The 71474-nt window shown below is 46.6% G+C and overlaps 2 long non-coding RNA genes across 10 annotated transcripts; both read left to right on the top strand.

The window, feature by feature from the left end:
* Positions 1 to 15392: 15392 nt before the first annotated feature.
* On the top strand, positions 15393 to 29613 carry LOC308060075. 9 transcript variants are annotated; one of them, XR_013926585.1, is made up of 3 exons: positions 15393 to 18274; positions 20370 to 27638; positions 28650 to 29613. It is a non-coding gene; the product is annotated as an uncharacterized lncRNA (long non-coding RNA). The 9 variants fall into 9 exon arrangements; XR_013926586.1 differs by having other exon boundaries at positions 15393 to 20103; XR_013926587.1 differs by having other exon boundaries at positions 15393 to 20501; positions 22260 to 27638.
* Positions 29614 to 60259: 30646 nt separating this feature from the next.
* LOC308060478 lies at positions 60260 to 62421 on the top strand. Its single transcript, XR_013926753.1, has 2 exons — positions 60260 to 60663; positions 62068 to 62421. It is a non-coding gene; the product is annotated as an uncharacterized lncRNA (long non-coding RNA).
* Positions 62422 to 71474: the final 9053 nt, after the last annotated feature.

Below are 71474 nucleotides of genomic sequence, written 5' to 3'. Positions count from 1 at the left end.
CTCATTCCTGGAGTTCTTCCAGGACCCCCACGCTGTTCCCCAGGATGGACCCTGCTGGCTGAGCAGTGTAGGCAGAGGGGCAGCAGAAGACACAGCTAGAGACCTGCAGAGCATGTCCCCTGTCCCAGAGGAACCCATGGATGCTGAGCCAGCAGCTGTTTCCCTGGCAACCGCTCCTGAGGAAGAGGGGCACTGTGCACCTCTAACTCTCATAGGAAAAGAGGTGGCAAAGGCACAGGAATCTCCTGTGATTCCTGTGAGCAGCCCACAGCAGCCCAGGCAGAGAGCCAGGCGGCTGCTCCACACAGCCCCGCAGCCTGCGCCGCACCTCTGCAGGACACAGACCAGTGGGACGTGAGTGAGATCCTGCACAAGGCTGTGACTGCGACTCAGGGACCCAACAGGCAGCTGGTAGAACAGCGGGACCCAGCACAAACCATGCATGTGGTGACTGCAGCAACAACACCTGCAGCATCTCAGGACAGTGAGTCTTCCTTGCCTGGAGAGCATCAGAGAGAGCCCAACTCAGCCACTCTAGTGCCAGAAGAATGTGAGGATGGGGAACACACGGCTTCTGCCATGTCTGGAGACCATCAAGGAGAGCCCAGCACAGCCATTTTCTCCCCAGCAGCGCACGAGGAAGATCTGGCTTCATTGCTTCCTCAGATCTCTCTGGCTGATGCTGCCGCACCCCATCTTGACCGAGCAGGGGAAGATGAAACAGATTCCACGTGGTCTCCCTTGTCCTGGGACTCTTGGCACCAGGTGAGCCAGGGTCGCGTGACCAGCACTGAGCACCACGAGCTACTGCAGGCAGGTGCAGTGTCCAGGCCATGTGCAGCAGGGAGATGGCTGGTGCTGTCCGTGTCAGCCCGCTGACATCCCCTCCATCCCCTGCCTGTGCTCTTGCTCTCCACGTGCAAGTGGCCTCCCAGCACAGAGGTGATACACAGCCCTCCTCTGGCTGCAGGGACCATAAACCTAACCAACCTGACACACGGCACTGCGTAGTCTACCACTAAAGCATGTCCCTAAGCGCCTGTCTTTCCCCGGTAGCCAATAACGGATGCTTACATCTCCTTTGGCTGTTAATGTTTTTATAGGATGCGCCAGGGTTCATGTCTGAGGAGGACAATTGGGAAGATGACGATGATAAAGAGCTGTCCCAAGATAAGAACATCACCATTCACAGCATCTGGGTCAACCCCTCATTCCTGGAGCTCTTCCAGGACCCCCACGCTGTTCCCCAGGATGGACCCTGCTGGCTGAGCAGTGTAGGCAGAGGGGCAGCAGAAGACACAGCTAGAGACCTGCAGAGCATGTCCCCTGTCCCAGAGGAACCCATGGATGCTGAGCCAGCAGCTGTTTCCCTGGCAACCGCTCCTGAGGAAGAGGGGCACTGTGCACCTCTAACTCTCATAGGAAAAGAGGTGGCAAAGGCACAGGAATCTCCTCTCCTCAGTGAGCAGCCCACAGCAGCCCAGGCAGAGAGCCAGGCGGCTGCTCCACACAGCCCCGCAGCCTGCGCCGCACCTCTGCAGGACACAGACCAGTGGGACGTGAGTGAGATCCTGCACAAGGCTGTGACTGCGACTCAGGGACCCAACAGGCAGCTGGTAGAACAGCGGGACCCAGCACAAACCATGCATGTGGTGACTGCAGCAACAACACCTGCAGCATCTCAGGACAGTGAGTCTTCCTTGCCTGGAGAGCATCAGAGAGAGCCCAACTCAGCCACTCTAGTGCCAGAAGAATGTGAGGATGGGGAACACACGGCTTCTGCCATGTCTGGAGACCATCAAGGAGAGCCCAGCACAGCCATTTTCTCCCCAGCAGCGCACGAGAAAGATCTGGCTTCGTTGCTGCCTCAGATCTCTCTGGATGATGCTGCCGCACCCCACCTTGACCGAGCAGGGGAAGATGAAACAGATTCCACGTGGTCTCCCTTGTCCTGGGACTCTTGGCACCAGGTGAGCCAGGGTCGCGTGACCAGCACTGAGCACCACGAGCTACTGCAGGCAGGTGCAGTGTCCAGGCCATGTGCAGCAGGGAGATGGCTGGTGCTGTCCGTGTCAGCCCGCTGACATCCCCTCCATCCCCTGCCTGTGCTCTTGCTCTCCACGTGCAAGTGGCCTCCCAGCACAGAGGTGATACACAGCCCTCCTCTGGCTGCAGGGACCATAAACCTAACCAACCCGACACACGGCACTGCGTAGTCTACCACTAAAGCATGTCCCTAAGCGCCTGTCTTTCCCCGGTAGCCAATAACGGATGCTTACATCTCCTTTGGCTGTTCATGTTTTTATAGGATGCGCCAGGGTTCATGTCTGAGGAGGACAATTGGGAAGATGACGATGATAAAGAGCTGTCCCAAGATAAGAACATCACCATTCACAGCATCTGGGTCAACCCCTCATTCCTGGAGTTCTTCCAGGACCCCCACGCTGTTCCCCAGGATGGACCCTGCTGGCTGAGCAGTGTAGGCAGAGGGGCAGCAGAAGACACAGCTAGAGACCTGCAGAGCATGTCCCCTGTCCCAGAGGAACCCATGGATGCTGAGCCAGCAGCTGTTTCCCTGGCAACCGCTCCTGAGGAAGAGGGGCACTGTGCACCTCTAACTCTCATAGGAAAAGAGGTGGCAAAGGCACAGGAATCTCCTGTGATTCCTGTGAGCAGCCCACAGCAGCCCAGGCAGAGAGCCAGGCGGCTGCTCCACACAGCCCCGCAGCCTGCGCCGCACCTCTGCAGGACACAGACCAGTGGGACGTGAGTGAGATCCTGCACAAGGCTGTGACTGCGACTCAGGGACCCAACAGGCAGCTGGTAGAACAGCGGGACCCAGCACAAACCATGCATGTGGTGACTGCAGCAACAACACCTGCAGCATCTCAGGACAGTGAGTCTTCCTTGCCTGGAGAGCATCAGAGAGAGCCCAACTCAGCCACTCTAGTGCCAGAAGAATGTGAGGATGGGGAACACACGGCTTCTGCCATGTCTGGAGACCATCAAGGAGAGCCCAGCACAGCCATTTTCTCCCCAGCAGCGCACGAGGAAGATCTGGCTTCATTGCTTCCTCAGATCTCTCTGGCTGATGCTGCCGCACCCCATCTTGACCGAGCAGGGGAAGATGAAACAGATTCCACGTGGTCTCCCTTGTCCTGGGACTCTTGGCACCAGGTGAGCCAGGGGCGCGTGACCAGCACTGAGCACCACGAGCTACTGCAGGCAGGTGCAGTGTCCAGGCCATGTGCAGCAGGGAGATGGCTGGTGCTGTCCGTGTCAGCCCGCTGACATCCCCTCCATCCCCTGCCTGTGCTCTTGCTCTCCACGTGCAAGTGGCCTCCCAGCACAGAGGTGATACACAGCCCTCCTCTGGCTGCAGGGACCATAAACCTAACCAACCTGACACACGGCACTGCGTAGTCTACCACTAAAGCATGTCCCTAAGCGCCTGTCTTTCCCCGGTAGCCAATAACGGATGCTTACATCTCCTTTGGCTGTTCATGTTTTTATAGGATGCGCCAGGGCACTCAGCCCTAGAGGAGGACAAGCGGGAAGACGACAGTGGCAAAGAGCTGTGCCAAGGGGAAGACATCGCCACCCACAGCATTATGGCCAGCCCCTCATTCCTGGAGCTGTTCCAGGACCCCCGTGGTGGTTTCCAGGAGGGGCAGCCAGCCCCTGAGCAGAGCGATAACACGTGGCCCTGCTCCAAGGCCAGGGATGAGCCCGAGGATGAGCCAGGTACATCCCCGAGTGTAGCACTGGCCCGGCAAGGGAAGGCTTAGCCCAGCCGTCCCGGCAATGTGCACCCAGGCCAAAGCAGAAGGACTGCGTGCATGGGGGCTGGCCGTTCCCTGGCCACCACTCCTTGGGGAAAGCTCTCGGTGGCGGGGAGCAGGCAGGATCTTGCCCGGTACCTGCCCAGCCCCCTGCCTACACTTCTCTTCCTTCCACAGGCATGGCTGCCCTCCCGCATGCCCCAGCTCGACGGCAACGGCCCTCCCTCTTTCGCAGGGCACTCAGGGCTCTGCGCAAGGCGTTCTGCCCTTCTTGCATCAGGCCACAGCAAGAGCAGCAGCGCCGTGCTGGCAAAAGGGTCCCCAGAGATGGCAGCTGGCCCTGATCCTGTGCGGTACCCAGAGGCTGTGGCACAGGGAGGCACGCGAGGCATGGGTGCATGGACGGCGCCCAACACGTTCAGCTGCCATGAGGACATTGTGGGGCCAGACTCTGCTCCACCCTGGACACGTTCTGAGAGCAATAAAAGCTGAGCACGTTCCCCCAGTGGCTGTCTGTGCCTGGTCCATCCTGGGAGAAAGACGTGTGCAGGCAAGGCCCATGCCGGCAGGCAGAGCTGGAGAGCCCCTGTGCTCCTTCTTCTCCATGCCAAGCAGAGCCCACGCCTTGGGCCTCTGCCCGTGCCTCTGGCGCTCCAGCTGCTGACCAGCTGGGGCCTCTGCTGCCCTTGCTCCCAGGGCCTGTTATTGGAGTCAACCTCTGTCCTCAGGGTGTCCTGGCACTTGCTCGAGAGAGCCCTGGGCTGGTGCTGGCAGCAAGCCGGCACTCTGGCCTGAACTTGCCTCTAGCTGACTTCCAGGTGCCTCTCTGCCATTCAGACCGAGGACTTTGACCATTTCCTTTGCATCGTAAACTTGGTCTGGTTTAACTAATGCTTGCGCTGCACCACCCCGCAGCACCTTGGTCTCACGAGGAACCTGCCCATGGCAGGGGGGCGTAGGAGCACCTACATGAGCCACTTGTTTTTAAAGCCCTCCGTTTTTAAGACCTGGTCCTGAGAGTAGCTGTTTTGGTGAGAAAAGCCAGACCTTAGGTGGTTTAGCTGTTGGCCAGACGTCTGGGGGCTCCGTCTGAGTTGGTTCTTGACATTTTGACATATTAGCAGGGCAGCAGGACCATGCTACGAACGAAATGAGGTGCACAACAAACCTCTCAGAATAAACGGAAATAGGTTTCTACAGACGTTTGAAACAGAAATAGGGAAGATTGGATAAAGATGGGGAGGAAGACTGATGAGGATACTTGAACATTGCTTCCTGAGGAAGCAAAGCTCATAGTAAACTGTTACGTGTATGTGCATTTATGTCTTTGTCTCAGGCGTCTTTCCACTTGTGCATTTCCCTGACCTTTGGTTGTTCTTAGAAGAGAATCAGTTCTGGAGGAGAGTGCTTCAAACTTCTTTCTGTAACACTGGGACCCAGGAAGTGCCTCGGTGGCACCCCTAGCTGTGACGAGAAAAGGATTTTCCTTCCGTGGAGCCTTTCCTTCACTGTGGCTGTTTAGAACATGAGGAGGCATGGGAGACCTTCCAGGGTGCCTGCTAGCTGAAATGATTCTAGCGTTCTGTGGGCGATGTAGCCACACCTTTCTCTGTCCTCCTTTATGGAGAACATCTGGCGTGAACCTTGGGTGGTAATGGGTGTCATTTTGATTCTCTTTTGAAATGTAATTTTTCACAGTTGAAACTCCAAAACGCTCTAGTGATTACACGCATGCATGCAGTTGGGCATCCTTTTCCTTCCCTGAGAGAAGCCTAGAAAAACCTCAAGCGTGTGGTGTAGCTGAGAGTTGCAACGTGTAAGAAACCAGGCAAGGAAGCTCTTTCTGACATCAAGGACCAAGCGGGTTGACAGTTTCCCCCCTTCTCGCTTGGCCCTGGAGTTTCCAACCGTGGCACCGCATGCCTTGCGGCACCATTTTCTGTGTTGGCTGCCTGAGGCAATGGAACAGCTGAATTCAGAGGGATCCTGTGCCCAGGGCTATGAGGCCTCCTGCCGGGCCTCGCCCCCCCCTCACAGTGCAGCCAGGAGCTGCTCTCAGGTGAGCGTCCCCTGTGCCTGACGGTAGGCATGAGGAACAGAGTTGGCTGCTTTGGGAAGAGCCCTGTCAGAGGGGCCATGGCCCAGAGGAGGTGACTTTTCGACGGAGGGGAGCTGCAGGCTGTGCTGGGCCGTGGCGGGAGGCCCACCCGATGCCACACAAGCTGGGGCTCCCAGCAGCTGAGCCCTGGTGGCACTGGCTGTCCTGTCCTCCGCTCCCTCTGAGGGTGACCTCAAACAGCAGCAGCTGCAGAGATGCTTGGCAGAACCTGAGCGCCTTTCCCACCGCGGTGGTAAAGAGCCAGCCCTGCTGGGGCCGGGGGGGCTGTTGGGGACAGACCGTGGGGCCGGGGGAGAGATTTCAGGGACGGACCGGGGGGTGGGGGGAAGGAGTCTCTAGCAGGCCTGGGGGGGCGGGGGGGGGGGGATGGATTTAGTGACGGACCGAGGGGGTCGGGGGAGGCCTGTAGGTAGTGAGAGGGGGGTTCCAGGGAGGGTTTTAGGGGCTGACGGGGGGCAGGGGAACGATTTTAGGGACAGAGTGGAGGGGGGGGCTGTGGGAAGGAGTGTAGGGCATGACCGGCAGGGGCTGGGGAGAAATAGTGACGGGAGAAAGTGTGGGGTCGGGGGAAAGGAGTCTAGGAATGGCCATGAGGGTCTGGGGGGAAGGGCTTTAGGGACAGGACGGGAGTGAGGGGAAGGATGTTAGGGCCAGACTGGGGGCAAGTGGAATCACTGCAGGGCCCGACGGAGGGGGGTGGTTGGGGTGTTGAGGAAGGTTCTCAGGGTGGGATGGGGGTACAGGGGGAAGGTTGTGGGGGCAAAGGAGGGGGGTGGGGGAAGGATTGTATAGATGGACTGCTGGGGTTGGGGGCACAGGGGAAATAGTTTGGGGACAGTCCGAGAGGCACGGGGGAGGATTTTAGAAATGAGCTGGGGTGCGGGGTGGGGGGTGGCTTGAGGGAAGAAATTGGGAATGGGATGGGGGCAATGGGGAGGCTTTTAGGCCTGACTGGGGTGCTGGATGGAAGGGTTTGAGGGACAGCCATGGTATGTAGGGGAAGGTTTTGATGGCACTGTATAGATAGCACTGTATATACCTTTCTGTCCAAGGAATCTGTTCAGGGAAGGTTGCTGGCTCAGCAACGGGACCAGATGTCTAAACTCCCCAGTTTCCAAGCTCTAATACCGTGTTTGGCTCTATGTGAAAGAAATCTAGGCACAAAGTTTAGCTAAGCTACCTCTCTAAAGTTGTTGGAAGTGATGAACAAAGGGATGACTGATCTGGGGAGTCAGCCTTGGGAAGGGCACGGAACAAAGAGCGGATGGGGAAAAGAACTTCATTCTCTTGAGAGATGCACAAAAAAGCCTCTGAGCGGGGAAGTTCTGGCCACAAGAGGAGACAAGTCGGTAGAGTGTGCGTGTGTGATGCACTATGAGCGTGCAAGTACTCTGCTGTATGTAATGCGGACCCTCGAGTAACTTGGTGAGCGTGCTCAGAGGTGACACTCCCCCGTGCTCCCAGCGCTGCCATAAAGAATGCCTGCCTTCTGAAACTTCACATCAGGTCTGAGAGGGTTTTTCACCGTGACCGCCTTTACGGTATCATTTTCTGGTGACCCAGGTGAGACTCTGCTATTGAGCGTCGGTGGAGCTGTGAATCGCAGCAATTCCAGCTTCGTGGTCAACCAGGAGCGAAAGCATGCCCAGATCTAGTCTGAGAAAGCATTTGGCACGTGATAGAGTTTCGCTCTTCCCTGTGGTCAGCCTTTGTGCCGTTTTCCTGGGCAGGGGGTCCTGGTCACAGGACTCGGGACCTTTGCTACGGTCCAAGAGCGATTCCAAGGTGAGGAAGAGGTGTACGCGGTTTGAAGACCTGTCTCCCAGCTGGACATTGGTGAGTTATCTCTGCGGGAGCTCGCGTTCCTCACAGAGGTTATTCCTGGTGAGAAGGCAACTTCAGATGGCTACCAGGGCAAAGCGAGAACCACAAACAGAAATCCTTCCTGGCACCTTCTCTGGTGGAGCTGTGCATGGGTGGTGCCGTGGAGCATTTTGGCTGCGGCCGAGTGCAAATGTCAGCTTTTCCCCATTTGACCCCAGAAAGTAGGTAGCACAACTGTTGTGGTGTGCTTCACATGGCTACCAGGGCAAAGTGAGAACCACAAACAGAAGTGTCCTGGGGCCTGGTTGTGGGCCACAAGTTCCTCTGGGGGGGCCCGTGGTGCTTGTTGGTGCCGGAGGGGGGGGCATAGGGGCCTCTGGGGAGGCTTGGAGGGGCCATAGAGTCTTCCCTGCCCCTAGGAAGGCATAGGGGCCTCGGGGCGTGGCACAGGTGCCTCTGGGGGGGCTTGGAAGGGATAGGGGGCTCGGGGGGGGGGGCACAGGAGCCTCTGGGGGTTTTGGGGAGCCCATGGGGGTCTGGGGAGGCATAGGGGCCTTAGTGAGGGGACCTGGGGGCTTCTGGGGGGGGCATAAGGCTATTTGAGGGCCTGGGGGGGGCATAAGGGCCTCTGGAGGGACTTGGTGGGCAGGTGGGGGGGTACAGGGGCCTCTGGGGGGGCAGTAGTGTTGCTGGGAAGGGACTTAGGTCCTTTAGGTGAGCTGGGGGGTGCAGTGACTATGCAGGGGCCTTGGCAGCGGCTGGGGGGCTGGTTGGAGGGCACAAGGTCCTCTGGGGGGGCTTGGGGGGCATCTGGCGTGGATGGGAGGCACAGGGGCCTCGTGGGGGAGCCCGTGGGGGGGCCATGGGGCTGGGGGGGCCATAGGGCAGCTGTGCCCCCAGCCCATTCCTCTATACTCCCAGTTCCTGCTGGTGAGTCCATAGAGGGCCCAGGTCGAGCCCCCTCCCCAGGTAAGGGGGGGCCCAGGACGCCGGACACGGTAAGGGGGCCGGGGGCGGCACTGACACACACCCCCCAAGCCCCCCCGGCACCGCTGTCCCGGGCGGGGGGGGGGGGGGGCGGGGCGAGTGAGCGATCCCCCCCGGTGCCTCCCCAGCAGCAAACAGCCCAGGGGGGGCTGCCCCACCCCTCTGGAGCAGGCAGGTGGTGAGGGGGCGGGGGGGACAGGATGGGGGCTATAGGGGTTAGGAGGGGCTATAGGCGCTATGAGGGAGCAAACCGGGGCTGTAAAGGCTGAGGGGGCAGGTGGGCGGGGGTGCACGGGGGCGCGGGGGGGGCAGGTGGTCGGAGGAGGCAGGGGGGCGGGGGACACGGGGGGGGCAGGGGGGCGGTGCGTGGGGGGCGCACGGAGTGAGCGGGGGGGGGGGGGCTCTCAGGGCAGGCACAGTTTTGGGGAGGGATGGGGGTGGGGGTGTGGGCAGAGGGGGGCCGGGAGGGGAAGGGGGCTGGAGGCGCAAGACAGGGGCTATAGCGGGGGGGGGAGGGCGGCAGGGGGCCGCAGGGGCAACACCCCACGGGGCCGTGGGCACGCCCGTGGCCGGCGGCGGGCCCGGCCCGGCCCCGGAAGGCGGGTTCATTTCCGGCCACGCGGCGCCCCGGAGCGGCTGAGGCGGAGCGGGGCTTCCCCGGGAGCCTGGAAGGCTTTCGGGCCGGGCCGTGCGGCGGCGCGCTGGGCGAGCGGGCGGGCCCGGGCCTCCCCGTCGGGCAGCGGCCGGCCGGGGGGGACGTGGCGGGCCGGCGCTCGGCCGCGGCAGGGAGCGCCTGGTGCCGGCGGCGGGCGGGCTGAGGCGGGAGGACGGCCCGGGCGCGGCGGGGCTGCCGGCGGTTCTCGTCTCCCCGGCAGTGGCGGTGGTCAGCGGGCTGCTCGCGGCGCTGCCTTTTTTTTACTCGGAGCTGCGCCGCTACCTCAGCGAGGAGGCGAGGAGCGGCGGCGGGGCCCGGGAGGGGGGTCGGCCCGCGGCGCCCTGCCGCCCCCCGCCGCGTCCGGGTGCCCGGGCAGCCGCTGCAGCCGCCGCAGCTCTGCGCGGGGCTTTGTCTTTCCCCCAGCCGCCGGCCGGGGCCGTGGCAGCGGGCTGGGGCCGCAGGGGCTGCCTTGGGGCCTGCGGTAACGCTGTCGCAGGGGGGCGGCTCAGGAGCCTCTTGAGCCCCTGCGAGCGGGCATGACAAAAAAGAAAGCCGGCGGCGGAAATTCCCCCCCACCCCCGCGGCTGCTGTCTTTCTGTAAAAAGTATTCCAAAGGGCAAGCGCGAGGAATTGCTGGTGCCTCGTGGTTACGCAGCCAGGCCTGCTGGGCGCTTGAACCAGCGTGTCCAGTCAGGTAGCATTATTTTTCTAGTTTGTAAATGGGCCTGAGGTTTAAACCCCCTTACCTTTCTGTACGGCAGTGTGCTTGGTCAGAGAGCTCAGTCGCACTGACAGAGCTGGCACAGAGTTCCCTTGGGACTCCAGACTTGACTGTCTTGTTGAAAGGCTCGAGAGCCTGCTTTGGAAGTCACTTGGCAAGGCACAGCTTTGCCATGGTTTTGGTACTTGAATTCTGACTGTAATGCCACTGCCATGTGTGGCCACTATGAGGTTCATGGTGTTACCGAAATCTCGGAGTGAAGAACTTATCGACACCAATGTGATGTAGATAAGCAGACATGTCTTTATTGACGGCCGGGTGCGCGAGTGAGTCCTCTCACAGTCAACACGCACCAAGTTTCAAAATCAGACACCATATATAGAACTTATTCATACATATTCATTAAGTATTCATGCAGAAACATAATATTTCCGGAAAGTCATTAACATATTCTCCTCCCATATTCGATTCTGCGCAGTAAAGTTCAGAAAGGTCCAGAAATGGGTCTGGGGTACCATTTGGGTAGGTGGTATATGAGTCGGTGGTCGCGATCTCCCCCTGCCGGAATTACCTTTTACTAAAGTTCACGGTTTCTTGGCAGGTAACTACAAGCTGTTCCGGTTGACTCTCCCCAGTTCCCATTAATCTCATATTCTGACATTTCAATACACTTTCTACATACAGAAGACTAGTCAAATACAAAGAAACCTTTCAAACCCTAAATTTGTTACCTAAGTTTTAAACAATGATTCTAGCCCATTCTTCTGGCCTTGGTACGGGACTGTACAAAGGATTTCATAACAGCTTTTACTGTGCAAGTATAAGTTTCATTAAAATATATTTCTTATCCCTCTATATTTCTATTAAAATTATAAAATCAAATAAAGTCAATCAATCTTAACTTATTAGCAAATTTGTAACAATGGGAACAAGGGATGGCTGATTTCAGAGCGTTTTAAACACCACAAACTCTTGAAGAGCTTAAAGGATGCCAACCTATTACGGATAGCTGGCAGATGAGGCAAGCTCCTGTTTGTTGTAGTCGGTACTTTTGCAAGGCAAGTCTTTGCCTAGTCCAGGGGTCCTCAAACTACGGCCTGTGGCCGGATACGGCCCCCCAGGGTCCTCAGTCCGGGCCCCGGTATTTACAGGCCCCCCGTCGGGGGCTGGGGGGGGGAAACCAGGCAGCCGCAGATGACTGCCTGCCACTTCACGCGCGTGCCGGCCCTCTGGTTAAAACGTGTGAGGACCCCTGGCCTAGTCCCTCTGAAACTGCGACAAGGACTCGTGGCTGCATTTCAGGAGCAAAGCTGCCGACTGAACGGGCTTTTCCTACTAGAAATCAAGCAGCTGTTCTGGCAAAACTTGACTGGTTGCATCTTTAAACCCTAGGAGGCCGACTGTCCTGGTTTCAGCTGGGATGGAGTTAATTTTCTTCTTGGTGGGTAGTCAAGTGCTGTGTTTTGGCTGTGATGTGAGAACAATGCTGCTAACCACACTGATTGTTTTTAGTTATTATTGCTGGGTGATGTTTATACTAAGTCAAGGACTTGTGGGTTCCTTGGGCCCTGCCAACCAGAGGGCTGGGGGGGGCACAGGACACTGGGAGGGGACACAGCCAGGACAGCTGCCCTGAAGCAGCCAAAGAGGTATTCCATGCCATGGGACGTCATGCTCGGTATAGAAACTTGGAGGGTTAGCTGGGGGGATATCGTTGGTCGGGGACTGGCTGGGCATCGGTCAGCAGGTGGTGAGCAGTTGTACTGTGCGTGGCTTGGTCTTGGTGGTTTGTTTTTTTCCTTTTCCCTTCCTTTGGATTTTACCCGTTTCTGCCCACCTCTCCGTCCTAATTGTTCTTACTGTTACCACTGTTGTCCTTATCTCTTTATTCTGTTTAAATTATTAAATTGTTCTTACCTCAACCCTCGAGGTTTGCATGCCTTTCTGATTCTCCTCCCCACCTCTCCGGGTGGTGGGTGGGTGGGGGTGAGCGAGCGGCTGGGTGGTGTTTGGTTGCCAGCCGTGGTTAAACCACGACAGTCTATTTTTTGGAGCCCAACGTGGGGCATCGAAGGGTTGAGATAACGACAGGTCTAATCGGACTGTGTTAGATTAAATTGTTTGCAGTATGCATTGTATTAAATTAATAGTAATTGGCTACAATGCTGGCTTATCTGTTTTTGAGTTTGCTGCCCAATCGCTGAATCCTGGTAGGCTGACAGATGGGACAAGCTGCTTAGAGGAATGAGCCTCTCTCCAGGGAAGGCTCCATGACAGTATTTCCCTTGTTTGCTTATAGGACAGTTGCATGGAATAGGGTTTTAGGCTTTAAAAAGGTTAGGATACAGCCCATCCCCTACTTCCCTCTACTTCCCTGATCCAGTTATCCTCTTAAAGGAATTGGAATGGTGTGCCACTGCTGGCTCTTGGGGGAAAAAAAAATAATTTGTGACTGTTTTCTAGTGCTGCATTACTTTTTAGGTGCTTGTACATTTGTTTTGGTGTCCCATTCCCCTACCCTGTGGTTCATCCTAGTATCTTCTCATATTGAGTTGAGGCCGACCAAGGTGTCCCTCACCGCTGCTCCTTTCACTATAGGAGCAGGCAGATAGGGCAAGTAAGAAGCAGCGGTAAAAGTGCCGAGCAGAGGATTTGGTTCTCCCTTTCCCAGCCATCCCTTTGATTTGCTTTGTGACTTATTCCATGGTCCTTTATTACCTCTTCTTTAAGAAAAGATAGGTATTAACCACACTGCCGTAACGTGAGTTTTAATTAACCCACAGCTGAACAAAGCAGACCAGACCCCGCACAGATAGTTCTGTCATTCATTGGCATGCTTCACTGGCATGCTTTAGGCGGGTAAAATAGGAGATTTACCCAGAGACCTTCCTTCCCTAGTTGTTCAGCCTCTGGCACCACCACCTATCCATCGCCCGCCTCAGTCCTACCTTTCTTTTCAGGGTTGTGCAGATTATCAAGGCATATAGGTTGTGTGAGGTCTTGATTTTCGAGCCTTGCTTCTTTGGAGGAGATGCCCTTGTCTGCACAAGGGGTGAGGCATGTGTCACTGTAGATGTCCACCAAGAGCTGGACACCTGGCCATCCTGACATGAGGTGTCTTGAAATAGATCTGTATCAGTCATGCCAGTCTATACATGTGCAAGGTATTAGGAAGAGCTATAAGAAAGCAAATGCAGCGTAGTCGTGTATTCTGCACATACACACCACACACCGTGGTGTTCTAAAGCAGCCTTCTGCTTTCAGCCTCCCAGGCAACGTTACTTTACAGGACTGTGCCTTTTTGTGATGGTTCCCAGGCTCCTTCAGTCTCTTACTGAGCCCTTCTTTTATGGATGGATGTTTTTTCTATCGTAGGTGATGATCAGGGCTTGTATGTAAATCTGGAGTTTGACAGGTAATCTCAGTGGAGCAACAGTAGTGGGTAACAGGTAAACTGAAGCCAGGAAAAGGCAAGAGCACGCCGGCAGTTTCAGGCAGTGAGGCTGTAAAGAGGCTGTGTAAGGACACTGGTGGTGACTAATATGTTGTCCTCTTGTGGGGTTTGCAGCAAAACAAAATAGCACGTCAGCACAGGATACAGATGCATTTCCACAAGTCATGACGAAATGAGCTGGTTTACCTTTACAATTCATTTATCAAATCACTTCCTGTTCCCATTTTGAGGCTAGAGGCTAATGATTGATAAGTATCACTTCAGGAACACTACATGGTGCTCAGCTCAAATGATGTTCAGTTAAAAAGCAAAACAAACAAACAAACCCCACCCCCACAAAACCTGAAGAGGTGTGTGTTTTGGCTTGAAGAGTATTAAGCAACCTGGGAGGGCAGCTGAAAACACTTTGCGTATGCCAAAGCAAACCAGAATTTTTGTTGCCAGTTTGGATTTGGGGAGTATACAGAGATGTTCATACAACGAATCAGTCCTCAGTTCAGAACTTAGATGCTCATTTGCCTGGGGGGGTGACCCTCCTATACTTTTTTTTATTTAATCAGTGAAAACTGCTAGCTGGGAATTGATTTGGGGGTCGGATCCAGAAACACCTTTCTCTGAAAGGCAGCAGTAACAGCAGTTCAGTAGAAAGGATAAACAGCTTACAGGTGTCTCCTGACACTGAGTATTGGTCTAGGGCCCAGATTACTAGAAATGCTGTCCTTCCAGGCTTTAGTAATAATCTAAACGTTTCTATAGGTATTCTATTAATTAGGATACGAGGGGTGTTTATTGACCATTGAGAAATAATTCCAATGTTTGTCAGTCTTGCTGTGTTGTTGGCCGCTTCAGCTTGCTGGAATTTGCCACTTTTAGTTTGAGGGCAGAACTCTGTGGTTCTTGTGCCTATTCCAAGAATTCACGAGGGAGAATAAAAGGCTGTGTGTTGTTCTGGGGTGGTTTTTTTTTTTTTGTTTGGTTTGGTGGGCTTTTTTGGTTGTGATTTTTTGTTTTGTTTTTTAAAACAACAACCGCCTCAGACACACTGTCATGTCTTAGTCACCTCCTCGTTTGCTAGTTCTGTGCAAACGTGCTGCATTAAAATGACAGTCTCTCTCGGTCTGCCCTTACGGAGCCAAGGCAGTTACGGCTGTGATTCCAAAGAGAGGCTATGTCCTTTATTTCATTTGTTTCCTATTAGCTGTAACAGAGTCACTGGACAGCACTGAAGGATGCTTTACTCAATGTTCTGTCCTGTTTTTATTTACCCGATTGCCTTAACGGCACAGAAACCATTAGGAACAGCCTTCAGCAATAAGTATTTAGACCCTGTTCAGAGCTTTGAGCACAGCCATGTGAGTTATCTGCTCTGTTTCTCTGTGCTGCTTCAGATTTAAGTTTTTAGAGTAAATGTGGAGTGTGATCAAGTACATTTCGGAGCAATTTGCAGGCACTGCTTTTGGAGCCCGTGACAAACTGCCAATGTGAAATAACGCCTCCTGCGCCGCTCATCTGCACGGGAAGCTGTGGGAGCAGCACTAAGCGAGGGCTTGAGGCTTCTACTTCTCGCCTACAGGTAACAAGCCTGGCCCCGACCAGGGACTGGGGCTCAGTGGAGGAGTTTTCCCTGCCTGCCGCGTCCAGTTCCCTCCCGTAGCCTCTGGGGAGGGACGGTTTCTGCAGCTCCCTCTGTGCTGATGCTGCAGGCAGCAGCTGAACCAGCCGCGGGCTGGAGCCTATGAAGAGGGTCGGAGAAGCGTACCAAGTTTTCCGATGTCCCATCCTAAGCTAGGTGCTCCCTTGTTTTCAGACCAAGGGCTCTGGGGATCTGTGCTGAACTCTTTCCAGTTTATTGAGCCTCCTGTGACCAGATGTGGTGATGACCCCGCTTTATTGAGAGGAAGGATGTCTGATGTTAACTCCTCATGTCCAGTGGAAGCCTGTGGGAGTTAACATGGGCATAGAGAGTTCTTTAATCCAGTGCTTGGTGGCACCAACTGCTTTAATTTTGACTTCAATGAGACAGGCACTTGGAATGCAAACTGCAGAGATGTTCCACTTACAAGCAAAGCATTTGGCGTTTTCACTTTTTAAAAAAACTGAACAGGCAGTATAAATAAAGGAAGCAAGCTGAACTGTAAAAAAAAGAAAATAAAATAAAAATCAGTGAAGCTATCAAGGAACTGTGTGTACCCTCTAGAACAGGGGTCCTGAAACTTTTTTAAACAGGGGGCTGGCGTGCAGATGAAGTGGCAGGCAGATTCTGCGGCTGCTTGGTTCCCCCCCCAACCCCTGGCGGGGCGGGGGGGTGTGTGTCTGTAAATACCGGGGGCCGGACTGAGGACCCTGGGGGGCTGTATCTGGCCTGCGGGCCGTAGTTTGAGGACTCCTGCTGTAGAAATTCCGTTAGCTAACATACCAATGGGTGAGATTTGTGCATTTTTCTTGGTGGAAAAATATTTCTGCCCTGTGAGCCTTGAGGATGGCTCTGATAGCAGGGAGAGGCAGTTTCTATCACTGTGCAGAAGGGTGAAGCTTCTGCTTTCCTGGCTGGGTTTGGTGGTGCTGTCAATGGTGATTGTGTGGCTCTACCAAGATCAGTCATTTGAAATGTTGCCACTTGTTATGTATAATTGGTGGCTCTGGTCTGGTGGGAAGCTAGATCTGCCCTTCATGCTGTGTGACAGGCCATCAAGACCATGTGTCAGGCTGGTTATGCCTTTACTGGTGGCTATAGACAAATAGAAGATCAGAGGGCAAGTGCTGCTCCTCACATTCACTCTTTCCACCTTTTTGCAGGCTCCATGAGAGAGCACCTAGATGTGTTTGAAGCGTCTGGGAATGAAGCAGACATGGCTTTGCCACCTCCATCAGGATCTCGGAAAGGGGAAAATAGCAAGAGAAGCTACCAAAGCCCCAGCAGAATTGGGACAGGGGAGATGGGAGCCCTCAGTAGGGTTGGACATTTGGGAATTGTGTGCCAGACAAGTACAGAATAAATGCTACATGTGAAGCAAAGACGCCGTAAGGTGAGGAGTGTGTGAAGGGCGTGTTTGTATGAGAAAGAGCAGTCTGAAGGCACAAAAGGAAAATTGGTTGAACACAGGGATAAAATAAATGAAAACATAAAGCAAAAGCAAGAAAACAAAAGTAGTAGGTAATGTTTATTTGGAGGGGAGTGTGTGTGTGTGTGTAAATCCCAAGCCTTAGGAATAGCCTGACATTTCTAAAAAAAACACCCCCAAAAAGGGCAGGCCGGGGGGAGAAAAAAAAGAGACTGGTCTAGGAGAAACATGTAAGAACAGGGAAAGAACCTGGAAAGGACATGAGGTTTAACGAAACTTTGAGTTGCCACTAGCAGCAGGGATGTCCACTGTTAGCCTGTATAAATGTGTGATCTAGTAGTGACACGGCCGCTCCTCTTTCTCCTCTCGGTCCCTGTGCTCCCCTAATACATCTGCCTAGTCTGGGCTCTGGTCCTACCCCATTGCCAGGGTGTTTGCGCTGTGGCCAGGCTGAAGGGTCCTTGGTTTCTATTGTGCTTGTGGCGGTTCGCTGCAGTACAAATAATGGATATAAGCTAATTATTAATGTAAGCTATGTTGTTGTAGGGAGGCTGAGTGGAAGAGGAAATTCACTTATAAAGGTTTTCAAAGGAAGGATTTACCAAAGAGCTTTCTCTGTTGATGTGTTCTGTACCTTGGAAATGGAGACTGACTGTTAAAGAAAACCTCGAGTAAAACAAGAATAAAAGAAAAACAACTAAGAGGTTACTGTGCCATGTGCACACTACTGCCAAACAAAGAACTTCAGACTTGATGACAGAGCTGTATATAAGCTTGCATGATGAAATCTGAAGCTGGATAAACACAGCTTGGTTTTCATTTATAGTTTAGGGCCCGTAATCTGTCCAGCATCATAAAGATCTTAAAGCTGAGCCAAGTTTTACGAGACCTTGGGTGAGTTATAGTTTCTGATGGAAACCATGCAAAAAAAGATGGGCTTTCATGCCAAAGCAGACAAAAGTTAGGGTTCTGACTGTGTTATGCTTCAAGTTTCAGAATTAAAGTCTAAGCTCAAAGTAAAATAAAACTGGGGCACTTCTGGCCAACAGACGAAAAAGTTAACTGTAGCTGCTGCCTGCTTGCTGCTTTGTTTTGTTTTTTTTTTTTCTTTTTTTGTTTTTGTTGTTGTTGTTGTTGTGACAATCTGTAGTCTGCCTTTGTGGGGTTTTTTTTGTACTTCCCACGTTGTCAGAAATGAAAATGGAATACAGATTCGGTTCTGCCTTTTATTTTCTTGTTGACAAACATCTGGAGACTCAGCTTCTATAATAACGAAGCCTTAGCAAGTAGGTCTTGCTCCACAGTGTCTCTTGGGAGTGGTTATGTTACTACTGGCTCTGCTCTAGAGGAGGAAGACAGCTCAACTTGTGTTTTCCCGTTGCAGATGTTGTCCTGGAGAAGGCCATGCATAAGTGCATTCTGAAGCCGTTGAGGAGCCATATTGAAGCGATGTTGAAAGAGTTCCAGATGGTTCTTGGAAACAACCGAAGGAAAACCTTCAGGTGGTGCAGCAGAGGAATCCTCAGGAACTGGGCGTGTTTGTTCCAACACCATATTACGTGGATGTTGAAAGTTTGTGACCCCGCAGAAAATTTATTCGCCTGAAAAGAAAGCCATACTGCTGCTGAGAGTTTGCAAATTGATTTATACTGTTATGGAGAATAACTCGGGTATGGTGCTTCTTGTGGTTCAAGGTCATTGTTTTTCTAAACCTGGGGTTGTGTTTTGGTGGAGGAAATGAGACCACCTGATTCTGCAGCTTTGTCTCGTTCTCCTGGAGCTCTTGTAGCATCTCCTTGCCCTTTTGAGAGGGATTCTTCCTCTCTGCTTCCTTCCTGATCTCTCTGCATCTGGCAGCACATCTTACACATTCAGTGTGAAGCAGAGTTGTGAAGCAGCTTAAGCCCCCCCCCCCAACCACCAGCTTTGCTTGAGTGTAGGCATTTGAATTTGGCTGTCAGAAAGGCTGTCCTGTACGCCTAGAATTTGACACTGGTTCTAAATTAGTATTTTGCTGGAAATCGTAATAAAGGATACACCCAGTATCTAGCTGTAGTAATTCAGCAGTGTGTATGCAATATGACAATTACAAGGGCTCTGTGTCAATGGCTGGGGGAAAGCAGCCCCTGATCCAGTGTTTTGGGTTTGCTGTGCCTCTGAATGTTCTCGTTGGACAATTTCTTTGTGTTTTCGCAAGAGAAATAACATCTCTTTCTACACTGTAGCAGGAGTCCCAAAGTGACCTTGAAACCTAGATGGTGAAATGGAACCACAGACCAGTTAAGACCCGCTTGATTAGTCAGTGGCACAGTTAAAACGCTGTGCTGGACAGCATGAATTCATAGGTGCAGCTCTGTTGCCTGATGTCTTATCATACACTGCTGTGGTAGGTCACGAGCTAAGGTGAAGGAATGCTGGTGGTAGCGGAAGATTTTTTTTCTCTAAGAAAGTATAAGCTGCTGCAGGCGGTTGGCAGTTTTCTTTCGAGCGCTGAATCTGCAGCTGGGCTCTGTGCCAATCAGGATGCTTGCTTTCTTTTGAGATTTGAGGTGAATGGTGAAAGTTTGAGGCTGTAAAAGACCCCCAAGCACTTTGGCAAGATTTGGGCAGGAGCTTAGACCTGGTTTATTTCTGTGCAAAATCCTGCATTTTAAAATGGATATAGGAATCTTTGCCCAAAGTGATGTAAACTTTGGTTTTTTCTCCATACTGTATTATCACATTGAGTAAGGTATTCCCAACATGCAAAAGAAAAGTACTGAGAGGCTTCTGGTGAACCATTGTACTGAGGGGCTTGGGCTAAGATGCAGCAAATTGGGTTGTCTTGCTTTGTCGTGTAAAGTTTTAAAACGTGGCCTCAGGCCAGCACCTGTTTCCAGTACCTGCTTTGTCCTGTAATCTCAGCCAGATAACAGTGTAATACCTGGAGGTATGTCTTAGCTGGTCTGACTTTCAGTATCAGCCCTTCAGTCCTCTGGAGTTTCGCCACAGTTTAAATTGGCTCCCGATCTTGATGTTTCAAGTGACCATCACACCGCTTCTGCAATGAGGACAGTTTGGCCAGCCCCAGAGATCTAGCCACATAGCGTTTTCTAAAGAGAAAGTTTAAATGCGATAAAAGTAAGAGGAACACATACAGACGTAGGTACAGCAGAGCCTCTGTGTGTTGCGTGCTGTCGTTACCGATGATGCTTCACCAGCTAGTTGGGAGTTACGTGAGGCTTTGCTCACTGGTGTTTTTAACCATGCTCCGTGAAGGAAATGTGCAGAGTTTTCATGTAAAATCTAATAGGCTTTTATATGCAGGCTTCTCTGCTGGGTTTCGGACTCAGGAACTGGTACTTGTGGCTAGATCCTTCCAGAAAGGGGACGTCATCCGTGCATGTATAAAGAAAATGCCCATTGATTTTCTCTTAGCCACTGACAGAAGTGCAGGTGGAGGTCAGGCCAGACTGGCATGGCTACCTCTTGTGAGTTCACCAGTTGAGCTGACGCCAAGGTGAGCCCAGTCTTTAAATTCCCTTGCGTGCTTCAAGGTCTGCGTCATCCAATTTGTGCTCGTTAGAAGTACAGGATGAAGCTGGACGCTGCCCACCAAGTGTCAGATGCTGTTCTCTTTGCTGCACATCTGTAACGAGAGGCTCTTAAGTAATACAAACGTACTGGTCAGTAAAGGCAGCAAAATAACGCTTTTCTTTCAAACACCGAAACTGGTTAAAGGGTGTGATTTGTCTATCACACTTGCCTGTGTTCTCTTTGACCCAGGGAGGCTGTATGGAGCTGATGACTTCTTGCCTGTGTTGACATATGTGCTGGCCCAGGGTGATACGCTGGAGCTGGATACTGAAACTGAATACATGGTGGAATTGCTGGATCCATCTTTGCTGCATGGAGAAGGTAATCAACTTATTTCTATTAGAACTGTGTGAAGGGATGGGGAAGGGGGATTCTTCCTCACCTCGTTTGAGTAGAAACCCTTTTGACGGAGTTATGTAGTCGGTGATGTCGGTAGTGTAACAAGAGAACCCCTTAATTATTTCCACCTTAGAATAAGAGAAGGCTGGTTAGCTTGCAGAGTCACAGCCCCAAGTGACCTGGGAATCTACCGACGTATATACTGCCGTAGGAGGGAGTATGTTGTTTTCCGCCAAGAAGGAGGAGGCGTCCTGACTTAGCAAGCAAACATAGGCTGTGCAGGTGCCAGCTGTGGTTATCCTTCTGTGCCTGAAAATGTCCCGAGAGTATGTATGGGTCTGCAGCGTTCAATTGAGTTGTGAGACCTGGAGTGGGACCCGGGTTAGGTGCTTTGTAAAAACTTCTGGGGGAATTCTCTGCCCCTCTGGGGAAAGTGCTTTTGAGAATGTTGCCCCCCTTAATGATCCTGGTTTATGCCCGATACTTGCTTCTCACAGAGTATTTTTATGAGGCCTAGGAATATGTTTCTTAAGGCACTCTTGAACAATGGCTGAAGTCCGCTCGAGGCAAGGAAATCTCCCTCCTTTGTTTTCACGGTGGTGGTTTTAACAAAGAGGTATTCTGCCAGCCCTTGGTAGGCCCCAGAATCTATCAGTTTATGAGGAAGTTTCAAAGGTTCTTGTGACCAAGCTCAGCTGTGAGTTTTAAGTATAGGTGTATATGTCCCATTTCTGCCATCTCTTGGATTGCTGAAATTGCTGTATCCTTTTACATGCCGATACGCATGACAGAATTGTGTCAGGTTTCCTCCGGTTCAGTACTAGTCTGTTCCCTGCTTTGTGTGCAGAGTGCATCGTTCGGGAATCCTAGGACAGAAAATACTTGAGATGTGAAGCTGGAGATCATTAACACGCTTGAAAGGCAGAAATATTTACTGGGCTGTTAAGTCATGTCGTTTTTAATGTAGCAAAAGTCATTCATCTATTGGCTGGCCCTGTCTGTGGCACTAGTTAAACTGTACGGTGCAGGAAAAATTGTTTAGTGCTTTGGGGTTGTGCGGTTCAAATGTAAATGTATTGTCCAGTTTGTCTGGTGGGTCTTGCGTGTCTTCCACGTATTGAACTCGTCACAGAGCTGAAAGCGAGAGGATGCTGTCGGTAATACAGAAAGCACTACTGTGAGCATAGACTGCATCTCTGAATGACTCCACAAATAGACCGTGCTGCCTCTTAATTGAACATTCCCACTCAAATAGTTTACTTAAAGAGCAAGAGAAATAAACGATAGCCTGTCTTTTGTTTCTCCTGGTTGCTGAGGACTGTTGCCCCCTGTTGAGAGTCCTTTTCCTTTGTGACCTGCAGCTCCTTTTGTACATTGGCAACTCTGTTGTGGCTGTACTTTGTTCTCCACTCATGTAATAAAGGTGAAGTCTGGAGAGCTGTACACGCTGCCTCCCAAACTAGTTGGACGTAGTGTTGGACATAGGTGAACAAACACAGCCTGCCTTTTAAAAACAAAAGCAAAACCTTTGGGATGCTTCCAGGTACAAATCACACGCTGGGTCATTGCTTTGTTGCCGCTAAGGGAGTCACTTTTAAGTTCCTGAACAGTGGTAGATGGTCTTTTATGTCGTTTAAACAGCTGTGTTTGATACCCGCTTGAAGCTCAGGAAGAAAACAAATCGCTGCTTGGAAACTGTTTAGAAGAAAACTCATGTTCCACCTTTGTAAAAACACTCAGGAGTAAAGGAGTGACACTGGTCATTTAAATAACCGGCCACCCCCAGCGCTAGCGGACCCAGAGGTAGATACTATTGCACCCCTTGGTAATATGGAGCCCAGGCAACCACTGCATGGCTCTTAGCAGCTGAGAACACACTGTCCAGTATTTTGCAGGCCAGTAAGCTGTTTTTCTTTACGTATAAATATTTTGGCCATAGAATGCAGTGACTTTCCTGTATGTGTGCGTCTATTTATTAAAAAAAACTCAGAAACCATTTGTACTTTTGACTGTGACCAGTTGGAACTGGCGTGGTGTTTGTGACCACTCTGAATTGTTCTTCCCCTGCTGTCCTTCACAGGAGGCTGTAGGTGCTTATGGAGCACTTTTGCTGATCAAGAACTTCCAGGAAGACCAGGCTGCCCAGCTGCTGAGTTCAGAAGCTAGAGATACTCTCCGGCAATGGCACAAGAGGAGGACAACTAACAGAACAATGCCTTCAGTTGATGATTTTCAGGTAGAGCTTCAGGCTGAAGAGAAACCCCCCCCAGGGGATGGTTGTTTTGTTGGAAATCTCCATTTGAGAAGTATGATTCATAATGATTTCCTTGGGGCCACGAGTGGTGTGAAGCAGTGCTGAGAAGATGGCTGGTAAATTTGCCTCTGTTTCAAAGTCTTTCCACTTCATAACAGAGTGTGGTTATGATGGTATAAAGGAAACACTAAATAATGGAGCTTTCCCACTGTCCTTTGTATTTAAGTCGTGCGGAGCGAGGACAGACCAAATTGTATTTTAGATTCAGCTGCTTTGTACGCTTTGCTGTTAAAAAGAACAAACCCAGATTTCCAGTGGTATAAATCAGCACAACTCCCCAGTAGCGATTGGTGGCTTACCGTGGGTAATAGAGAGGAGACTTGGCAGAAAAGCTTGTCTACAATTCGAAAGTTTAAGCAAGGAGTAGAGTTCTATACTGTGGATGTCTTCATGTTTGTGGTTTGTTTTGTGGGTTTTTTTCTCCCCCCTCCCATTTCTTACTGCTCTTTCAGAGTAGGGCAGTAACTCCAACTGAAGAATAACAAAACAGTTGGGATTACTTTATCTTTTAAAACCAAGTCTGCATGCCTTTCATATAGGAAAAGATTGTTACATAGACAGGCCTGTTGTTGTCTGTCCAGATGCATCAGTTTGCGAACTGAAGCAAGGAGGATGTTGGAATCGAGAAGAAAGGATTTACTCCTTTGTGTCCTGTTGTTTACAGTTCATACCACAGTGCAAAGTTGCTCGAGAGGCTAACGACAACCGTCAATAAGTTATGATGTAGCTAAGAGCTTGATAAATGAAGGTACGGGGTCATCAGGAGGTAATTAAACCTTTCAGTTGCGGCTCCTTCTGCTTTATCAGTGTCCATGCAAACAACCACGGCACATCACTGAACAGGAAGGAGCTGGGAAAAGCAGCAGTCTCCCACAATTTGCCTCTCTTAGGAAGAGGAGAGCTGACGAACAGAAATTCGAAACTGTGGCCAGTGCACAAAGCTAGTCCATCTTACTGGGATCCATTTTGTATTCTGCTTACCTGTAGTTAGGTGTCACATTCAAGTAGCTTGAGTCTTTGTTCTTTCTAGCAAAATATTACACTTAATAGGAAAATTAATCACCTTTGTATTTCTGCTGGATGACTAGATGACAGAAGATTTTTTCAGCAGGATCTTGTATTCAGTTTCACCTTCTCTTCCTCAGCAACTGAACTTCAGCCAAGCTACCTGTACAGCTGGACGCTGTGCTGGATGCTGGAAGATGCAGGGGAGCACGGGAAGAGCTGGCACCAGGTGTGTCCAGGGCTGCTCCTTTGTTGACTCTTTGAAAGAGAGCCTCAAATCAGTAAGGTCGCTCCGCTTCCAGGCTATGCTTGGCACAAATTCAAGCACTTTGCTGCCTGCCCAGAATGCCAGTTTTCCATCTCCTTTCTCCACATCTGCAGTCCTGAAACGAAGCACCTTCCCTACAAGGAATGTGCAACACAGCTTCAGCTCAACTCATCTTTCCCACATTGAACCAGGATGTGGTTGCTACATGTCTGTGGTGCTGTCTCACAGCTTTACCACCAGCTTTTGGGTCCTGGAAAGGCCTTCATCCTCCCTCCCTCCGAAGGATGGAAAAGCAAAAAATCCGGTATTTTGATGGTGATGAAATACAACTTGCTGATACTGCATAAAGAATTTTGATACTTACTATATGAGTTACAGGCATTTGCACAAACTTCAGCCTCTCCTTGAAGCAATCCTGTCCATCTAGAAGCATTGAAAAACAGGTCTTCTGTGCGTTAACTATGTTAGAAATTGAAACTGTAGTGTGCTTTGCCTTATTTAGAGCTGATTTGATTTTATGTATTTATTTTATTTATCTTCACACCGGCTAACAAAAATGGATTAGTTCTGCTCAGTCCTAATGGTTTAAAGGCTGTTGCAAAGTTCCAGTGTTTCAGTCTGCAAGCTATCAAAAGTTTATTAAAAACCCAGAGTGCTCTTTGGAACTGAAGTCATATGAGCATTCTTCTCAGTCTTAGCTTTTAACAGCTTGTTCTTAGGAAATGTACATTTTTGCCATTGTGATTTAGCATGCTTAATTTATTCAGTGTACAAACATAAGTACCAGCTCAGTAAATAAACAGGTCTTTCTTACTGTCATTTTTTCCATCTCCTTTCATTTTACTGCTTTTAGTTTCTAATTGCAGTTAGTTTCTTTGCAAAAAAGCACGTGATGGCAGGCTGCTTTGCTCATGTGTCCAAAAGTGTTTTGTGGTTGGGTGTTTTTTTTTCCAGTTGCTTGTTATTTTACTTTTTAAATACTTTTTGAAAGGTAGAACTGCGTTTCCTTGTAGGGCTTGTTTAGAATTCATCTATGTTATCAGTTGTGCACATGTGTGAATTTCAGCAGAGAAAAAAGATCCAGCTTTTGCCTCATGATCATACGGATTTACTTTAATGTTGCAGAGTAAATTTTCTTTCTGCCTCCCTGTGAGATGAAATTTGGTTACATCAGGCTCAGACACCAAGTTGCCATCGGTTAACGTGATGAAAATGTCCTGCATGAAAATGGATTGCCTTTTGCATGCTGCAGCATAAAGAGTGTGAATGGTTTATCGTGCAGCAACCTGTGGATCAACACCCTTGTGTGTTGCTGGCAGAGGGTTGGGTTTTTTCTTTTTCCTTCTGATGAACATATTGTCTGAAGCTTCTCTTCAATAGTATTGACCCAGCAGTTGCAGCATCTTCTCTTGGGTGTGCTGCCTCTGACGTTTATTTTGCTTCACAGCATTTCGTTTCCTAGTAAGGCCAAACACCACGTCCCGTTAAAACCACTGACGTTTTCAATGGGGCTTTAAGACTGCTATCTGTTTGTTCGTAATTGCAGGGTTAGAATGTGAGCCAAGGAAAGGAGGATGTCAGCTTAGGAATTTCTGTTATGCCTGCCACAGTCTTACCACCAACATCAATTCACAAGGTGGCTGTAATGTACAGTAATCACTGGTGCGTGTTTCACAACTAGAACATAGAGAGGCTTGCTGTTTGTTGCTGAGCTTCCTGTTTTCAGAGGATGAGGTTTGGAGGTTTTGTTTCTGATGTCTGTTTTCTCATTCTACAGAACTACCTTTGTGTTGCATTCCAGGAAGTTAACGGTGCATGTACAGGGAAGACCTTACTAGTAAGACCCTATATCACTACCGCAGATGTATGTCAGCTTTGTGCTGAAAAGTTTATGGAGTGGACAATCCAGAAGAATACAGCCTGTTTCTTTTGGTTGATGACACCCGGCAGCAACTGACAGAAGGTACCTACCCTCAGAAGATTAAGACAGTTGCACAGCCGCCCGCAACCCAAGGTCTTTCGCTTTGTCTACAAGCGCATTAACAGTGATCCGTATGGTGCCATTTTTCAAAACAATGATGAGTCAGCTTCTGAAAACCAGCAACTCCTTTAATTTCTGTTCCTTGTTAACTCTTGAAAACATCTTTGCTGGCTGCCTGCCTTAGGAGCTAAAACAAGTCTTAAACCATAAATACCTAGTTAAACATGCGCATTGCGTACAAAACCCCGTGTAAACCGTGCGTATGGCCAGTTATACAGAGCGTTCCACCAGCGTGTTTGAGCCAACAGCCCATGGGGCTGAATTTCTTGTACCACAGACTCTTTTGAAGCGTATTATACCGTGGCCCTTTGCAGGTCTCTTGCTGTAGCATGCAAAAGTGTATTTTCTTGCACTCACCCTATAGCCGAATGTCATTTTGATTCAAGTATATGTATGCTAAGACAAGTGTTTCAGTAAACCGGCTGGTATGAGCTCGGTTTCACCAGCATGAGTTTGACAAGACTGTCCGATGCAGCGGATCAGTTAACTCCGCATTACTTGGATGATTGCATCCTTTCCTAATTTTTTTAATTACAGAGATTCGCCATGTTTTTACGTGTGTGTGTGTGTGTGTGTATGTATTTGTTCCTTCCAGTTCTTTTTATTCCCCTTCTTTTGGGGGGTTTGGGAAGGTGGGCACAGAATGGAAGTCTTTGTGGGGACCCAGGAAATGAAGTGTTTAACGGTAAAGCTTAAAGCATTTGCTGTACGGAAGGTTTCTCTGTACCCACCGCATCAGCTGCTTATTTAGCAGTGCCTGATGTTTATAAGAGTGCCCTGTGGAAGTCTGCATATTCATTAATGAGCTAGCAGTAGCTTGGCTCTGTGTAGAAAGGAGAGGAACTATGAAGAACATATACCCATCCCTGCTTTTATTTTTTATTTTTCCTTAAACGTCCAGTGTTTCCAGGGCCTTTGCTTTCTCTTGCCACATTGGCAAAGCTTCCCAAGCTTTATTGCCCCATAGTCACGAAAGGTCTTCAGTAATTGCTGGGATGGTGAGTGAGTTTTGGGCTTCTAGCCCTCCATTCCTTCGGTCGTGAATTCCACTCAGTTAAAGACTCAAGAGAATTGCTTAAAACTTGCATTTGGCAGTCACGCCTCAAACAATGAATTTGTGGAGATCCATTTATTTATTTAGACTAACAAAGAAAAAACTGTAATACTGCATCAAAATGAAACTTAGTGGCTGCTGAATCACTGAGTAATAGCGTAGAATGGCTGCTTAAGCCTTTACCACAATCATTGCAATGTTTGTTTGTAGACTGCTTGGTTTTTTGTAAAGTCGTGTGGCTGCGTGTGGTGCATTATTCCCAAGGTGCTCCTTACTGCTCTGATGCTCTGTACGTTCGCAGTACCGGGTAAGGCGGAAGGCTCTGTGGCTGGGGAAGAGTGGCTTGGACGTGTTACTACGCTCTCTGTTGCACCAGAATTTCAACGGCTGGGTTTGGCTGCTAAATTGATGGAACTACTGGGAGAAATTTCAGAAAAGTGAGTACCATGCTTATCTTTAATCTTCTAAAAGTAACCTCTCAACTGACATGGCTTAGGTATTTGACTTGCATGGAAGAGACCCAGAATCGTGCTTTAAGTAGCGTTCTGATTCGCTGAGGATTCCCTGTAATTAGAGAACAAGACTAAAAATACCATGTGGCGGTGTAAGATCTCAGGGTTTCTATGAAAGCTAACTTTCCAGAATGAGTAGGGTGTAGCCTGAATTCCAATAGAGATACTGTATCAAAAAAGGTCCTTGTCTTGACAGCGAGAGAGTTTCATGGAGGGTCAACACTTTCCCGTAGGGTCTCCAGCGTGCTTGTTCAGTGATCGTGAGCTTTTTGCAGTTCCTGCAGGCAGCCTTGGAACCAATTCTGTATGGCAGACAGTACCTTAGCTTGCTTTTTGTCATGCTTGGCTGCTTGTACTTGCTGAAAATTTAATTGAGCATCAAATGAACCCACAGGGAAATGTCCTGAACTCATGGTGGTAGGGCAACCCCATTGTAACCGGTAAAATGGGAAAATTGCACATGTTGAGGAATCTGCCTTGTGAGGAGAAGGGCTGCCTTGTGTTAGGTGACTGAACTTTGTGAGCTGTTCTGCCACTGCCCCCTGCCACACACATTGAAGGAGGCAGTCCCTAAGCCAATGCAATTGAAAATGTGGATTTTCAGTGGTTTGTTTTTTTTTTTTATGAAAGATTTCTTACGTGTATATGAGACCTGTGTGAGTGCTTAGCTTGCCCTGTTCTTTCTGTTCATAATTTTGAACCCACGGGCTGGTATAAAAGAATGCTTATGTGACAAAAATAGAATAAAATCTGAATTTATACCGGATTTGTCCCTTGGGAAAGGAGTGCACCTGTTACTGCCGTGTGAAAGGTGTTTGATTAGCATATGACATCGTCAGACCTGCTCTTGGTCGGATTACAAGTTATGGGTTATTTAGCAATACATTCACCTGCTATTCCTTACTGTGGTTTTTCTTTGGTTTTATGTTTCCAAAGAAAGGGTGGATTTTTCGTCGATCTCTTTGTGAGAGTATCAAATCGGGTTGCAGTAAATATGTATAAGCAGCTCGGCTACCGTGTGTACCGGACAGTATCGGAGCGCTACTCTGCTAGCAGTGGAGAGCCAGATGAAGATGCTTACGGTAAGTGGTTGTTGTGCCTTAAGTTGAATGGAAAGGTTCTTGTGTTGAGGGTTCCTGGGCCTGTACAAGTTCAGATAGTCGTTGATGAATGGGATTCTGTATACTGCTTTAGATAGCTTTTCCTACTGAAGAGTACATCAGTTATGAGACTTGATTGCAGGAAGTGGAATGAAGCTGCGTCAGGGGAAGTTCAGGTTGGACGTTAGGAAAATCTTATCCACTGAAAGGGCATTCAGTCAGGGCACTAAACCTGTCAAGAGCTTAGGGAGCATCTGGATGGTGCTTTCAGTCATATGGTTTAGTTTCAGGTAGTCCCGCAAGGAGCATGGAGTTGGACTTGATGATCCTTATGGGTCACTTGCAACTCAAGATATTCTAGGATTCTAGTAAATCTTCTTGAAAAATGATCTTAATGTAATAGAGAAGTCACTTAATGTGGCTTTGTGCAATGACTGTCTTTTATAATAGCATTGTTTTCTTTTGCCATAGGTACGAGGAAAGCTCTTTGCAGAGATACAGAGAAGAAATCAATTATACCTCTGCCTCATCCTGTGAGACCAGAAGACAATGAGTAACTGTAAACTGTGATTCTCAGACAACCTAGTGTCAGTTTCCTTCTCCCCAAAGCCCCCAAGAACTCTACAGATGAGAAATATTAGGCTCAATGTTTTTCCCCGTGAAATATCAAAAAGCAATATTGAGAAGCTTACCAAGGCTGCTTCTGTCGGTATTGGCTGCATATTCGTGCTCTTACCCTATTGTTCTTCCTTTCGAACCGTGACACTCTGGAGACTATTAAAATGGAATTGCTTCCTGTATGGTGGTGTCATGGTTTTCCTTCTCGGCCACAAAACAGTCCCCTCACTTTGTCACTCTCACGGAGCCCTGCTCCGAAACTGAAAACGTCTGGCCGCTGCTCCCACACAGAAGGTGCCAGGAAGGAGTTCTGTTGCTGGCTCTCGCCTTCCCTTTGCAGCCATATAACTGCTGCGACAAAACCTGGGCTCCGTTCTTTCTGAGCCACAAAACCAGAAATTGGGTACATCAAAATACACTCTCCAGAACTCAGAGGTCTCTGTTTCTCTGTGCCTTTTACTTACCTCATTCCCTAATTTAATTCTTGGATCCATCTGTCCCTTCACAGTCTGTCTGGATGTCACGGATGCTGTTACTTGGAGGCATTGACCAGGCACTTAGTTCCAACACAGGTTTCTGTCACTGTCTTCCCTGGAATTTCTTGGAGAAGAGTGCAGAGGAGTGAAGGCAGAAGGTTGATGAGCATTGATAACATGCAGCTGTGACCTTGCCTCCAAGGCAGTGGGTTGAGGGACATGGATGATGAGCAGCTGTAGCTCGTTCCCGTGAAGTAGTTATATAGCCCTGAGGAGTGTGGGAGAGAGGGTTGGATGGAGGGGGGGTGGTGGTGGTGGGTGCCCTGCCCTGCCCTGCCCTGCCCTGCCCTGCCCTGCCCTGCCCTGCCCTGCCCTGCCCTGCCCTGCCCTGCCCTGCCCTGCCCTGCCCTGCCCTGCCCTGCCCTGCCCTGCCCTGCCCTCTGGAGTAAGGAGAAACAGCACAGACAGCAGAATCTGACTGACGGTAAAAGCCTTGTTGCAGCCTGATAGCTTGCTTGTGCTGCAGCAGCGGGTGCCCCGTGTGAGGCTGCCTGAGTTGGGCTCCAGCTACCGCAACTGGCGCCCAACGTAGCTGAGACAAGCGGGAGAACCTGCAACCCTTAACAGGCATGGTGAGAGGTGAGCTGTTGCAGCTAATCGATACGGGTGTATTGCGATATTTGTTGTCTGTCTTAACTCAGATCACAACTGAAGAGGACGTGTATTACTTGTGCTCGTAACAATCTCCAGGCAGGGTGTCTTCTTTTATTACAGTCCCAGGCATGCAGGCTTTTGCTACTATTCTGGTTCTGCTGTTCTCCTTAAGTGCCCAGTGAGGTTTGCTCTAGTATCAGTCATGGCAGTTAATGTTCTCTCGTTCACCTGTTGTGTTTTTAGCACCAGGTTCTGTAGGTGCAAGGGGTGCATTTTAGATCTTTGAGTCACTGTGTCGTGCCGTTGTGGTTTTTCCATTGGCGAACTGCTGCTGTAATTCCCTAAGGGGCTTCCTAGGTCAGGAGGTAGCGGATGGGAGCAGGTTGCCACCCTGGGTCAGTGGTGAGTGCTGGCATGTGTCATCTGACCTAGAGCTGATGTCTGTCACCGCTTTAGCTCTGGAATGACTCTGAGACCCAGGGAACTCTGGTTCCCTTAAGCTGCAACCTTGGAGCTTTTCCAAGCAGTGGATGAAATTCCTGTCACAAGCTCTAAGGCACCTTAAGGAGAAGGGGGCACAGTCTGAGTTTTCCCCCGTGTAGGCGCCAGGGAGGTACAGTTCTGAGCTTAGTACTGGCCGCTACTGGGAGACGCTTTCAAGTGATCCGAGTGCAGCTCTGGCGACCCAAAGCTGGACAGGGTTGGCAAATGCTGATGTAGAGTTTTGGTGGTAAACTTGACCAGCCTGTCTTAACAGGCAGGCATGTTCTGTGTTCGCAAGCACCGTTTAGTCCCGCCTAGGCATCCCGAAAGTTTGAAGGGCCGCGGTCACATCTTCCCTTGGTCACACACAATGAACGGTTGCCTGTGCAGAGTTGCTTTTTAAGGAGCAGGCTGTGGTTCTATTTTCTCTGTTTGGCTTTGCATTTGGGAAGTAATGTAACAGCTACAGCTCAACTGAAGGAGCACGATACCTGGCGTGGCAGAGAAGGAGGTGCATTTTACTAATTTTTTGGTGTGCACCAGTTTGACCCCAAAATGACATTGTGTCAAAGCTTGTGGCCAGGTTCCGCTGTAGATGTTGACTTGGGGTATGAATGGCTCCAGGTGTGCTTTAGGAGAGCTCTGTTGGTGTAGATGTGCTGAGCAATTGCTCTGCTGTGTGTGCAGCTGTTCTGGTTTGGCTTCCTGGTGTGAGCATGCAAAAGAAAACTTGCAAGTGTGGTCAGCCTTGCCGTAAAATCAGAACTCTTTCTGCTGCTGCCTGGATATCCGAGAGCCTCCTGAACGTTTCAGGCAGGCAAGAGATGTGCTCCAGTACGTCTGAGAGTCCACAGCTCTGCAGTTCCCTAGAGGGGCACTCACTACAGGTAAGGCTGTAAGATCGCAGAGCTCTCTGCAAGTTACACTGACGGAGTTCCTTTGGATATATATTTGGATACATGTGCCAGCTGAAAAGGTATTGTTTGCTTTCCTGCTCAGTAAGCACAGAACACTCGGGTGGTCATGGACACTTGTCATTTACTGAGGAAGTTTCCACCCGTTGCATGGAAAGGGAAACGGTTCAGAGGCACTGTTTAAGGTTTGGGGTTTTTTTGTTTGTGGTAAAACCTGGAGTTTTAGCATTTTGTTCTGTGTTGTCGGTTAAAGAAAAAGTATTTTGAATTCAGAAATGTAAAGTGCTGAAGCAGCTAAGTGGCAGAACCAGGCCTCGTTCCTAGTGTAGCCATAATCCAAGGCTGGTTTAAAGCCCAGCCCAGTTACGTCAGTGGGAGAGCAGAGAAACAACAGATGATTGAGTTGTGTACACAGGTGCTCTCAAACTCAGGTACCTGTTTTTGGAAAAATGTGTCTACGAGAATAGTAATTGCTTGTTCAAAGACTAAGCGTGCTTGAAGGAGTGTGTGAGTTAAAGCAGGCAGAAAGAAGATCAAGATCTGAGGAGCAGCCTGGAACTGAGGAGATGAATCACCTGGGACAGTCAGGTGATGGATTTGCAGAACTGACAGGACCAAAGGAAACTCCTAAAAACTTCAGACGCTGACTAACGGTTTGAGAAGCATATCTAAGCCGTGCTGTATCCCTTTGCTCTCTGCCACTTGCTGGGGTGGCAGCCCGGCTCTGAGTTGTGACTAAAGCAAACCCAGTGGTACCCGCATCTATTTAAATTGCTCCTGGAACAACAGCAAGCGCTGGGGCTTATCCGTAGGACCTCACCGCCCACTGCCCCCCCCCCCCCCCCCCCCCCCCCCGCACCTTGTGCCGTGGGCTCCCCATGCTGCTGCTGCTCCCTCCTGGTGGGCCGGGGGCACGGGCAGAAAGAGCCACCCAACTGTAAAGCTGTCAGATGCAAAGGATGTAGCCGCTCGAGCCACGCGGGTGCTTTTTAGTACGGAGGCAACGGGTAATAGTGGCTGGGCTGCGAGTGGGCGAAGGGCACCCCGCAGCCGCAGCGAGCACTCCCGGCGTCCGGTGACGTAAACTGGGCCGAGATCCCGCCCAGTGCTCGCCCGGCCAGTGCTCAGCACGGGGCTGGTGGGGACCTGCTGCCACCTGGCGACCAAGAGGGGGGTACTGCAGCCAAGCTATCTAACATGGGCTGCAAAGTTTATTACGGGAATGGAATCAATAATAACAAATGCTGGGAAAGAAAAACAGCTGAGCAGGTTCTTCTGAATTATGGTGACTGAATTGGATGAAAGGAGGAAGCAAAAAAGCCATTTAGCAGGCCCTTGGTATCACCAAATACTCTTACAGAATGTGGCGTTCCCACTTGGCTAGCACTAGCTAGGATAAATACTGGTAGCGATTGTTGGCTGTTTCTGTCGCCTAAAGTCTGCTCTGAGGACTAAGTGAGACATTCCTCCTCTGTGAATATCATTAACGGTATCTGGCTTTGCTTTGGTGGTTTCCGTGTTTTTTAAAAACTGTACTTGTGTATGTGAAAAGGGAAAGACATGATGCTTACTTTTTCGATTAATTGCCATGGCTGAAGTTGAAGAGTCCAGAAAAATGTAAGCTGGCTGAGGAAATGGGTCGACCTCAAAGCTGTGTCTATCTCCAAACAAGAGAAATCCTGTTTCTCCTGATGAGGAAGGATCATTGTTAAATAGCTATCACATTACCACATCACCAACATATAATGCCTAATGTTATGTGTTTGTATACGTAACAAAATCATACGTGCATTTATTTCTCGTTTGAGAATGCGGTCTGTGGAGGGTTTCTCTGCGCTGTAGTTCAGAGACCTGTAACTTAGGCTTAATTTAGACCTGAATACACCACCTAGAAATGAATCCAGTTTCGATGCGAAAGCAAAGGGGACAGATGTTCTACTTCTTTTAGAAGTTGTTTCAGTGGCTAACTGTCACGACGGAGGGAAGAGACAGTCACTCAATATGAGTGATCAGCAGACTTCATTTATTGTCCCTTACAGTCACCTTTTATGCCTTTTTATAATTAGCTCATACATATTACAAAAGTTAAGCTCATTATTGGTTAGTTGCCTAAATACCAAGCCTGACCCTAGTTTCTCTTCTGTAGTTACCTGTTCCCACCTGCAACATTCTTTTTCCACCAAAATCTTCCTGTTATTGTGTAACAAGAACAGCCAAAGGCTGTATTTTTGCTTTACTTCAGATAAGCTGAGAGCGATGTGCATTTTTGTCCAGCCAGCTGGACTATGTCTATGAGACCTTTTTCAGCTAGCCAGTTATCCACAATTCCCCCGTTTTTATTTTGGGCGACATAGGCCTGGTTGACCATTTTCAATAACAGCGTTTTAACACAGGAAAATACACAGCCAACTTATAAAATCTCAGTTCAGAAGGATAATTCCAGAAATACTTGAAAAATAAAGTTAGCTTGAAGCTTTAATTTAGATGCTCTTTCTGTTCCAGTGATATAAAAAGTTTAAAAAAATCAAAGGTAATTTTAAAGTTCTGAACCTGGACTAATGCAAGCTCAAAACCCAAAAAGAAGCCAAACTGATGTTTGACTAGGACGATTTGCAAATATTTTAGTGGAAAATCCCTGACCATTAACAATTTTCTGTCCAAATAACAACTGCCCTTATGCAACCAACCAGTCCATACATTTTCTGAAGAATACCTCATTGATATCAAAGAATTAACAAAGGGAAAAAATTAGTTCTAAGCTATATACATTCATAAGTGGATTTTTCAATAGTTACATACAGATTTACACACTAAGCCATAATGGCTTGTAGGTGATACACACAAGAAGAGTACGTTGCTTATCTGTCTGAATGTCTATGCTAAATTTGACAACTATGCCACAAGCCAAGCCTACATGGGTGCTGTATGTTATGCACGTTCCTTAACAAACAGAAGTGTAATAGACAAATTCCCAAGATGTAATCCCCAACCTAATTATATTATTTTGTAGCCAGTTAAGGAAAATAACACAAATGTGCATATCTACATGTGCACACCTTTTAGTTCAGAACCAATTTGTGATAAAAGGCCTTAGCCTTATGGCATCATCGAATCTTAACGAGTACAGTAATTAAAAATGCACTTTTACTGTAAGTGCGATTTATGCTGACATTCCCTCAAATGGTACACATGAGTACTTCTCACTCAACTGCCTCAAGTTAAAATAGTAGTATTTGTTAATATGTATTAAAAAATCATTAATTCTCTACAATAGCAGTTGACTTCCATAACACTATGTAAGCAAAAGAGGCTTAAGATGGGTTTTCTGAATACTAACAATTTATTATAGACTGTCTAAACTCAGGTCTTGAAAGATTTCACTCTGCCAGACATAGAAACACTGTTGCACTCCAGTTGTGATCTCCATTTTCCCAAGTTGTCACATGCACATCTCGCTCAAGCAACATTATTGTTAAAGTTTCTCTCTGCTACATAAAAGCATATTGCACTTGTAGATATAAAAGACAGCACCCTTACTTAGATTATTATCTTATTACCTCATAACTCTTAGTATACCTTGTATCTCTGATTTCATCACTTCAAAAATTCACCAGAAGCAGACAAAACCACAGCATCAGACTAAACTACACCTTAACTGCTGATTCAAATAAAGGCATTGTCTTCAGATATGCCTAATGCTTACAAATAATTTTGGCTGGTTTTGATCAAAAAGCTATTATTACAATAATGATCAAAAATAATAATCCCGTTTGCAAAATGCCTTTAAGCCAGCCTCCTAGTCCCAACCAATTTCCACATTCAGAATACAGCATAAATACAGAATACAGAATAAATTATCTCCATCAAGGCAAAAAGGCTTCTTTTTAAACACAGAGATGTTTGCTAGTTCAAGGCAGAAACCCATTTCTTGTAGGTGACATCTGAAGCACTTTTTTTTTTTTTTTTTTTTTTTTTTTTTGGTGGGCTTGTAATCAAGTCTGTATTTTTCCTTGAGAAGCTTAAGCTGTTCCGCTTGTTTCAGGAGTGTTTCCAACTCTGATTTGTCGAATAGGTCCGTATTTCCCAAACATATCATACATTTCCTCCGCTGTGATTTTATATGGTTATACGGCAGGTTCCGAATATAGAGGATCCGATTGACCTCTGGGGGCAGCCAGATGTTAGCTCGCTTGGCCGCTTGCATCGCCATGGCGCCGATCGGAGGGGGGGGTGGTGGTAGGGGGGTGCCGCCTTGGAGAGAAACCGTGGCCGGGAAGGGGCCTGCCGGGCCGCGCCGCCGCTCGCCGCTGCCGCGGGGTCCCGGCTGCTATCCCATACGCTAATAACCCGGGTAATGCCTTGTTACAATCTATGTCCCGAACGCTCCGCTTTTCTAAAAAGCAAATGAGCGAATCGTACGTCGCTTGTCTCTCCATACCTTCGTCAGCGCTGTTGCAGCCTTTGCGAGACTTCGGCGACGCGTGGCCGGCGGGACCCTCTGTAGGTGCTCCCGGGCGCGGGGACTGTGCCCTGCCGCCTCCTGCGCTGCTTTCAGGACCGGTACCCGAATCTCCGTCGTCCGTCGAACCGTGGCTCGCAGGTTCAGCCCTCTCTAGGGTCCCTGTTCGGGCGCCATTTGTCGCGACGGAGGGAAGACACAGTCACTCAATAAGAGTGATCAGCAGACTTCGTTTATTGTCCCTTACAGTCACCTTTTATGCCTTGTTATAATTAGCTCATACATATTACAAAAGTTAAGCTCATTATTGGTTAGTTGCCTAAATACCAAGCCCGACCCTGGTTTCTCTTCTGTAGTTACCTGTTCCCACCTGCAACATTCTTTTCCCACCGCGATCTTCCTGTTACTGTGTAACAAGAACAGCCAAAGGCTGTGTATTTTGCTTTACTTCAGATAAGCTGAGAGCGATGTGCATTTTTGTCCAGCCAGCTGGACTATGTCTGTGACCCTTTTCAGCTAGCCAGTTATCCACACATAGGTTAACTGTTTCTTGTGAAATAGGTATTCAGTCTCCTAGGTAAATGTTAGGTAGGTAAATGGTTAGTTAATAGGCCATTTTTTCTTGTCCATTGTTAATACAGCCTTTAATCATGTCTTTGTTTCACTCTGCACCTTTGCTTGTCTCTTAGCAATTCACCTGAGGTTTTTTGATACTGTGATCAGAGTCTCTTAGTTTCACCTTATCTTCATCATTCTTTGAGCTGGTGAACTGTATGTGGTGATTTTCCCAATTATCTTTGCTGTTGTGTAGGAATTAGACTTAATCCATTATCACTAAGTGAAAAAGGCTACAGGTTGCTTTGGCGTTTGTTAGAAATAATAGTAGCTGGTAAGAGCTTTGTGGGTATTAGAAATCCTGTATGGAAAATGTAACTGCAGTGCTGTAAGCCCTAGTTTCTTTCCTGTGCTTTTTAAAGAAAAACTGGTGCATTTGTGTTTTCATTTTGCAGTTACAGCAGAATGTTCCAAACTGGCTGTTTCTCAGTCCCACTCTGCAAATGTGCTCGACCTATTACAGGTTAAGATTGACTATATTTATTTTTTAAAAGACAGATAGAGGAAGGCAATAATTCCTCCACTGTTTGTGCTGAATCCTCTTTTATAAAAACTGTGTAAAACTATTCATGATTATTGTTTTCACAGAAAGAGTCACAGACATTAATTCTTTACGAACCCAGGTTGTCTTGGGGAAAAGTCATCTTTCTTGCTGAATAACCGAAACAGATTAGTTTATTAATTTCTTAGACAAAATTAATCTAGATGTTATGTCACTGCACATCTTGACAAGAATTTCTCTTTCACCCATATCCTAAACGCATTACACCTGAGTATTTTTTCTTACGCAAATCTGCAGTACAAATAACCGGTGTTTCTTTTTCCATTCCCATTCCTGAGATGAGTGCATGTCATAAACAACTGTATGAAGAATCAAGCTAAATGTATGCGATTAGAAGAAGATGTCTATAATGACAAGTGTCTATTGAAGCATTGCCTGCCCTGTTTGCATTGATGAGATGCTCCTGTTCATTTCTTGAAGCTGTGCCTTTTACCGATTATCTGAAGGTTATGGTTAGGCTTCCCTAAATTCTGACCTGAGCTTTCCCAGCTGACAGCCTGGGGCATTGAGCTGTATCTTCTATATTAGATTTTACATCTGGAAAGCATTTCTGCTTCTCAGGAGCCTCTTTAAACAGTCTTTAGTTAATGTTTGCAGCTCAGAAGTACTGGAACTGCTTTGCAAGAACTACTTTTTGTTGTTAGTAACGTTATCGGATCCCAGCCCCTGTATGATACCTTCTTTTCATAGTGAGTTCATCAGATAAACCTCCAAAACACAGCAGAACGCATATGAACTTGAGAATGCATATGTAATTACTCACGTATGTGTGGCTGTTTGAGGTATGAAAGCCCCAAATACATCTTCTTCCAGGAGTATGTTTGAGTATGTTTTTTTAGTGTGCTTTTTATGTGTGTATGCTTGATGTTATTTATCAAATCAGACTGTTAAAATATTTCTCTGAATTGTCTCTGAAACAGAGTGCCTGAAATAGCTTCCCCTTTTCACCTTGTGAATAATTCTGCATGTCTCCCCTACTTCTCCACATTTTCTGTATAGTATAGCCCATTCTTTCCTTGAATCCCCTTCAATAATTTCATACTCTGCCTGCATACGTTTGCTAATGTTAAACTATCTCGCTTAGAGCAGCCAACATTGCCTAAGCGTGTACGAGGACGGAGATTTACAAAACGTTAGAGTATGCAGGAAGTATACCATATTTAGAATCAGGTTCACTACCATCATTGCTATTATAATCTGGGGGAGTGCCTTGTCCCCTTGAACTTTTGTGCCTATATGTGCTTGTGATATAAGCCATATGTACCTGTAGATTACTTTGTGGAAATATGTGTGTGTGTGTGTAATATGTATGTATATATTCCACATATATATATATATATGTGGAAATCTATATAGGTGTTTCTATAAAGGGGGTGGCCTCCAGGTAATGATCACTTCCTCTTGGAAGGGATTACTTCAACAAGATCCTTTTCCAATGTACCTCTTTAAATATTTTGTTATGTGAGATTTGCTCAATGTGAGAAGACGAAAAAGATTAATTTCCTATTTTCTGTAAGGTAGACATATTTTACTGCAAAGGCATATGGACAGTAACTTCTGTTGTCAAGGAATGTGTGTTGCCAGCAAAAATTATTCATGATCGCTTCCTTAAATTGTTGGAATAAGGAGTGGGAAAAATATTTCGCTTGATTAATAGGATTAGGAATAAGAAATCAAGAACCGTATTTTCTGGAAAAATGGATCTGCAGACTTAAAAAAGAAAAAGAAAGGATGCTTCCCATATCTACTAGTGGAAATTTAACTTTGTATCTGGGCATTTGTTGGCCTGTGCCATGATGAAGATGGAGCTGCTAACAAGATGCAAAAGACTGAAATGCAGTTCAGCATTTCAGAAACAGCAGCTAAAGATTTGGAATCAGTTACCAATGTAGCTGTTAAACTATAGTGAGTTTCAGAAAGTGGCAGCTGATTAGTACACGCCGCTCTCTCTGTTACCCTAGAAAATACCCATTACGCTGGTTTCTGTTGGAAGCGTACCCCAACACCGCTTTGCAGAAATAGCTGCGATGTTTGGGTAGTCAGCATGGACTCTGTAAAGCAAACATAAACTCCACAACTCATCCCGGGGTTTCACCTGCAGCTCGTCAAGGTCCTGTGCATTGCCCCAACAGCAATGATGAGGCTTGGTTTAAACTACGGGGATGCAATTAGGTATACGTGACTTATCGGATAGATCTTACTAACTCATAGGTTCAAGATATGTTTAATATCTATCAAGCTTTTTTTAAAATTACATGGCTCACAAAGCACTTACATAGATGAACAAATAGCTCTAATGAATCTATTTTACTGAGTTTAAATTGTAGCCACAAAAATATTTCTATTTTGGAACATGCTATACTACTAAACAGAATCTTTTCTCCCACCACCTTAAGAACTACTAATCTGCTTTGTGCTAACATTAGTCTGTCTCCAAAGTTCTTTTTACATTTATCTCTTTCCCTTTTTCTCATTGCTCTTTGATGTTTTATTGTGTCTCTGCCTCTGATATTTGTAACATATTCTGATTTCATATACACTTTTGTAACATCTTCGTAGTATTTACAGTGGTATTACTCTTGAACGACACAGAAGTAACAGATCAAAGCTTCTTTTCTTTTTAATCATCTGCCCCCTATGGCATAGACTGTGTTTTCGTCATTCTTTGCAAAGCACTGTGTCAAGCAGCAAGAATGTTTGGAAGAGATACTGAACCAATTTCCTTTCCAGAAAATCTGAAATTGCAAGCAGACGAAAAAAAAAAAAAAAAAATCAGACATATAAGATAATTCATCTGTGATGATGTTCTGCGCCACTGTGCCAACTTTTCACCCACAGATCTAAAAATATCTTAACACAATCTCCAAACGTTAGGGAGTTGGAACTGATGAAAGTTTTGTTTTGTTTGGATTGGAGGTTTTGGGTTTGTTTGTTTGAGGATTTCTGCACAAAGTCTGTTTGAATGTAGCGGTCCTGAGGAATTGAGAGGATTGATGAACACAGCTTGATGATCGATGCAGATCAACATTTACCGTGCTAAGCAAAGAGCAAGCTTAATCTGACCGAACCAACTTCAACTTGACTCTTGCTCTGATTAGTACTGCCTATTGATTTGTGGCCTGATGGCCAGCTCTTGTTCACAATCATGTTCAAGTACAAAAAATCTGTAACATCAGCAAGGCTTTGGGAACACAGGAAAAACCAAAGGATAAGGAGTGGTAACTAAAAGTCTGCCAAATTAGGTCCCTCCTCTGGTAAATTTAAGGTTTTATCCAGAGAAATTCTTCCTGGCATCCACTTAGCTCATTATTGAAGTGGAACAACTGAATGAATATGCAGCATCCCAACATCAACGCCTGCTGTTCTTTGGACTCATGTGCAAATTTTGTATTGTACAGTAACACCTGGACAAAGACAGATAAAGCAGTTACTCATTATGTCAAATCACTTGGCATCCTCTGTGGTCTGACTGTTAGTGTTTTGTATTATATACGGATTCCAATGAGCACAAGAAAAATAATAAGCATTTCCACTGTTTATAGTATGACTATTGTCAAGATCCATTTTTATTCAAAGTACTGCAACTATATGAACTAATGCTTAGAGAAAGAGAAAAGAGTTTGATTGTTTTTTGAATGTCATGCTAACTTTGGTAATCCTTTTATTATATGCCTTTTCATCAGGCCTTCACTGTATATCTATATTTTAAGAGAAAACATACACACAAAAAAATCCTGTCAATTCAGTCTGTTAAAGGATTTTTTCTCTCCCAAACTTTGTAATCCTTGCTTGGAGTTCTGACAGAGGAATGGTAATAGGAGAGCTCCGCTTTGTCAAAGCCTGAAAAACAGCAATGCTTGCTTGCTGACAAAATCTTGAATAAATAAGTTGAGCATAATCAAAACCAAATTTAAAATAATTTCTCTCCTACTGCAGGATATTATTTGAGATTTCTCTCAAATTAATTGCAGTGCAACACTAGTGGCAGTAGCATGGAACTTACTGAAGTCCTATCTCCTGCATTAAGAGAAATGTTAATACAGTGAAAACTTACTATACGATACCCTTGCCCTCACGAAAGAGGAGGCAGAGACTTGCCGGGCCGACCCTGTCTGTAATGCGGTGGATGTCTCTGTCCTGCAGGGCAATGGGTGGGAGTGAGCCATCCCCACCCACCCCCCACCCCACCCCCCCGGGAAGCAGGCAGTGAGCACAGGAGCAAAGGCATTTGGAGGGGCAGGAGAGGAGCAGCAGCAAACTGCTCTCCCTGCCTGAAATCCTGAGGCTGCAGAGCAGGCACAGAGGCTCTGCAGGAGAGTTTTATTACAGGTCGATGTTTGAGCGCATTCAGGTGAGAGAGTGGCTGGGGAAATGGTAGGTGAAGAACTAATTGCTTAGTAAAAAGGCTGCTTATTCCGTCTGACGTGCGGAATTAAACTCCGTAACCCAGGGTAAGTTATAAAGCGGGTGTATTTATTGAGGTGCCGGGTGCAAGGGGGGTCGCTCCTCCTAACTTGCACACGTAGTTTTACTCACAATACGTGTTTACACAGTGAAGTTGGTTAGTTCTGCCCAAAGTCTACACCTACGAGCTAATTATCGGTTAGGTGCTTTCTCGCTTCAATTTAAAGGTAGAGTTCATTTTAAATTTACTCCCCATGCTCCCCGGGCGGGGGGGTTCACTCTCTTCGGGGGGGCCATTTGAGCAGGAGGTCGGGATCTCCCCCGACCACAGTGATTGTACCCTGGTGTCCTTGAGTCTTACCCCTGCAGCAGCCTGCTTTCTTCCAGCAGCTCGCAGGCCCTTGCCAGCAGGCTCCGTCTCTCCACGCCGGTGGGGCTCGGCTCCCCCTGCCCTGGCTGCCCCCCGAGGCGCTGAGCGGCCGAGCCCCAGCCCTTCTCTGCAGGCAGGGAGGCTCCTGCCCGCCTGCCGACGGCTGCCGGCCCCGGGGCGGCTCCTGCCTGCAGCCCGGCTTTCGGGGGGCACCGCGCTGTCTCGGGTGGGGGGGCACAGCCCTGAGCCCTACAGCTTTCCTACCGGAAGGCAGAGCCGCTCGGCGTTAAGGCCAGCGTAGTTTTTGTGTGTGTTTGGTCGTGATTTGGCTTCAGGAAAATGATGCTTTTGAGGTACGGTGTAATGAAATAATGATTTAAACAGAGTAGGCATTTGCAGGAGAAATGCCAGCTTGGGTGTAAGTCAGCGACCTGTTTTGCCTCTCCGCAGCATTACCTTTAATGTTCGTTGTTGGAGGGAAATCTGTCGTGCCAGAGGTATCAGCCCAGGAGAGAGGGGAGGCTGCTGCAGCCCCCGCCCCGGCTGCGGCCAAGGAAGTGTGTTCCAGTGGGCACACGCGTGCCGAGCGGGCATGCCCACCGCACACACGTGTGCATGCAGTTCGGGTCAGCGCTAGGTTATGCGGTGTGCATACCCGCACAGGCAGGCAGAGGCAGCCCCCAGCCCCTGGTGCCTGTAAGCACGCTGCAGGGGGCTGCGCTTTTCCAGCCCCGGGTGGGCAGCGGGGCCCGGGGGGCAGCGATCTCCCTCGGGCTCTCGGCAGAGGAGCTCGGCAGCAGCCCGGGCTGCGAGAGGGGCGGGGCGGGGGGCGGGGGGCCACCCCTCCCGGCCGGCGGGCGGTCCGGCAGGCGGTGCCGCGGGCTGGAGCGACCCCGCCCGCCCCTCCCTCGGGGACAGCCGGCGGCTGGAACCCGGTCGGCGCCCCCCGCCCCCCCGCGCCGCGGTGCGCTCGCTGCGGGGTGCGCCGGCGGGGCCGCTGTGCCCGGGCCGCAGACCCCGCACGGCAGCCGGGGAGGGCTCCGCCGTCCCCCCCCGCCCTGCCCGGGGGCGGCTGCGGGAGCGGCGCGGGCGAGCCGGGGGAGCTGCGGGTGACGGGCGCCCCCCGAGCGGTTGCGGAGGACGGGAACGACCGCGGCAGAGGCCGCGAGTGCGGCGTGAAGGTGCCGGTCAGCCGGAGCCGCCTCCCGCGGGGGGCCCGGGCTCGCTGCCGGGTCTCCGCGCGGTCGGGGCTGTCGCTGCCGAGGTTCGAGACGTTTCGCCGCCGCCCCTCGCCCCGGCACGCTCCTGCGACGGCGGCGCTGGCCGTGCCCGGCTCGGGGCAGGCGTTTGCCAGCCGGAGACCGGAGCCCTTTTCCGGGGTTTGCCGGCCGGAGCGAGGCGGCGAGCACCGGGGAGCGCGCAGGGAAGGGAGCGGGCAGCCCTCCGCAGGGGGCGAACCCGGGGGCTGCGCCGCGGCTCCGCACTCGCGGCTCCGCCTCAGCCGCAGGCAGCCCCCGCAGAGCCGCCCCCGGCCCCGCGCCGCGCCGCAGGCAGCCCCCGGCGCCCCGGGAAGCGCTGCGGACCGACGGCTTGCACATCGGTGGTCATCAGGTGGCAGCGTAGAGAAAAGATGTGAGGGTCTGCAGCGAAGCACAGCAGAGGGTCCGGAGGACAGAGCGTGTTGCAGGCGCTTGGCAGCACACGGCCTCGGGAGGCGGAACAGACGCCATGGGTCAAGCTGGGGCATAAGGTAAGCTCAAGGAGAACCAATTGGTTAATGAGACCAAACAGAAATTACTTGAACTGTGCATGAACACTTGAGTGAAAGTAAAGACCGCTGTGCCTTTAAATGGGGACGAGGCTCCTAAGACCCAGTGAGGATTAAGTGTGACTAAAGGTCATCGTAAACGGTTTTTCCAGGTGTATAAAGTATCTTCCTGTTGCAAAGAGCTGCACTAGCTTTGTGGGTTTGCCCCCCAGCTCCCGTCCCCACAGAGACGCGTACCTGGTCCCTCGGCCGTGCGGGTGCTCGATCTGTTGCGCGGCGGGCGATGGGATCCGGCCGTTCGACGGCAGCATCAGGTCCCGAGGAGACGGTCGCTGCCGGCCCCGGCCGGGCTCGGCGCTCGGAGGGGCTGCGTGACGTCCCGGTGCGACATGTCCCTTCCCGGGGCTCGCCCCCCGTCTGGGTGCGAGGGGGGTGGTGGCGCGGCGGGTGGCGGTCCTGCCGGGGTGGGAGATGCGGCTCCAGGTGCTTTGCCCACCGGCCCGGACGGTGCTTTCGCCTCTCGTTACGCGTTCGGGGGAGGCGGGAGGGTCGCCGTTACCGTCAGCCCGTGCTGCCGCCGCTGGCCGGCGTCGGGGCTGTGTGGCATCCCGGGGTGACGGGGAGCGGAGCGATGCGCCTCGTCCTTGCAGGGTGCTGAGCTGCCCTTCCCCGGGGCCAGGGCTCGCTGCCGCTTCCAGCTGCACAGGATTTGGTCCCGCAGCCTCAGTGTGAGGGCTGGATTTTCGCAAAACGAGGAGGAACTGCTGGCACCTTCTGTACTAACGGTCGGCTTGATTTCTTGCTGTGCTTTTGATACATTTTTAATAGCCAGGTGGAGTACAAATTGTAAAGGAAACGTCATACGCAGAGTTTTAAAGTTTGAAGAGAGGTTATTCACCCTCTAGCTGTCGTGAGGTTTCACCTCTCCTTCCTGGCAGGACTGATCTTCCAGTTAGAAGTGAAACAAGGTCAAACGGTTAAAAAAAAAGGTTTCCTTCTGTCAGGGCGAATCTAAATCAATCAAATTCCCGGGCACCAAAGTGTGTTGTGTAACAAATGGGAGTGCAAAGGTAAGCACGTAGCTACAGGTAGCAGAAGAGCATGTGCGAGAGAAGTTGTGGGACTTCTCTCTAAGTTCTAACACCTTGCTCTTTGCGCTGTTCTTCTGCAGATTTGCCTGGATTTTAAGTATGGACAGAAGAGGGAGAGAAGGAACATATGCATTTGATTTGCTTAATAGAAAATATCTTGGCAGAAACACATGCTTGTGCTGTGTATTCTGTTGGAGTTTGGCTTTTAAGAATACTCATGTGTTCTGTCTAATGAAAAGCTGATAGTATCTCCCATTCACCTAAGAATATGTTCAAACATAGCTTGAGATATGCTGCTAATCACGTTGAGAAAAATGTATAGCTTAGTATCAAACTAGCTAAAGTGCAGTCACTGGGGGCTATCTTGGTGCTTGTAAACTTTAATTTAAAGAGTGCTACGAGGCTGGATTACCTGATAACCAGTACAATTGGAACAGCAGTATACCCCCTCTTTTTTGAAGGAAGACTGTAGGTCGTTTTGAACAGCATAGAATCATAGAATCATTTAGGTTGGAAAAGTCCTTTAAGATCATTGAGTCCAGCCATTAACCTAACACTGCCAAGCCCACCACTAAACTGTGTCCCTGAGCACCACATCTACACATCTTTGAAGTGCCTCCAGGGATGGTGAGGCCACCCTGAAACTTCCCTAGGCAGCTGGTTCCAGTCCTTGACAACCCTTTCAGTGAAGAATTTTTTCCTAATGTCCACTGAAAACCTCCCCTGGGGCAACTTGAAGCCATTTCCTCTTGTCCTATCCCTTGTATCCTTGTTTGATCTGGTAGAAATGGTCCCCAAATGGCAATGTGTAAAGGATTAATTTAAATTCCAGATTCCGGTTGCCTGGCATTAGCAAAAATAAAGCTCTTGTGTTATTTCTCTTAACAGTTAAAAATTAGATGCAGGAAAAATAAACTTTAAGTTCTGAATTCCCCCCCCCCCCCCCCCCCCATTTACATTTTGGTAAGACAGAACTAATTTGCTCTCCTATCTGCTGTGCATCCTGCTGCTGAACTAATCTTTTCTATGCCCTAGCTTGTTATTAGCCTTGCTTGCTTATTACGGAAAGACTTACTTTTGAGGACTCCTTTTAACTCCATTTGCTACTACGCTGCCTTTTGTCTTAAATGTTATTTTTTTGTAGCGTCCTTTGAAAGATTCTTGGCCTTTTCTAACCTGGGACAAATTTATAGTAGCCTGATCTAGTTTTCCTAATCATGAATGATCTTCCCAGCAGGATATGTTCTTTGTCTTCTTCCTAACATGATTCAGGACACATTCTGTTTTAAAGTGCCCTTACCCTTGAACCATTGTGCTGGGATTTAGTGGATTGACGCAAACTCTAGTAGATTTTTCTTGAGGCTTTTCTGTGTCGCTTTGCACAGCACTCATAAGATACCTGCTGTCAAAGTGCTTGCATTTTAGTAATAACACCTTGGCATTGTTAAAGTAAGTATGTTTAAATTTTCCTTTGGCTGACTTACCTGTTTTAATTCCTTAAGTATTCGGGTTTCTTCTGAGACAGGTGGAGGAAAGGAGCACTTGTTCTTTACAGAGGATGAAACAGCAGAAATAAATGTGTAAATAGGCATGACCATTAGGCCATTAGGGGTGTTTCTATGGGTATGTCTGCTATGCCCAGAATGGTGTAAGAACAGTAATCCGCTTTGCAAATTTGGCTGTATGACCATATCACTATGTTTAGAGGTGCAGGCATCAATAGATGCAAGTGTTTTCACAGAATTAAGAAAACCATCTTGTCCATGCAGTCCAGCCATAAATGATGCACAGAACAAAAAACGATAGAAAAAAAAATGTCTTTTCAGACCCATATGAGTAAACAGAGTATTCTGTGCTGTCGTGTACACGCATGTGTGTACATGTATTCATAGCCAGTGAGTCGTGGCTCCTAAGCCTGATTTAAAAACTGAATGAGTTCATTATAATCCCCTCCCCCCCCGCCCCCCCCCCAAAAAAAAAAAAAAAAAAAAAAAAAATCTGAGGACTCAATCTAATCTGCTTTACTAAATGAACATGTGAAAGTGCTTACCAGGGATAAACCTGGGGACTCTACATATTTCTCTCTTTTTCCTCCAACAGAATGAAAACACCTTTGAGACAATAAAGGAGTTAGAAGAGGAGCCAGTGTGTCCCATTCAGTATTCTCTGCGTATCTGCATGCACCGCTTCCCCTGTTTGGTTTCTGATGTAGACGGGAAGGACAGGGAGGGTGTAAGGACATTGCAACTCTCTCTCTCCAGAAGATAGGGTTTTGTGCTGGCTTCAGGCAGTTTTGAGCTCTTTGGGGCTTAAATCTCCCCAGAATGGGTGTGATGTTGAGTCCACTCCAGGGCAAATGGAGAGGAGGAGGGGCGCCTGGAGGGAGGACCACTGGCGCAGGGGACACCCTGAGCATCAGAAGTTGTTGGAGCCACTGATGAGTGGAGCTGTGACCAGGGGGGACCTCTCAGATTTCTCTGCATGTGGTACCCCAGTTGCTGGGACATACATGAAGCAGAGATTGTGCAGTGTGGTGGGAGGGTGACTTGGTTTGCAAAGGGGGAGCTCAGGCCAAACCCCTGCAAGGCAGGTAGAACTGTGCTTCGTGTTCGCCTTGCCTATGACAACCTGCCGCAGAGAAGCTGAGCACAGCCCTTTGCTGACGCCCAGCAGCTTGTGCTCCCTGCTGTGCCCCTCTGAAATGCTTTGGTTGATCTCATTTCATGGAGAGCTCTATTGTCCCCACAGCCAGGGCTACTGCAGCAATAGCAAACCAGGGCTTCTAGTTACTCCCCGACACCTGCCTTCCTCCCCCTCTGCATCTCCCCAGCTCTCACAGAGGAGGGGTTGCCAGTGGTGCCTTCTCCAGGCAGGGCAATCTGCAGCTTCCATTGAATAGCCTCCTTTCCTTTGAAAGCCCTGCCTCTTTCTGGCGGGGGGGGGTTTGCTCATTTCCGTGAGCGCTTTTGCAGGTGGTGGTGACATGGGAAGGAAAGGGACATAGAGTGCTGGAGATGAAGAGCCGCTCTGCTTCTGTTTACTCCGTGTTTGTACAGCTGAGGTGGGTACAAATCACGGGTGGCTTTGCTGGAGAACTTTGCCAGGGATATAACTGACCCCCTGTTTGGGAGTCCCAGAGCAGCACGTTCGGTAACAGGAGATCGCTGCACTGCCTGCCCTTGCCGTTGCTCTTGCGCATGCGGCAGTAAATACCTCCTCTGCACAAAACTGAGTCCGGGTAGAGTCCACGGAGACAGTTTTGGTAAGAATCCCAGATGCTGCAGAAAAGCAGTCTGAGGTCTCAGCTGAGCTGTACTGCTTCAGAAGGGAGATTAGCCATAGATACATACGTGCTTTCTTTCTCAAAGAGGGGAAAGATGGTGTGGGATAGTCCTTTGCTCAGTGGTCCTGTGGGCATGTGTACTGGAGAGGAGCCATCAGAGGCCACCTCTTCCTGAGCACGCCACCACTGTGGGAGGCACTGAGATGCTCAGCAGAGGCAGTTTAGGAGCGACAGGGGTGGCTGGTGATCTGTCCCGCTGCTTGGAGGTAATCCCCTCCATACAACCCTGAGATGCAACGTACCCAGCTAGAAGGAATCCCAGAAGAGGTGGACAAAAAGATGAACACGTGCAGGTATTGCTCCCCAGCGACGTGAAAAAATTCATCAGCAGTACATATCCTGGCATGTATCCGTTCATATGGAAGGTGGATATTTATGGGTTTTAGTGTAAGTCAGAAGTTGTTGGACAGTCTGTTTTGCCTTGGAACGAAACCATAAAATTAAATTTCGTGGAGCAACCCGTGTTTCAAATCCGTGGACAAGGTGAAATGCCATGTGCATGAGAGCGTTTCTCGTCAGCGCGGATCTTTGCTGTCTCTAAAGCAGTGCAGGCTGGGGCTGTGGGTGCTACTGGAGATATGCAGCCCGCCTGCACTGTAGGAAGGTCATTCTGGTCTGACTGTCAGATGGAGCTGTATGTTGTACAATATTGTACGTGTTGTGCCAAGCTTTCTGCAGGTAAAGAAAGCAGCAGTCATGTATTTGACAAGAGCAATCATAGGTGATGCTGTGAAGAGATTCAGGGAAAATCTGCGGCGCATATGATTTTGACTATTAGTAATGTGTCATTAATTTAAGAATAACCAGTGCATGGGTGTTGGTCAGAAATGCCTGGTTTCTCATGTGTAAATTCACCAAGTCAGACGCACTGATGCAAGTGCCTGGATGAATCGGTGAAACGGGGCTGGGCTAGCCAGGGCTGGCACGGGCAGCGTGGGCAGCATGTAGTTGTTTAGGCAATAGCTCTAATTCAGAGTTAGGATGGAGGCGCTGGATGTGCTTGGTTTTGAAAGCACACGGTCTTTGTTAGCTTCAAGGGAAACTGCAGGATTCTGCTGTGCAAATCAATGAAACTGTGAGATACAATCCACTGTTCAGGAAAGTCAGAACACGTTTTTAAGGAAGTCTCTGTTGGTAGGTAAAACCGCTGCTGAAGCAATAGCAGCGACGGAGTGTGTGTAAAAGAGCCTAGGGAGACCCGCAGCCTTCTGGAGCCAGGCAGAATATTTAGGTTTGCATAACGCCGTCCAGCTTTACCCCCAGCACTGCCGTGAAGTGTCGCACCTCATCTGAAACCAGCAGGCAGGGAAATAGGGAAGTGATTCTCCCTTCCAAGCCCTGAGGAGGAACGTGGCCTCTAGAAATGCTGAGGGACTTGGTACTTTATGCAGTAAGATTTGCACATGTATTTTGCCAGAGATACCGAGGCTAGAAAAACGTGGCAAGCAATCATTCTCTGTTCAAGACACCCATCGTTATAAATTATACCTATAAGCACTTTTCAGCTGCAACGCTAGGACTCCTGGAATAAAAGGGGTTTCAACACCAGCTGTTTCCCTTTGAACTGGTGGAAATTAAGTGTCGGGATTGCCTGCTCCTCTGCTGTCAGACAAATGGCGTGTGAAGTGAGTTGGGAGGAGGTATGAAGATGCACAAAAACCTAGGTGAGCTGAAGACGACCAGATGTCAAGTTTACAATCTGCATTATCTGTGCTCCTGGGAGCTTGGGAGCCCAAGGCTGTGTGCCGCCTCCTCCCGGGTGTGCTTCCTAGTGAGAGGATCCTTAGCCCGAGTGGGGCGGCTGTGGTTTGTCTGTGAACCTGTGGGCAAGGGTCAGGAGGGAGAGGAGAGCCTGACGGGGAAGAGCCCGTTTGTCATGTCAGAAGCAGATGGTCCCTGTGTGAGGCCACGTGACGCCAGCCCCCCGGTTCCCGTGAGAGTTGCCCCCCTGAACGTAAAGTGCCAGGGCCGGGAAGGCTGGGCTGGGGCTCGGGCTGGGGCTGTGTGGGCGTTTGTGTCAGTCCGTGAGTGACCTCTCCCTGCCCCTCGCCTTCCCAGCCCGGCCTGAAACGGGTTTTGCTCGTCTGTTGCGCGCTGAAAAAACCGCTGGGTGCTGGGGGAGCGGGGAAGTGATGGCAGCCGCTCTCATGTAACCCACCCGCTGTCACCCTGGGATGTGCCATGTTATGTCAGCGTCACTCCAGTCTGTGAGCAGCAACTGAAATACCGACAGAGAAGGAAGAAGAAACACAGGGTGTAACTCTTCTGGAGAGCAGCCGATAGCACTTGCGCTCTGTTTGTCTTGTTCCATGTCAGTAATACATTTATATAACTTTTTGTAGTGATTTTTTTCTTTTCTTTTCTACAAGATCACTTCTACAGGATCCGTATCGCAATGTCTGGAAGTAAAATTCAGTTTTCCAGCAACATCAGTGGGTCTTCTGCTCAGGCATCTATTGTCAGGGCAGCAGTTTGACTGAAATACTCTGTCTAGATCCATGTCTAGAGACACATTTGTGTCGTGCAAGGAATAAAGCTGGGGTCTTGAAGATTTCAAGCCTGTGACTTTGTTGTTCATGATTTTCTGTGCACAACACACAGGGAAACGGAAATTGGTGGAGGAATACTGTGTGGCGCACAGTGTGTCAGAGATACAGAGGTGTATATCTACGTATGAGAGAGAGAGAGGTTGTGCATGTTTAAGAAACAGGAATGGCCTATTTGTGACCATATATAGTGATTTTCAGCAAATTTCCCGCATACGTTAAAAGGTATAATGCCCTGGAAGAAATGAATTCACACAGATGCATCTTCAATCTGTATTATGATAATTTTCTCTCTAGGAGTGCACAAATTTGAGGGGATGTTTTATTTTGTGTTAAGATTTTTGTCACAAGTAGGATGATTCAAGATGCACTCTAGGTGTAAATAAGTAGTATTAAGTCATGCTGGTTATAAAAATGTGTGGTTTTTCACTGCACGTGAGAACTCAGGATCTACCTTTCATACGTCATCATCAGCTGAGAAAGAAGACGTGAAGGATGCCATTGAATATTATGGGGTGTGGGTATGTAAACCCAAGTATTTTGGATTACAGTCTGATTCAGTAAGTTGTACTATAGACTAAGGTAAAGAAAACTTACCAGTCAGTGAATAACGCTGAAGGGAGAGTCCTGTAGGTGAAGGCTGTATTACAGTCTGAAGTAAAGTTGGATACAGTCTTCTTATGGTGAGGTAAAATCCTTGTCACTGTGTCGGATGCTTGCTGTTACACTGATTTGTTTTCAGTTGGTTTGCTTAAATTTTGAGCCGTGTTTTTCCTCTTGTGCACTGCTGAGAAACGGTGCGGGCAAATGCGGGTTTTTTTGCCTGTGCAAAACGCACGTTCAAGTGAAGAGGGAGATTTGTCTATAATGCGCTGATCTGATTGATTAAACACGCCGGTCTTCCTCTTTGTAAGACAAAGATCAAAGAGAACGCCTTGAAATGTGGTGACCTTTCTGATGCTGCCCCAGCCTCTGCAAAATATGCTCTTGTTTGGCCACGTGAAGTGTTTGAAAAGGGTTTTCTCAGAGGGTATCCTAGAGGGGAATAAGGCAGGCGTCCTGCTTGTGGCGGGCGTGCGGGGCAGGGCTGCACAGCGGGGTCTGGCGTCCTCTGGAACACCCGAAGGGACAGCGTAGCAAATGATTTCCACCCCACAGCCGGGCATCACGAGAGAGGGACGTGCCTAATTCTAGCAGGCAAAGCGCAGGACTTAAGCCTGTTGCAAGGTGGTAGTAGTTGGCCAGTGAGTTTGGGAAGGGGGAGGGTGAGACAGGGGGTGGCTGGCTGAGGTGCTCCTTCCCTCTTGTGAGCGGAGGGGTCTTTGCCGCGGGAGAACAGGGCCTGGCTGACAAGAGGGGAGCGCGAGGAGCGTGAGGGTCTCCGCCCGCTGGGACACCATGGCTGCAGGCCCTGTTCAGAAGGCACCACGAGCCGAGGAGGCATGTGGGGAGGGAGCGTGTGGGCAGGACTGTGACACGGGGCAGAAGCAGTCGGAGCTGTTGAGAAAGAGCGTGGGGACAGGGGCTTGAGGGGGCTGGGTAGGGTTAAGGCGTGGTGCGGTTTTCCTGCAAGCTTGGGTTCCTGATTTCTGGGATGAGGGCAGGAGCAGGCAGGTTTCCCTAATAAATCCTTTCCTTTGCACCTTGGAATGGAATTTATTATTTCTGAAGCTTGGGTGAAGAAATAATCCTCCCTTAGCCAGTTCTCTGTGTGGTGAACGGTAAAAAGCTTGTCATGTTCATTCCCCTTGGGTTAGCTTAGACGGTCGGGGACTGTAAAATGCCAGACAGTAGAGCGCGATGGAGGGAGGAGGGTGGGTGAGAAAAATGTTGGCAGTTTTAATGAAAAATGGTATTAAAGCAATAAAACGTGAAAAATAAACATGCTCTGTGACAAATGCCGGCAGTTACAGAAAGCAAGCAGGCGAAAAGGTAAAAGCAACGCTAATGCCTAGGCAAATCTAACCCAAGAAACTGTTGTTTCCGAGTCCTTCTCTTGTTAAGAAGATGGTGGTGCAGTGAACCTTTCATTTAGTATCCCTTGATTTTTATTATAAAAATGGCTTTCAAAACGCCTTATTTCTATTATAGGATGAGTTTGCAACAGGAATTGCATAGATTAACTGTATTGTTTTTTCTTGACAATCTTTCTGTCTGTACCTGTTTACTTAAGGATAAATATATTTTAGAAAGTACCAACTTGATAGAAAAAAACAGCACATGAAAATCCCACTGATAAGGCAGAAATTTTACATCGGAAAATGAGGAATTGCACAGTGCTGACAAGCAGTTCTACATTTAAAACCTTGGGAAGAAAGATATGCAAGAATGTGGGTTGAAAATGAGAAAAGGGAATTGAAAACAAGTTTTCAAAACGTTACAGCAGAACTAAAGCAGCTGTTTGGTGAAATTAATGAAGCTGGGAAAACTACTTCCCGTGTGGAAGAAATGTCAGAAGATGGCTTCAGCGATGAATTGAAGAGTTCTCATGTTGTTTCATCTCATGCAACAGAGTCAAGTAACAACTTAGAAAGTAAAGGTGAATTTGGAGATACTAAACTTACGCTAGGTGGGAAAGTACCCAAAATGGAAACTGTAATCCGAGTCTTGGTGTCCTTTCTGATCAAGATAACTGAAATGCAAACACGGAAGATACCTGGAGTACGGATGAAGAAGATTGCACAAATAATATCAATGATACAAAGGTGCCTCTAGCAAATGGAGAGAGAGAAAAAAAAAGCCTCTTATGGAAGTGGAAGAGAATGAAGATGGAAGTAGCAGAAATGCAGTGGGAGGTTGTGAATACTTCCTGAGATACAGCTTAAAACCCATGTCTTTTGGATGACGTTTCTAATATGATTCCTAAAATAAGACCAGTTTCTACACGTGATGAAAATGCACTTTTTGTAACAGAGAGGGAACCTGGAAAAGACTCTGGATTTAGTGATGATTTTCCCAGGGACTGCTTTATCGACAACAAAACAGGAGAAACAGAAATGGAAAGTCTTTTTGCAAATGCTCAGCAATCATGTGCCATGCTGAAAAGGACTCTTGATGAAGAACTAGAACAAGATACGGGAAGATTTAAGGGTAAGGTAGGAATGCTGCAAATAGTAGTCCTGGCTTTGGAGAAAGAGAAGGTACAGCTGCCAAAAGAGGTAGTTCACCTGCTACTCCTTTATTCTTTAATCTCGCTCCGGATCAATGGTCCTGTTCACTTTAGCTATTTGTCACGAAGGGGAGATGCTTCCTACAAATTGGGTTTTGTTCTAATGGAAATAGGTGACTGGTGAATAAAGAGGGCGGTGGAGAGTTGTCTTTTTCCCCATTTTTGGAAAACGGAATGCATTATTGTTCCAGTTTAACAGCAGGTGGCACTCGGTTCCAGTGCAAGTAGTTATCACTTTATTGCCATAAAAAGAAATCCATATAAATATGTCGGTTCTGATTCTGAATCAAAGAATGAAAATAGCTTCTCAACAGGGTCTTGACTATTGATTCATGTGCTGTGATATCTGCATGGTGTGTCTTCATTGTCTTTTGTGAAAATTCCTCTTCTGTGAAACCATTTGTGTTTGTGGGTTTGGGATCTTTTTTTTCTTTCCTCCCCTTGTTCAGGGAGCAGTAGCCCAGCACAGTTCCACTTGATTTTTTTCTGGTGGTGTTACAACTAACACTGCAGTCCTTCTAACTGTCCATCTGTAATGCTTTCACTTTTTTGTTGTTCATGTTTTAAGATACACTATTGTTTTCTTTCTAAGGGCTGTATTTTTGTTACATCTTTCATGATGAGTGAATTTGAAGAACTCGCAATGACAAATAATACCATTTGTAGTGTAATATTGTGAAAATGCTTCTCTATGGATTAAAAAAAAGGTTTCATTTTGTATTATTTCAAAGGTAAACCCTGAATCAATCCATCTTGGATGTGGTGTTTCTGTCTTCTAGAAATCCTAAGAAATACATGAAGCTTAACTTTGTTTTTATAGGTTGAGAAGAAAAAAGCAAAGAAAGATGTTCAAGAGCACAGGCGGTGGCAGAACAGGAATGTCTGGATAAATTAAATACACCACCAGGCAACATCACTAATTGGCAAATGAAACAAAAGATTACTCTAAGGAAGAACGCCTGTTTGAGAATGGAGAATGAAAACACTATAGAAGAAAAAAACAAAAAGAGTTTTTCATCTGGGGAGAGCTCAAAATTGATTAAAATGCCAATGAAAGGGTAAGCTAAGGAAATAATCTCTAATTCTTATTTGTAGTGCTATGTAAGTGTCTTAGGGTTTCTAATACTGTAGTAGTTGAAGTAGTTTCCCCAGGGGTGAAAGCCCTAGTGAGTAGTCCACTGCTTCTCAAAAAGCGAAGAAAATTTCTTTTTAGAAAACACGAAGCTCACGATGGAGGTTCAATTTTATTGCCTGCTCTAAAAAAAGAAAAGGGGACAAAAAAAGAAAACACCCCCCCCCCCAAATTCCTGTGATTTACATGTTAATACTGAGGCAAAATGCATCTTCAAAACCAGAAAGAGAAGCAGACTGGAAAAAGCAGTTACTTTTGTAGGAAATGGCCACCTAGAAAAGACAAGTAGGAACTTGGGGTTTGCTACTACTCCCTTTTCTAGGTGATTTTAGTGATCTCCGTGCAGTTGGTGTTTTCATTAAGTTAATATGCCCTTTGTCAGGAGAAGATGGTATTACCAAACCAGTCTCAAAAGTCTAAAGAAGGCACACGTATTTTGATGTAAACCTAAGCAGGAGTTTTTTCCTGTCTGTCCTTCAAGGAATCTCTGCTCTAGATGCTTTCTGTACCGTGGCTATTTGGATATAGTCCAGCTTAACCTGGATCTAGCTCAGATTCCCTGTGTCCCCCTCACTCCTAGGGGCAGGTTTTTTAAGCACTTGGGTATCTTCCATGATCTTTGCAGTCAAGTCTGTGGTTTTATCATAGATATTTGTCGTCTCAGTTGTTTCTGGACATCATCTTAAGTATGTCTGTTTCACAGAAATACTTTTTGCATACCTACTCACTCGGTGATTTTTTTCTTTCTTTCCGTGTAATGCACTAAAGTTGCCCTGAATGCCAAAGGTGCAAAGGAGAGTAAAAGACAGCCTTCAAAGCAGAAGGCTCATCAGCAGATGAGCTCTTCCAGTGGCACTCATGGTCAAGTACCGGATGATAGCACTTCCAGTGAAACGTCTCAGGATGAAGGAAGGTATGCATATAAGGAATGTTGAAAATAAAACTTACTGATAAAAACTGACCTGAGAGCTGGAGGCAAGTTTGGGGTTTTTGTTGTATTTGGGGTTTTTTGGCAAATCTGATGCAGATGAAGATTCTTATTCTTTCGTGTGACCACACTACCTGATGCGCTTTGTGTTGACAAACACTTCTTTTTTGTTTAGAGTGCCTTGAGCATGCTGGCCAAGTCAACAACGAGGTCACGTGCACAAATTCTGATTAATTACATGAGTGTGTGCACAGGCATAGAAGTATTACATGTGTTTAAAAAGGGCGAGGAGAGACTTACAGAAAAGCAAAATCCCTCTTTCACTGCAGGTATCTCAGGATTTTTTGCCCTGCTCCCCGCTCCACCTTTTCTCTTGCAGCTGTGTACCCTCCTGACTTCTTGCCCACCCTGAACTTACCTGTGTGGGTTGTGGCAAAGTGAGAAAGAGAAGTTGTTGACACTGTTCAGCACTAGCTAAAAACCTGGTGTGTTGTCACCGCTGTTTTGGTCAGAAATCTAACACACAGCGCTGTGTGGGCTGCTGTGAAGAAAATAAACTGCATCCCAGCCAGACGCAGGACACCAGAGAATCCAAAATTACAGTTCTTTGACCTAGTGTTATCGATTTGTTAATAAGTTAAGATTGATTGACTTTATTTGATTGATTAATTGATTTTATAAAATCATTTAATAAAATTAAAATATAGAAGGATAAGAAAAAAAAAATTTATAAGAAACTTATAGCTACACAGTAAAAGTTGTTATGAGATCTTCTGTACGTCCTGTACCAAGGCTAGAAGAAGGGCCTGGAACTATTGTTGAAACATAGGTAATAACTCTAGGGTTGAAAGGTTCCTTTGTACTTAACCAGTCTTCTGTATGCAGAGGTGTATTGAAATGTCAGAATATGAGATTAATGGGAACTGGGGAGAGTCGACTGGAAAAGCTTGTAGGTGCCTGCCAAGAAACCGTGAACTTTAGTAAAAGGTAATTCCGGCAGGGGGAGATCGCGACCACAGACTCCTATACCACCTACCCAAATGGTACCCCAGACCCATTTCTAGACCTTTCTAAGCTTTACTGCGCAGAATCGGATATAGGAGGAGAGTATGTAAATGATTTACGGGAAATGTTATGATTATGCATGAATCATTAATGAATATGTATGAATAAGTTCTATATCTGGAATCTGATTTTGGGACCTGGCGTGCGTTGATCGTGAGAGGACTCGCTCACGCACCCGGCCGTCAATAAAGAAGTGTCTGCTTATCTACATCACATTGGTGTCGGTAAGTTCTTCATTCTGAGATTTCGGTAACAGTTTTGGCGACCCAGATGGGACCGCGCTGAAGGAGAACAAAGGAGTCGGGGACCTGATCGGTTCCAGCCGGCACCGAGGATTTCTCGGCATACCCATCGATCCCCGATCCGTAAGGCTCTTCACGACGTTCCCTGGATTTTTGGTAAGACACTTCTTTTTTTTAATTGTAGTAAGTTGGTTGGAGTCCCACTAAAGTAAGTGAGTAAGTGCACTAGAGGAAGTGGGTAGGAGTCCCACTATAATAAGGGTATGGTAAGGAGTGGGATGGAGTCCCACCAATGGGTTGCAGTCCCACTGAGTAAGTCTGCCTGTCAGATGCGGTGAAAGAGCTGCGCAGGGTAGGACTAGGCGTCTGCCCGTAAGACATAAGCGAAAGCTATTGCAGGGTTGGACAAAAGTGTAGACAAGAGAAACTATATGCTATAGTGTTCTCTAAGGTAGTGCCTCTAACAAGAAGTTAGAAGGGGTTTTTGGTTTTTTGTTGGTTTTGTGAGTTTGTGTATTAAGAAGAAAATTAAGAGGTACAATATTGTGTTATATGTTTGTTTAAAGTAACTGTGGGAAAGTGTGAGTGGCTGTAAGGGTGAGACGTATAATTGAGAACGAAAGCGAATGTGGATCCGCGGATCGGAGTGACAGAGTTGAATAATTGTGTATCGTACTGTGAGTAATTACACCATGGCAACTAAGTTAACTCGGTTGTTTAAAAGTAAAAGCATGGGTAATCTTGCTGTAAATGACAAAATCCCGAAAAATTCTTTGTTGGGATGTTTATTGGCACATTGGGGAAATTTACAGGATGATCTGCAAAAGAGCCAGATGATTGAGTATTGTAATAATTTGAGTATCGTAATAATTGGTGGCCTTTGTATATATTGGATGATCAGGAAAAGTGGCCCACGAATGGGACACTGAATTATAACACTATTCTGCAGTTAATGCTGTATTGTAAAAGAGAAGGGAAATGGAGTGAAATGCCATATGTGGATTTGTTTTTTTCCTTAAGACAAAGGACTGGCAGGATGAATGTAAGCTAACTATTAGAGATAATTTGGTAATGGCTATAACTTCTGATAATAAGAAAGTGGAAAAAAATGTTGTTTAAATTGTGAGGTTGGGAGTGGATACAGGAGCGACATTTTTTTTATTAAATACTTGTAAAGGAAAAACTGGAACAAAACCAGCCAATATAAAAGGAGCAACAGGGAAAGAAGAAAACAGGCCATTCCTACAACCCATAGATTTGAAATTTGGAAATAAAATAATTACACATGAATTTTTGTATGTACCAGTATGTCCGGTACCCTTGTTAGGAAGAGATTTGTTATCTAAATTAAATGCACAAATTGTTTTTGATGAAGGAGAATTCTTTTTGAAGATACCAGAGTCAAACACGGGAGAAGTTTTGATAATACAAGAAAAGGTAAAGGAACAAGAAATTCCACCAGAGGTGGATTTGGCAGTGATCCCTACTGTATGGGAGACAGATATTCCTGGTAAATCAAAACTAGCAGAACCTGTTAAAATAGATTTGAAGGAAGGCGCAGGAACAGTGAGAATTAAACAATATCTAATCAAATCAGAAGTGAGACAGGAATTGAAGAAATTGATTGATAAATGTTTGGAGTATAAAATTTTGGAAGAATGTGAATCTGAGTATAATACTCCTATTTTACCAGCCAGAAAACCCTCGGGTGAATATAGACTGGTACAAGACTTGAGAGCAGTAAATCAAATAGTTAAGGATATTTATCCTGTAGTAGCAAACCCTTATACACTGTTAACAGCATTGAGGGAGAATTATCAGTGGTTTAGAGTGCTTGATTTAAAAGATGCTTTCTTTCGTATACCTTTGGAAAAGGAAACCAGAAGACTGTTTGCTTTTGAATGGGAAAATCCTCAAACCGAAAGATGCAGCTGACATGGACTAGATTACCCCAAGGATTTAAAAACAGTCCAGCTATTTTATGAAATCATTTAGCAAAGGAATTTGAAATCTGGAAACAGGACAAACCAAGACCTGGGCATTTATTTTTACAATACGTGGATGATATATTGATTGCTACAAAAGAAAGATTTATTTGTATACAGGTGACTATTGACCTTTTGAATTTCCTGGGACTAAATGGGTATAAGGTATCCAGGAAGAAAGCCCAGATAGCCTGCCAGACTGTGATATATCTGGGCTTTGAGATTTCAAAAGGACAACGACAGTTAGGAAAAGATCGCAAAGAAGCTATTTGTGGTATACCTGAGCCGAGAAATATTCATGAACTCAGAGCATTTTTGGGAATGACTGGGTGTTGTCGCCTTTGGATCATGAACTATGGGCTAATAGCTAAACCGCTGTACGAGGCCCAAAAGAACTCTCCCTTTGTATGGGGCCCACAACAACAAAAGGCTTTTGTAGAGTTGAAACGTGCCTTAATGTCTGCACCTGCCTTGGGACTGCCAGATCTAACCAAAGATTTCCAGCTGTTTGTACATGAAAGGCAACACCTGGCACTGGGAGTGTTAACCCAGAGGATAGGAAGCTGGAAACAACCAGTCAGATACTTCTCTAAACAACTGGACACCGTGAGTAAAGGGTGGCCAAACTGCCTTCGAGCAGTGACAGCAACAGTGATGCTCATACAAGAAGCTCGGGAATTGACTTTGGGAAGAACAATAACAGTCTATGTCCCACACATGGTGATAACTGTCCTAGAACAGAAGGGGGGGCATTGGCTGTCCCCCAGCCGAATGATGAAATACCAGGTAGTATTGACTGAACAAGATGATGTGATTCTAAAGACAACTAACCTGGTAAATCCTGCAGTGTTTTTAAGCTCCATACAGGAGGAAGGACAACTGGAACATGATTGCTTGGCTGCCATCAAGTATGTTTATTCCAGTCGTGAAGATCTGAAGGATGTGCCATTGGAGCGACCAGACTGGGAATTGTATACTGATGGAAGCAGCTTTACGGAACAAGGAGTCCGATACGCCGGATATGCGGTAACAACAGAGACTACAGCTATAGAAGCAGGAGCATTGGCGAGTACCACATCAGCCCAAAAGGCAGAACTCATCGCTTTAATTCGAGCCTTAGAGATAAGCAAAGACAAGAGAGTAAATATCTGGACTGATTCAAAATATGCCTTTGGGGTAGTGCATGTCCATGGAGCTTTGTGGAAAGAGAGGGGGTTCTTGTCCTCTCAAGGATCAAACATTAAGCATCAAACAGAAATTTTACCATTATTGCAAGCAGTTCAAAAGCCAGATCAAGTAGCAATCATGCACTGTAAGGCACACCAGATTGGGAATGCAAAAATAATAGCTGGGAATAATTTAGCTGATAGAACAGCAAAAAAGGTAGCAAAGAAACAAGCATTGCAAATGGCAATCATTCCTTCTAAACCAGTAACCCTTCCTAGGGGAAACCCGAGATATTCAGAGGAAGATGACAAATTGGGTCAGGTATTAAATGCTAAGAAAAACTTAGCTGGATGGTGGGTAACTCCTAACGGACAAGTAGTAATTCCACCTCTTTTGATGAGGGAGATCATTCAAATGAGACACCAAGAATGTCACTGGGGGGCAGAAGCCTTAGTAACATCTTTACGAAAGCAAGTAATATCAGTTAAGATGTTTGGAATAGCTAAATGGTAACTGCAAAGTGTGAAGTACGTTTGAAAAATAATCCAGTGATTAAGAAAAAGGTTCAAATGGGTAGACTGAAGTCTGGTACAGAACCTGGAGATTATTGGCAAGTAGATTTTTCAGAGCTACCTAGACAAAGTGGGTACCGGTACATCCTGGTAAGAGTTGATACTTTTACAGGATGGCCAGAAGCCCTTCCCTGTCGCACCACACAAGCAAAAGAGGTTGTAAAGTGGTTATTACAAGAAATAATTCCGAGATTTGGAGTTCCTATTGGAATTTCCTCTGACAGAGGTCCACACTTTGTTGATGAAGCAGTCCAAAGTGTTAGTAAAGTCTTGGGTATTGATTGGGATTTACATTCCTCTTGGAGGCCACAATCTAGTGCGAAAGTGGAGAGGATGAATCAAACTTTAAAACGACAAATAAGTAAAATTTGTCAAGAAACCACTCTAAAGTGGCCTCAGGCACTTCCATTGGCGTTATTACGAATCAAGAGTACAGCCAAGGAGTGGAACCTCAGTCAGTCCTTATGAATTACTATATGGAAAACCATATGAGTCTCCAGAACCAAATCCAAACATATATGTGAAAGGAAAGCAGGATGTGTATAACTATTTGCTTTCTCTAGGAAAAACTTTGACTGCAATTCGGAGTGCAGTAATTTGGAATAGACCTTTATGCCTGGAAAATTCAGTCTATGATTTCCAACCAGGAGACTATGTTTATGTGAAGACTTGGACCTCCGAACCTTTGCAGGAGCGCTGGAGAGGACCTTTCCAGATACTGCTAACCACTTTTACAGCTATCAAAATTGCAGAATCGGATGCTTGGATACATTATACTCGAGTGAAGAAAGCACCGTGAAGAAAGCATCTACTCCGTGGAAGATTGTGAAACGTGACTCAGAGACTTAAAAATTGACTTTGAAACATGTCTAATTTTGCATATCAGGTTATGATTGGTTTTTGGATTTTTTTTTGGTTGGTAGTGTTGGTGGGATCATGGGATGACTTGGTGGACAGGAACAAAAGACAAATAGAAACAGAACAAGTGATTGACATTCCCAAACAAATGGCTGAGGAAAATTTATTGGTAGGATTGACTAAAGAATTTGCCAATTTACAAAATGTCATGCAGATCACTGCTTGTTTGCCAATACCGAAGGCAGTAGGTGAATCTATTCCATGGGGAATTTTAACTATGAATTTGACTAACCTGGAACATAAAAATGAAACCAATTCTTGTGAACAGAGGCCAGTGACTCAATGGTATGAGCAAGTGAAAGTCATTAGAAAACAGTGGAAAACTCCAGGTAGTCTGGCGGATTGTGAAAAATTGTTAAATCATGTTTTTACCAAAATAGGGAGATCTAAGACTGTGGGATGGTGTTCATATGATGAACAATTTAAAACCAATGTGAGCAGAAGTGTCATGGAATGGAAGTGTAACGAAACTGGCCAAGGTACCCAACTAGTAGAACAATGGGACTCTATATGGTCTATGTCCATATTTTCCCATTTTCAGTATCTGGCAAGAACTTCTTGGTGTTTTACCTGGGATGGAAAAGTTTTTTTCAGTATTACCCTGGGTCAATGATAGGTCAACTACATCGGGAGAGAAGGAAAATAAAATAGTGCCGTGGTGGAAATGTGAAAAAGTGTATGATTGCAGTAATGCAGACTTAGTAATCCAAAGAATTCCTCCGTTGGCCGCTGCTTTGAAATATGGTTGTTTTTGTCGAGGTCTTAAGAATACTCTCAATTTAACCAGCGCTTTTACAGTTAGAAAAGGAACTTTGTTTAGTTGTAGAAAATCTACTATTCGAAGTCCAGGACATTTAGTTTGGGCATTAAGTGATGGAACCTGGACAACACACCTACCATTAGATGGTAAGGTGAAACAAATCACTTTAGGCATGTCCAATTTGGAAGAAATCACCATTTAAAGGATCTCTAGAGAATTTAGGACTGAAATGAATAAAGAGATCTGGGATAAATGATGATATTTGGAATGAACCATTTACAGGAGTGAAAACTGGTTGGGCACTTGAATCACTTTTAAATCCTATAGCTTCATATAGAAACAGAGCATGGCTCTATCATTTAACTGGTCAAGTGGAAAAATTAGCAAACGGTACCAAAAAGGGGTTTAAGGAATTGAATATATAATTACAGGTGACCTCCAGAATGACTTTACAAATAGAATGGCATTAGATACGCTCCTACTTAAAGAACATGGAGTATGTGGATATCTCAAGGATAAATTGGACCACTGTTGTATCCACATTCCAAATGTCACTCAGGATGTGGAACATGATCTAGACCTATTAGGAAAAACTGAAAAAGAAACTGAAGCAATTCAAAAGGATATGTCAGAAGATTGGCTTGGGAAAATTTTTAACAAACTGGGATGGAATTTGAGCTCTTGGATACAATCTATAATTAAAACTTTGTTTCTGTTATTAATTGTCTTTTTGATGAGCATGCTAGTATAAGCATGTTTGAAGAAACAGTTTACCAATAGAATTGCAGTGAATCGTATGATTATGAGAGAAGTACCAACTATTTTATCAAGACATGATCCATCACCAAAATATGTTGAAACAAAAGATACATGAATAATGTGAAAGTATTGAAATAATGATTTTCAACACTTTCAAAGGGGGGAACTGTTATCGATTTGTTAATAAGTTAAGATTGATTGACTTTATTTGATTGATTAATTGATTTTATAAAATCATTTAATAAAATTAAAATATAGAAGGATAAGAAAAAAAAATTATAAGAAACTTATAGCTACACAGTAAAAGTTGTTATGAGATCTTCTGTACGTCCTGTACCAAGGCTAGAAGAAGGGCCTGGAACTATTGTTGAAACATAGGTAATAACTCTAGGGTTGAAAGGTTCCTTTGTACTTAACCAGTCTTCTGTATGCAGAGGTGTATTGAAATGTCAGAATATGAGATTAATGGGAACTGGGGAGAGTCGACTGGAAAAGCTTGTAGGTGCCTGCCAAGAAACCATGAACTTTAGTAAAAGGTAATTCCGGCAGGGGGAGATCGCGACCACCGACTCATATACCACCTACCCAAATGGTACCCTAGACCCATTTCTGGACCTTTCTAAGCTTTACTGCGCAGAATCGGATATAGGAGGAGAGTATGTAAATGATTTACAGGAAATGTTATGATTATGCATGAATCATTAATGAATATGTATGAATAAGTTCTATATCTGGAATCTGATTTTGGGACCTGGCGTGCGTTGATCGTGAGAGGACTCGCTCACGCACCCGGCCGTCAATAAAGAAGTGTCTGCTTATCTACATCACATTGGTGTCGGTAAGTTCTTCATTCCGAGATTTCAGTAACACTAGGACACCAGAGAATCCAAAATTACAGTTCTTTGAGCTGTAGGAGAAGGATTCTCAGTACTGAAGAGAGCTAAACCCCTGGTATTAAACAGGGAATGCACGTAACCGTATAGCTACATGTCTGTAGCTGTAAGATTTCTGTCACTTTGTGTGAAGCTGAGAGAATAGTTATTTCAACTACTTGCTTAATATCTTGCAGAAAAAATAGCCTTCCAATAGACATAATGGTAGACAGTAACTGTTTCAGTCTTCAACTACATCTAACAAAGTTGTTATCCTAGATTTTAGTTTAATTCATTTCTGCAGTGAAGTTTTCAAAGCAACTGTAGTGTTATTCATAATCAATGTAAGCATTTCAGTACTGAAATATATTTCTGTTTTCTAGACCTGCAGCAACAACCGGGAGTGAAAAGAACAAGGTACTGTAAAACTGGTTTCTTGATAAACGGTTTCTATCAGTTTTTAATCACTTAAATGGGAACTGTGTTTATGTCGTTGTGATAAAGAACTTAGTCCCAAAATAGGATTGCAATCAAAGTTTGCAATTTATTAAGCAAATAGAGGCAGGCAAACAGCTCTGGGTGCGCCGGGAGTCTCCGCTCCACCAAGACGCGCGCTGTACAAAGTTTATTTTTGGTTTATATTTCCTAAACTAAGACATATTCCTAGCTATTTCTAAGAAAGGGTCGGTTTATGTAAATGGGTCCTTGGAACAGGCGTGCACTTCGTGGCGCATGCTCTTTCTATCTCCGAGGGTCATCTTAACCCCTGCCTGGCGGTCGGTGGATGAAGTCAGCAGTCTTCCTCGGCTCACCCTTAGGATGACCCTAGATTTTACGCATGCGCCCTGTAAACTTCTCTTACTTAACACTATGCTGTTAGCAGCTCAGCCTGCATGTCAGGGTGTGTAACCAGATGTCCTTTTTAAGATAGAGAAATTAGGTATGTAGCCAGATGTTCTTTGCAAGATCCAGGAACTATATCCATTGATCACTCTGTTTTTCTTAAGCGTGTGGTTATACAAGGGTATGTAAGACAGAAGGTTACATTGCATCCTGCGGTCCTAGCATTGTTCTATATCGACACGAATCAAATGAACACATTTCACCATCCCCCATCTTCTTTTTTATGGTATTGATTCGTGTTTTCGTTTCCAGTCGAGTCAACACTTGTCGAATTGGTATCAATGTTGGATCTTTTTTTGTTTTTATTATCATCAGGGAATGGGTTTTCTCTTTCCCTGGTTCTGGGTGAACAGGTACCGCAGATATTTGTATCCCTTGTATAACCGAGTGTATTAATCTGGTAAAACAAGGTGTTAAACATGGAATGATTAGCAATCCTCCACATATCCCCAATACAATGATCCCAATTTTAGTAAGCCAACCACCGCCTATAAATTCCCGCCCCCCCCCCCCCCCCCCCCAATCCTTCTAGATTGATTACATTCCAAGTTTGAACTGGGACACGTGCAATTTTCTTCATTTCTTTTATCAGCTGATTTACGGCTTTTCCTTCATCATCAATCTCTAAACAACAACTACTAAGGTTAAATTTTCTGCAGACTCCTCCTTCTTGTGCTAACAAATAATCCAGAGCTAAGTGATTTTGATACAAAGCGGTTCTCATCTTGGTATTTTGTTTTGCAATTAATCCAAGTGCATCTCCGGTTTTATTTACAACTATTTCTACTACAGCTTGTAGCCTAATTACTCTATTAAGCATATATATTGGGCTCCTATAACCCCAGGATCCATCTTCTGCCCACGTAGCTGGATCATAATAGGCAATGATTCTTTCGGGAGGCCATTCATTATATTTCCAATTTCCATTTGTAAGCTTCGTTTATGGCGCCTTTTCCTTAGCTCATCAGCTTCAGCATATACTGGGACCCCTAATTGCTCTCCCCGAACTCTGGGTAACAGGAAAAAACTGGGTCTTATAGTTCCTAATACACAGGATCCTGTCCAATTCTTTGGTAAATATGCATAGGCTAGTTTGCCACAAATCCAGGAACGTCCTTCAGGCATTGGCCAACCGTTTGGTGTGTTTGTTCCATTGGTCCAGTTCTTAAATTGATGATTCATTTCCCGTGGGTTTCCCCATTTATCCCAGCTATTCTGAGTTTCATTCCATAGGTAACCTCCTTCACCCTCCAGGTTACCTACTTGTCTTCATTTGGTTTTTTAGATTTTGCCAACAACTTCTTCCAATTATACTCGTTTGGAGTACCCATTGTTGTTTTCTATTACCCTTTTTCATTGTTTCCCATACTTGGGGATTGCTTATGTTGCTCTCCATAGCCTCCCATGGCCATCGTTCACCTTGATTTGTTCCACCACAAACATAACAATTAGTTCTATTCAATGACTTAGCAATGTTTTCAGCAAGATTTATAAACAGATTTTTAGCAACTGTGGGAATTTCATATTTTACTCCTGTTTCTGTTTCATGATAAAATGAGTTGAATAACAGTCTGTGTTGCACTGACTCTTTTATCCTTTCTTTGATTTTAATATTAATAACTACACCCGGGTCTTCTCCAGGTCCATATATCTTAAGTCCAATTTTGGTTACTTTCTTCTGTTTCCAAATCTCTAAATTTGTAAGAGTTAAATTTACTAGATTGCAGGTACGGGTTGTACAATTACTGTCTGTTTGTACCCTTGTGATTGAAGCTTGTAAATTTCCACGTGGATTATCATATCGCCAGCCTGCAGTATCCCAACATACACAGGACCATCCCCTTCTTCGGCATAGGTGTGCCGCTTGATACCTCGCGGTTTGACTAGGTACATAATCAGGGTTTATTTGACATTGATGTCCGCCGGGGCAGATGTATTTTGGTTGATTACTATAGTACCGTCTCCACTCCAAACTCCCACAATTAGTGTCTAGATCATCATCTATAATATCACATGCATCAAAGATTACTGATACTGACGTGTTCAAATTGGTTATAACCCGACTTGTTCCAATTAATCTACCTACTTCCGAATTTGTCTTAATTTCCACCCAATATTGATAAGGGAGTTCTTTTGGATCATAGCATACGGTCCTGTTACCTTTTCTGCATAGAGCATACTGGGTTTGGTTATGAATGCAGATTCCTATTTTCTGGTCTTTACAGTCATAGACCGTATGATACACCAAGGTTTGGGAACTTACCCGTCCCCTTCTAGTAGTTACTATACATTGATTGCAGTTGTTCGTCGTAGCCTGGGTTAAGGAACTCACCCCAAGCAGGACTAGAAGAGGTCCGGTAAGGGCTATAGCGATCGATGGTCACAGCCCGAAGGGGTTGCAGCCCTTGGCAGACCTTCCAAGCCACAGCACCAGTTCCCTATCCGGTCTTGCCCTCTTCGTTAATCTTAAGGGATCGTCTCTTTTAAACAGCCAGATGAGATAATTTGTATGCTGCGTCCCAAAAATTTTGGTATATATTGTGGATAGCTTATTACTGTCTCTTATTTCCTAAAAACACTTCTTGATTAAATCAACAACAATAAAACCTTTACCCAGGGTAGGTTATGGAAGGGGGTGGTGGCTTTGTATCGAATACACCGAAACTCTAAGCTGTTATTTAGATAGTGTTCCTGTCCTCCTCCTGGGGAAGTAATATACTTAAAACATTTGGAACACTTAGCCCTTAAAAATAAACAGCACTGTTTACACGATGGACAGGCACTAGTACCGGCTCCTCTCCAGGGGCTTGAGAGAGTACGACTTTTTGTCAATCCTCCTATACATTAATACATTACTGGCTCTTAACTGTTCCCGGTTACTGCTTAATTCTACAGGAGTAATTACAATGAACTTCCCACAGCAACTTAGCTTATGCTCTTTGATGAAGGCTTCGTCAAGTTCTTCTGATGGTTAGTTTAGTTCTTCCTGGTTCAGATGTTATTTTCCACTCCTTCACCAGACCTCTTACTCGCGAAACATGTGGCCATCCTTTCTCAGCAGTTCTTACAGCTGTTTCTGTAGTTAATAAAACAGGAAAAGGTCCTTCCCAGTGAACAGTGAATGCTGTACCACTTATCTAAAGGATGACACACCTATGTTTAGTTAAAAGTCGGGAAATGTCCAAGGACCCTTATTGCCACATGACGGATGCACAGACTGCTAAGTCCTTGGGTGGCTACCTTTAGAAGGGACATTTTGTCTTAGATTCCTGTGGTACATGCGATGTGGCGAAGATGGAGACTTTAAACGTGACCGCTAAGGAATAGAGTCTGCATAGAGACAACTCCTCAAGGACATTGCGCAGGCATGAGATATGTAAATGGAGTCTCAGAATTGTGATGAATATATAAACAATTTCTTGGAAAACTAATGAATAGGTCTGAGTAGCATGTATAAAGGGGGGACTGAAAAGCCCCCTCGGTGTGCATGACTTTGGTGGAGCGATCCCCCATGCACCCAGCGCTGCCGAATAAAGATAACCTCCACCCGCCTGCATCTTGCTGACTGATTCTTCAAATCACCAGAGGGGAGATAGGTTTTCTTCTTCCCATGTTTTTATCAAAACCTCATCTCCCGCTTTCAACTGATGTATTGCAAAACCTAAAGGTGGTGTTTGAGCCATCATCCCAATCTCTCTCAGCTCTTTTAATCTCTTTCCGATGGTAGTGATATATTTTTGGATGCTATGATCCTCAACTACACTGTTCCCTAGAGGCATCCCTTGAGAATAAGGCATGCCATATAACATTTCATATGGCGATAATCCAGTCTCACTGTGTGGTTTAGTTCTTATGTTTAAAAGTGCCAGTGGTAAACATTTCGTCCAGGGCATTTGTGTCTCTATCATTAACTTAGCTAATTGTTGTTTTATTGTTTGATTCATTCTTTCTACTTTCCCCGAGCTTTGTGGGTGCCACGGAATGTGGTATTCCCACTGAATACCTAATGATTGACAAAATAATTTTATTATCTTGGGAGTAAAGTGTGTGCCCTGATCAGAATCAACGTACTGGATTATCCCATATCTAGGTATCAAATGCTTTAATAAAATATTTACCACTGTTTGTGCCGTAGCTCGTGCTACAGGATAAGCCTCTACGCATTGTATTAAATGATCTACTATTACCAACAAATATTTTATCCTCCCTACCTTTGGTAATTCAGTGAAATCAACTTGTACTTTCTCAAAAGGTCTGTAAGCTGGTTTTCTTCCCCCCCATGGCTACTTGTCGAAACACTTTCTTATTTATCTTCCGACAAGTTAAGCAACCCTGTGTGATTTGCTTTGCTATTTCAAAAATCCCAATGCAGCCAAATTGTTTAAGGAAATGATCACTTAACGCCTTTGTACCCCAATGTGTTGTGCATGCAAATGTTCCAATATTTGCCTAGCATAGGCTTTTGGCAACATCTCTCGCCCATCGGGCAGTGTCCATTTTCCTTGTTCTAACTTAGCTCCTATTCTCTCCAATTTTGTTTGTTCCTCAGGGGTAAACTTCTTTTCTTCTTCCTCTTGTCTTTCTTCCTCCTGTGCTACGTCCTGAGTCCTCAAGGCTGCTTCCTGGGCTTCTTTATCTGCTAAATTATTTCCTGTGGTTTGGTAATCTAATCCCTTTTGGTGTCCTCTCACAGGTACCACTGCTATCTCCCTTGGTTCTCTTAATGCCCTTAAAATTCTTACTATTAATTCCTGATGTATAAAATTCCTCCCTTGAGTATTAATTAAACCTCTTTCTTCCCAAATTTTTCCAAAAGCGTGGACCACCCTACATGCATATTTAGAATCTGTAAATATAGTCCCACTTTTCCCCTTTTTTAACAATTCCAGGGCCCTACACAGGGCATACAGCTCACAAGCCTGAGCTGACCATGATGGACTCAAAGGTCCTGATTCCACAGGTTCTAGGTCCTTATTAATTCTTGCATATCCTGATTTTATTTTCCCTTCCATACCCGGGAGGAGCCATCTGTAAACAATGCTTCTCCTTTCTCCAATTCAGTATCCCTTAAATCTGGCCTTACCTTCGTCTGGGTTTCAATTACCTCTAAACAGTTGTGTTGTAATTTCTCCGATGGTTCTCCAAACAAAACCTGTGCTGGACTCTGAGCAGAGGTTACCCTCAGTTCTGAGTCAGGGGAGTCAATTAGTATTGCTTCATACTTTAGGATCCGGCTATCTGTTAACCATTTTTCCGCTTTCTGTTGTAAAACACTTCTGACATTGTGTGGAGTATACACCTTTTAAAGGAGCACTACAGGTAATCTTCCTAACTTCCTCTATTAGTAATGCTGTAGCGACCAAAGCTTGGAGACAAGCAGGCCGTCCTCTACTTACCGGATCAAGTAACTTAGAACAATACCCTGCGGGTTTCTTAATTCCTGCCCAGTCTTGAGTAAGGACTCCATATGCTGCCTGGTTTGATGTATTCACAAAAAAAAATAAAAAGGTTTTCCCAGATCTAGGAGGCTCAATACAGGCACTTGCATTAATGCCCTTTTTATTTCCTCAAATTTCTGATCATCTTCTGTGAATCACTGAAGTTGGTTATTCATTTCTCATATAAGAATTTAACCTTTTCGCTGTAGCTTTCAAGCCATGGTCTACAATATCCTAATAATCCCAATATCTGCCAAATTCCCTTTTTAGTTTGTGGGGGTCTTAAGGCTAGGATCCCAGATACCCTGTCAGGATCCAACTTCTTTCTTCCCTTACTCAGCCAATGCCCTAAATATTTCACTTCCTCTTTTACAACCTGTAATTTTGATTGAGACACCTTTGGTCCCTTTTCTCCTAGAAAATCTAACAATTTAATAGTAGTTTCTCG

The sequence above is a fragment of the Falco punctatus genome (assembly GCF_963210335.1).
Source record: "Falco punctatus genome assembly, chromosome: 3".
Taxonomy (NCBI): Eukaryota; Metazoa; Chordata; class Aves; order Falconiformes; family Falconidae; genus Falco; species Falco punctatus.
The sequence above is the reverse complement of the archived record's forward strand: the minus strand, read 5'-3'. Positions and strand labels throughout refer to the sequence as shown.